Raw genomic sequence first — 72089 nt, 5'->3', positions numbered from 1 at the left:
CCCGGTCGGTGTATAACTGTTTGGACTTGTGTCTAATTAAGTTGGGCCGGACCATATTAGTTTTTGGTTTTGGGCCGGTTTAAAAGGGTTTATGTGGGCTGGTCCTAAAATTTGAATTGGGTTGCATGGGACCTAGTTAGTTTTAAGATTTCTAGTTGGGCCAGATCAGTTATGGGCCGGGTTAAACCGGGTCAGTTTAGCTAGTCGCTTAGGACCAAGGTTTGAACTCTTTTTAAACATGGGTTTGGGTGAGGACCGGGTGGAATGACCACCGGTTAGGACCGTCGACTGTTGGGTTGACTGTTGACCCGTTCACTGTTGACTTTTTCTAAAAATGTTATAGATTGATTTTATGGACCAATCCGATGATAGGATGTGGGTGACTCTTGTATAACTTGTTTGTCAGTATCTAATATAGATTTGACGTCGATCTTGTGTAAATTTTGACACGTGAAGATAGAGAAATTTTAAGATGCATAGATATATACACTTGAATAAATTACGTAACGAAAATCCTAGAACCTAGCTACCACAACTCATATGTTTTGGCCCTTCTAGCGTTTCAGTGAATCTGAATGGCCTTCGGGCGTAAGTAATGTGATTGGCCCTCCTGGCGTTTCAGTAAAGCTGAATGGCCCTTCTGACATAGCCGAATAGTAGCTTGATTATTCCGTTCGCAAAATAGAACGAGACGCGCGATATTTTATGCCGAATAGGGGCATTACTTACATAATGGCTTTCGTGTGAGGGTTACCTGTTGTGCGGCATCCCACTCAGGGTAGTTATGCACGGAGTGGTACATTATGTAAGGGGAGGCATGTGGATGTACATGTTCGGCGTTGGGTAGCGATTGTGGTAGCCAGAAAAACTAGGTAAAACATAGTGACGACGTATTATTAGGGACACTTGATAAATGTTTACCGATATGTTATTTTTTCCGCCCGGTGTGGTTAGCAAGTTAAGTTTCAATTTATGATATGATTATCACAAATTGCTTTGCAGGAGAGTGGGTTAAACTAATTATTCTTGAGAGAGGACCCACTTTGCGATAGAGCATGCATAAAGGTAAGTACTAGGATGCCATAAGTTATTTACTCATAGTTAGAAGCTAAGGTGCCTTTATGAAGGAACTAACTACCTTAAGCTAAAAAGCCTCGGTGGAGGAACTACGCCATATAAAGAATGAAACTTTAAGTATATCTAAATGGTTTTTTCTAAGGCTACTCATACCAACATTATTTATAATGTTGACCCGATTTGCATGTTTGCTAATCGGGTGTGTTCTTATATGAACATAGTCGATCAGCCTGCACAGGGTTAGCTGATATTCGAGAAGGTGGCGTGCTGCTCGTGATCGATGTTAGCTTTTATTTTTAATAAGATGTCGTTTCATTTTTCCTCAGAGATGTAGTGGAATTTGTTGGGGACATACGTTTAATTTATTTTTTCGAATTCTTAAGTAAAGAAGTTTGTAACTTAATTTTTGATCACAAGTTTTCTTAATGATGAGTGGATTGTTTTGGAGTATTTTATTATTTAGTTTTCCGCATGTGTTATTATTCATTATGGTTATGATATAGATTGGGTTGTGAGGTTGTTGTCACATCTCGGATATCGAGGAGTCGGATATAATTATTATTATCTGATTTATCAAAATTCGGGGTGTGACAGTTTGGTATCAGAGTATTTGGTTAGCTTAGATTGGGTATGTCTAAGTGATCCTCGGATATGGATTATGGGTAATAGTGTTGAGTGTTTTGGGGGTTTCTGTGGATATTAATAGGAGTTTTGTTTGAATTGTAGATCATGGTCGGAGACACACGGCAATGGTAATTGAACCTGTAGGGAACGCTCCTATCCAGATGACAGGGGGACATTTAACTCGGCTCTTGCAGGCCGTGCAGAATAATGCAGGGAATCATAATGATCCGTTTGCTAAGCGTAATAAGGACTTTGCCAACCTGGGTGGTAAGAGGTTCACTGGAGCCCTTGGCCCTCTTGTAGCCGAAGCTTGGCTTAAAGCTTGCGAGATGATTTTCAAGCGCATGGATCTGATAGAGGTTCAGAAGCAGGAGTTGGCTGCCCATCAGTTGGACGATACAACATAGTTTTGGTGGATGTCTATTCTTCCACATGTTGATGCTGATACGATATCTTGGACTGAGTTCCAGGAGAAGTTCGAGGCTAGGTTTATTCCCCAGGCGGTAAGGGAACAGAAGGCCGAAGAGTTTCAGCAGCTCAAGCAGACGGGGTCGACAACAGTTGAACAGTATGTTACCCAGTTCAATGAGTTGTCAAGGTTTGCTACTTATCTGGTGGATACTCCTGAGAAGAAGAATAGAAAGTTTATCAAGGGACTGAACCCTTACTTGTCGAGGTCATTACTTCCTTTCGGCAAGGACACTTTTGACAGAGTTTTGGATCTTGCTTTGATGTATGAGGAGTAGAACAAGGAGTTTCGTGAAATCCGGGACAAGGGTAAGGGAGGAGCTAGTGATTCCAGACATTCTGGACCACATCGTGGTCATGGTGGGGACCGGTACAAGCCTGGGCCGTATGGCCAAGGAAACAGGGGACCTCAGCAGATCCAGCCGAGACCCCAGCAGGGAAATGGTTTCCAGAGGCAGGGAAATCAATATCAGAATCGTCCAGGCGGGAATCAATATCAGAATCGACTGGGAAATGGCAATCAGAGACAAGGTTACCAAGGTCAACCACAGCAGAATGGACAGTTTAGGCCCCAGATGGCAGCTCTTCCAGGTCCGAGAATTATCACCCCAATTGCAGGTAACTGCTATAAATGTGGACGATCGGGACACCGGGCTAGTACTTGCCCACATGGATTCAGGGCGAAAGGGGGGACGACAGGGCGAGGCACCACGGCTCGTGCCTTGCAAAATTGCGGAGGAGGGAAATGTAGCAGGTACTTTTGCTACATCTCATAACAATATTAGAGTTCTATTTGACACTGGTGCGTCTCATTCTTTCATTTCTCGTCAGCTCGTTGAAAAAGAAAATGTTAAAACCACCCCACTCCCTAAACCTTTACGTGTTGAAACACCATTAGGAGGTTCAGTGACTTTGTATGATTACTGTAAGGGCTTTGAGATCTCTTTTATGGGTCGTGAGTTCATAGTAGACCTTGTAGTTTTGGGTTTCGAAGGATTCCACTTCATATTAGGGATGGATTGGTTAAGTAAGAACTATGCTACCTTGGATTGTGCTGCGAGGTCCATTTCTTTTAGTAGCCCTGGATTTCCTTTTGCCACTTATGAGTGCGGTACTCGGGGAGATTCGGCGATGACTAGCTTCCTGTATTCGGTGGAAATACCGGAAAAGGACATTAGTGCGGTGGAAGTGGTACGCGATTATACCGACATTTTTCAGGAGATCCCTGGACTGCCGCCTAAGCGAGAGGTAGAGTTCCGGATAGACTTGCTACCGGGGACAGCTCAATTTCCAAGTCAGTCAGACGTCTGGGTGGCCAAAGCAAATTTGGATGAGATGAAAGTTCAACTTGAGGAGTTGTTGCAGAAAGGGTAAGCCTTGTTGTTTGTGTGTTGACTTTTGTTGTGGTGTGCTGTGTGCTTATTATTTATTATTATGTGTTGATATAAGTATAAACCTTTTAAGGTGTGTATGAACTAGGTTTATACGTCCGAGTAATTCGCCGTGGGCTGCACCAGCTATCTTCGTGTCCAAGAAGGATGGTACTTTGAGGATGTGCATTGACTATAGGGAGCTGAACAAGGCGACGATCAAGAACAAGTACCCATTGCCCAGGATAGATGACCTCCTAGATCAACTAAAAGGGGCAGTGATATTCTCGCAGTTTGACTTGAGGACTGGGTACTATCAGATGAGTGTGGAAGAGCAGAGTATTTCTCTCGACTTTTTAAGTACTGCGCTATGGGGTTGTACGAGTTTCCTGTTATGCCATTTGGACTGACTAATGCACCTACATTCTTTATGGACTTGATGAATCGGGTGTTCCATCCGTATTTAGATAGGTTCGTTATTATTTTCATTGATGACATTCTCGTGTACTCCAAGAGTGTTGAGGAGCACAAGGAGCATCTGCGGTTAGTGTTACAGATTCTTAGGGAGCAGCAGTTATATGCAAAGTTCGAGTAAGTGCCATTTTGGGTGGTGAAGTCAGATTTGGGGCATGTGATATCGAGTAAGGGGATAGCGATGGAGACCCAAGAAGGTTGTAGCGGTTAAAGAGTGGAAGCAACCTACTAATGCCATCGAAGTGAGGAGTTTCTTAGGATTGGCGGGTATTATAGGAGGTTCATAGAGAAGTTTTTCTTATTCTTTGCACCGATGACACAGTTGACTCGGAAGAATATTAAGTTCTTGTGGAATGATGATTGTGAACGAGCATTCCAAGAGTTGAAACAAAGATTGACTACAGCGCCAATCTTAGTTATTCCCATTAGAGGCGGGAAGTTGGTGGTTTTTACTGATGCTAGTGGTACGGGTTTGGGATGTGTTTTGATGCAGGACCAGAAGGTGGTTTCTTACGCATCTAGACAATTGAAGCTCCATGAGAGGCGATATCCTACGCATGATTTGGAGCTGGCGGCAGTGGTATTTGCTTTGAAGGTATGGCGACACTACCTATATGGGGAGAGATTTGAGTTGTACACGGATCACAAAAGCTTGAAGTATTTGTACTCACAGAAGGAGCTGAACATGAGACAACAGAGGTGGATGGAGTATATTAGCAGTTATGACTTTGAGATTTTTTACCATCTTGGTAAGGGAAATGTGGTAGTTGATGCTTTGAGTAGGCAACACAGTGTGATGACTTCACTTATGGTGCAAGAGTGGAAGTCACTTGAGATTTTGGCTTCAGTAGATTTGCATGTTGAGTCGGGGACGGCGAGAGCTTTTGTTGGCAGTTTGACAGTCCAGCCTTCCTTGGTGAGTAAGGTGTTGAATCTACAGATGGGTGATCTTTCTTTGGTACAGCGTTTGGGTGACTTAGTGGTGGATCTTCTCGATGATTGCCCTACAGATTGATCAGTAGATTCTGATGGTGCTTTGAGGATCCGGAATAGACTTTGTGTTCGGATAATGTGGAGTTGAAGAGAGAGATATTGGATGAGGCTCATAGGTCTCGGTTCACTATCCATCCCGGGGGTACGAAGATGTATCATGACTTGAAGAGGACTTTCTGGTGGGAAGGTATGAAGAGAGATGTGGGAGAGTATGTGTCTCGTTGTTTCACATGTCAGCAGGTGAAGGCAGAGCATCAAAGGCCTTCAGGTTTGTTGCAACCTTTGGAGATTCCCACGTGGAAATGGGAACAAATCTCAATGGACTTCGTGGATGGATTACCTAAGTCCCGGCTAGGAAATGAGTCTATTTGGGTTATTGTAGATCGATTGACAAAATCTGCTCACTTTATTTCGATTGGGGTACGGCGAAACACTGATAGTTTGGCAGTGAAGTACATTCGAGAGGTTGTGAGACTCCATGGCGTACCTGTTTCCATTGTCTCTGATAGAGATCCACTTTTTGCATCAGAGTTTTGGGAGAGCTTCCAGCGTGCTATGGGCACGAAGCTAAACTTGAGCACAACATATCACCCTCAGACGGACGGACAAACAGAGCGGGTGAATCAGATATTGGAGGACATGTTACGGGCATGTGTCCTTGATTTCGGAGGCAGTTGGGAGGAACATATTCCTTTGGTTGAGTTTGCGTATAATAATAGTTTTCACTCTAGTATTGGCATGGCACCATTCAAGGCCCTTTATGGGAGGCCCTGTAGATCACCGGCGTGTTGGGCCGAGGTGGGTGATGGTGTCTTACTTGGTCCGGACATTGTTAGGGAGACTGCAGAGAATGTTAGGGTGATACGAGAACGGATTAAGACCTTTTCGAGTAAATGACGAAGAGCTACTGCTGATCGAAAGAGGAAGGAGTTGAGTTTGAAGTTGGGGATTTTGCATTTTGAAGGTGTCCCCTATCGTGGTGTGATGAGGTTTGGGAAAAAGGGCAAGTTGAGCCCTAGATTTATTGGACCGTTCGAGATTGTTGCTTCGTGTGGGCAAAGTGTGGCATATCAGCTCGCGTTGCTCGCTACTTTATCCTCGGTGCATGATGTTTTCCATATTTCCATGCTTGAAAGTGTGTGAAAGACCGACCACAGATTGTTGAGCAGGTGAGATCGAGATTAATGACGCGATTTGACGACTTTCGGTGAAACCTATCACCATCGTGGACCGTGACGTGAAACAACTTCGGCGGCGACAAGTGAACTTGGTGAAGGTGCAATGGAGTGAAGGTGAGAAGGATGTTACGTGGGAGTTAGAGGACAAGGTTAGAGTTGCGCATTCAGAGTTATTCGCTTAGTGTCCTCTAGTGTTGAATCTCGGGACGAGATCCCTTTAAGGTGTGTATAGCTGTAAGACCCCTATTTTATATTTACATTATCTGCGTAACAATATTTAATATTTTTGTATTTGACTGTATTTTTCTGGTCAACGTGCTAGCGTGTGAAATACCAAATAGTAATTTCGAATAATGTTAATATAGGAAACTAGTATTTGAATTTTGAATGTGGGTAATTTATCTTTAATTTTTTGGAAAGCTTTAAATAAAAAGGAAACAAGGTATTAACCTAAGTAACATATATATAATCCTTTTAATAGAAATAATATTTCCATAGTTAGGATATAAGAATATTTAGTAATTTGGAAGTTAAGGAGAATATAGGGTGTCTCGGTGTCTCCGAAGAAACTAGTTTTTCTGGAAAAACCACAAACCACACACACAAGCCGAAAACGGAGAAGAACGCGGATTTCGCGAGCTAGGTGGGATTGGTTCTCTCATTTTTCTTCGATATTTTTCTGTTGCCGATAACAGGAGGTGAGTAGTTTATTTTTCTGTTTTCATTATACTGATCCACGATTAAGCTGTACTTCCCAAAACTATGTTCTGTTCATCGTCCATTTTTCTGTTTGTTTTCTCTTCAAAGACTATCATTACTTGTGAATGTTTAAACTTTTTTTTTTTTTGAAATAACTAGGGGTTTTTTGGACTCCCCAATCTTTATATATGGGACTATGAAACTCGCAGATACATTTTCCCTACCTTATCCGCCAAGATCAAATCATTAAGTTTGAGATCCAGCGGTGGTATAAAGTACACACACTCATTACAAAAGTTCCTACTTAGCTTAGATAGATAATCTGCGACTCGGTTACCCTCTCGAAAAACATGCTTAAAAGTGACCATCTCGAACTTCAAAATCTCAGCTTGTATATGAGCAGCTATGTTCCGGCAGTGCCATGGCACCTCTTCCTCTTTCGCCAAAATCCGCATCGCTCTCAGAGAATCCGACGACTTGAATTCTACTAATCCTCATATGTGCCGCACCTTCTAGCCCTTCGAACTCCCAATAACTCTTGGTACAAAACCGACATTCGTTGAGCTGCCATTATACGCCATTAGAGCATCTCCATTCCAATCCCTTACCGCTCCACCATAGCTGGCCCTTTCCTTTTGTACCGATCCATCTGAATTCAGCACTACTAACCCATTAGGTGGTTTACTCCATTTTACCCATACCTCATCTCTTTGCTTTAGAGTAACTCCTATTCAGTTTCGCTAGCAGCACTTTTGTAGCCTTTTCCTCTTTTACCTGCTCGGTGTTTTACCCATATAGATCTTCATGCTGCTCAAGACTTTCTGGCTCACAACATCAGCTGACCGAAATCTGTCTTTCTTCAGCCTCCAGTTTCTCTCATTCCAAATGGTTTGGACTGCAACACAGGTAAAGGCTCTTATCACTTCAGAAGCTAAGGTGTTTGCTCTGCAAAGCCTCATCAAGTAATACCATTCAATATGCGATGCTCGCACCATCTCTGGCAGTCCCATGGCTATCTTGAAATTCTGCCGGACCGACCGAAGCGGACAATCAAAGAAGAGGTGTGCTGAACTTTCTTCGTGACACCCACACAAGCAGCACTTTGATTGCGCTATCACCCTCTTGGCCATCAACCTATTCTGAGTTGGGAGAGTACCCGAAAACAGCTGCCAAGTGGTAAAGGAGTGCTTCGGTACTGAATATTTCCCCCACACAATCTTAAACCATTTTACCTTACTTCTCACTTTTTTCAGTACAGAGTAGGCTGAGGATGTAGAGAAATTTCCTGTACTGCTTGGGGTCCATGTCACCTGATCCTCATCGATGTAGGAGTTTATCTCAGTTCCCAGAATCCACTCCTTTACCTCACCCTCCGGCATATCACTGATACAGCTAGACCATCTCCCCTCTCTTAAAACTGCAGAAACCTTCGCATCCTCTGGGACGATGTTGCCTAACAAGCTTCTAGCTTGGTTATTCAGGTATAGAGGCCCCGAGCACCATGGATCATGCCAGAAACTAGTACCATTGCCATTTGCTATACAATGTTTGACAAACTTCCATCGATTTTCGATGTTTCAAAATCCCTCTCCACACCCAGGAGCAATCCCTCGGCACCTTCATCATCCAAAACTGCTTGTGCTTTATGTGTTGCTGCCATGCCCATCTAACCCACAAACAATCTGATTTCTGCGCAAGTTTAACCACCAAACCACAGTATGCAGCTTGATTCCAAACTTTTGGATCCACAAGACCAAGCCCTCCCTGTTCCTTGTCAAATCTGAGCGTAGCATGGCTAGCATGATGCATTTTGCTCTCCATATTTGGCCCTGCCCATATGAATCTATTGCACAGCTTCCCCACTTTCTCAATCACTGTTCTTGGCAACACAGATGTCTTCGCCCAATAGGTTTGGAACGATGCTAGGACCGACTTCACCAATTGTACTCTTCCAGCTCTGTTTAGGTCCTTATTCTTCCAATTTGAGATACGCTCCGTGATCTTTTCGATAAGAGGCAACCATTCTCTTATACCCAGTCTAGTGGCCGTAAGAGGCAGCCCTAGATAAGTAACAGGGGGGGCTTCAAGAGAAATATCCATAACTGCCGCTAATTCTCGTCCTTCTTCTTCTGACATGCTACCCGTTAGGAGAGTAGTCTTTTCATTGCTAAACTGAAGCCCACAGAGCACGAGAGAAGTCCCCGCAAAATGTCTTTTATAGCCTACATAGATTCCTTATTACCTTTGCAGAATATTAGGACATCATCGGCAAAGCATAGATGTGATGTGTCCAGTTTCCTACATTTGGAGTGCGCACTGATTTTTTTCTGCTTAAGCCCTTTGGAGAGAAGAGCACTCAAGATCTCCATGACCAGTACAAACAAATAAGGGGAGACTGGATCACCTTGTCGGAGCCCTATTTTCCCTTCAAAATACCCTTCCGGAGTCCCATTTACCAGTACTGAGTACGGAGGAGAAGCATAACACATTTGTAGCCATTCAATGTTTAAAACTTAGTGGATTGATAGTATTGTTAACACCATTAGGTGGTGGTGAAGGGAGGCGCGAGCCCCTAACCTCCTCCTCTCAGAAAAAGCGCCATTCTCGCCATTCTTTGTGGAAACCGGGGACTTTGATTTTTGTGTATTTATTTTTGTGTTTGAACTGTTTTGTGGTATTGTGGGTTTGTGGTTTGATGTATGGTGGTAGTGGGGAGTTTGTGGGGGTTTGAAAGCTTCCAAAAATATTAATGGTGGTCGGATCTAACAAATTTTGAAGTGTTCTTCTAACTGAAAATCGGGGGTGCTTGGTGAAGCAAAGTGGTGTGGTTTTTCACCCACCCCATTTTCTCTTAGATCGGTGTCGGTGGTGTGTGAAGGATGTTGGGGTGGCTGGAAGCAAGCGGCTGTTGCTGTGGAAGGGATGACAGTGAGAGCGATCCAGTGCTCCCGGTCGGTGTATAACTGTTTGGACTTGTGTCTAATTAAGTTGGGCCGGACCATATTAGTTTTTGGTTTTGGGCCGGTTTAAAAGGGTTTATGTGGGTTGGTCCTAAAATTTGAATTGGGTTGCATGGGACCTACTTAGTTTTGAGATTTCTAGTTCGGCCAGATCAGTTATGGGCCGGGTTAAACTGGGTCAGTTTAGCTAGTCGCTTAGGACCAAGGTTTGAACTCTTTTTAAACATGGGTTTGGGTGAGGACCGGGTGGAATGACCACCGGTTAGGACCGTCGACTGTTGGGTTGACTGTTGACCCGTTGACTGTTGACTTTTTCTAAAAATGTTATAGATTGATTTTATTGACCAATCCGATGATAGGATGTGGGTGACTCTTGTATAACTTGTTTGTCAGTATCTAATATAGATTTGACGTCGATCTTGTGTAAATTTTGACACGTGAAGATAGAGAAATTTTAAGATGCATAGATATATACACTTGAATAAATTACGTAACGAAAATCCTAGAACCTAGCTACCACAACTCATATGTTTTGGCCCTTCTAGCGTTTCAGTGAATCTGAATGGCCTTCGGGCGTAAGTAATGTGATTGGCCCTCCTGGCGTTTCAGTAAAGCTGAATGGCCCTTCTGGCGTAGCCGAATAGCGGCTTGATTATTCCGTTCGCAAAATAGAACGAGACGCGCGATATTTAATGCCGAATAGGGGCATTACTTACATAATGACTTTCGTGTGAGGGTTACCTGTTCAGGCGCATCATCTGCTTTCGGGGTAGTTACGCACGGAGTGGTACATTATGTAAGGGGAGGCATGTGGATGTACATGTTCGGCGTTGGGTAGCGATTGTGGTAGCCAGGAAAACTAGGTAAAATATAGAGACGACGTATTATTAGGGACACTTGATAAATGTTACTGATATGTTATTTTTCCCTTCGGTGTGGTTAGCAAGTTAAGTTTCAATTTATGATATGATTATCACAAATTGCTTTGCAAGAAAGTGGGTTAAACTAATTATTCTTGCAGAGAGGACCCACTCTGCGATAGAGCATGCATAAAGGTAAGTACTAGGATGCCATAAGTTATTTACTCATAGTTAGAAGCTAAGGTGCCTTTATGAAGGAACTAACTACCTTAAGCTAAGGCGCCTCGGTGGAGGAACTACCTGCCATATAAAGAATGAAACTTTAAGTATATCTAAATGGTTTTTTCTAAGGCTACTCATACCAACATTATTTATAATGTTGACCCGATTTGCATGTTTGCTAATCGGGTGTGTTCTTATATGAACATAGTCGATCAGCCTGGACAGGGTTAGCTGATGTTCGAGAAGGTGGTGTGCTGCTCGTTATCGATGTTAGCTTTTATTTTTAATAAGATGTCGTTTCATTTTTCCTCAGAGATGTAGTGGAATTTGTTGGGGACATACGTTTAATTTATTTTTTCGAATTCTTAAGTAAAGAAGTTTGTAACTTAATTTTTGATCACAAGTTTTCTTAATGATGAGTGGATTGTTTTGGAGTACTTTATTATTTAGTTTTTCGCATGTGTTATTATTCATTAGGGTTATGATATAGATTGGGTTGTGAGGTTGTTGTCACATCTCGGATATCGAGGAGTCGGATATAATTATTATTATCTGATTTATCGAAATTCGGGGTGTGACAACATGTGTCCCACTACAACCATTCTCCCACCATGACTTTGCAACTCTCATAGTCATATGTAAATTGACATGATGACGATGTCTCCCTTGGGGTTGTTAGTTGCCAAGACAATGAATGCACACTTGTCTGCAACATAAAAGAGATGAAAGCAATAAGGCAAACCTGTGTAGAATCACGCTAATTAAAAAGTCATGTCAAACTAAATATTGCATTCATTCTATCATTGCCTAATAATAAGGCTGTGTTTGATAGCTCAATTTGTCATGGCAAATGCAAATAAATGGCACTATTCACTTGTTTGGCACTGTTTAATGTGTTTTTTGAGTCATGGCAAATTTTTTTTGGATTTGCCACAAGTTGTCATTTGCCATGATTTGCAACCAATAAAAAATGAAAAAAAAAACCCCCGATAACATTTCTCTCTCCCCCCCCCCCTTTCTGGTTCGCAGTCTCTCTCTCTCTCCTTCCTCCCTCAATAATCTCTTTTTAATCGATTTGCACGGCTCAGGTATGCTCATCTCTCTCTCCATCTCTCATTCTTTGTTTATTTTTTTTTTTTTTTGTTTTATTCTTTGGATCATTAGTTTAACAATTTAATTGGATCTATAATCTCATCTGTTTGGTTTTCTTTGATAATTTTTCCATATTTGATTATATTGAAACTTTTTTGAGTAATATAGGTGAGCAGAACAATTAAAAGGAGATGAATGCTTTTGGTGATTGATACTGTTGATTTTCCATTGACTCAAAAAGAAATCAATCTCTTGGAGTTTTGAACGAATTGCTGGGGGTATTGGGTTAAAGGAGTTTAGTTGTAGTTCGTTCAACACTCGAATTCGAAGAAGTTTAGCCTACTGGGGGAACAAGTATCTTGCATTTTTTACCAATCATCTAATAGCTTTGGCAATTCGTGGGAACAAATATCTTACTTGTGTTCTGCATATTTTTTCTGGTCTAGTAATGGCAGAATCCAATTTGAATCTCTCTGAGGAAAGGAAGAGAATTCACCCACGTTTTTCTTCGGGATGCAAGGTATTGCTTTGTTTCTTTTACATTTGATATTGAGAATTAGCTTCTGTTGTGAGAAGGGAATTGGTCCTTGGAACTCATCCCAATCATGAATAGGTGATTATAATATATATTAGAAATGTTTTCAGTTGGAAATGACCAAAAACCTCTAATTTTGGGAGAATGGTCCCAACTCCCAAGTCTCCCAACCCCATAGGAAATGCTGCAAAGACAATACATGCTTATTTAGTTATACTTCTTCCAGTCTTTAGTATCTTTTGCAATTGCCTAATGGTTCATTGATTCTAATGCCAGCCTTGTTTTTAAGAAGGATGAACTTGGAAGGGAGATTATAAATATTACATTGCCTACAACACTTGCTTTACTAGCTGACCCAATTGCTTCTCTAATTGATACGACATTCATTGGCCATATAGGTTGGTTATTTTCTTTAGTTTTCTCCAATGAACTATTAGAAACTTTGCATTTTCTGCTCTTACAAGCGTCCGTACCACTCATGCTATATGCGGCTTTAGTGATACAATGTGTTTCTGTTATAACAGGTCTAGTGGAGCTTATTCTTGTTGGAGTTTCCATTGTTCTCTTTAATCAAGCTTAAAAATTACCATATTTCCACTTGTCGGTATCACTACTTCTTTTCGTTCGTGAAGAAGAAAACTATAGTTAGAGTTCTTGATGCATGCGAAAGTGATAATCTCGAGAAAGGACTTTCTAAAGGCGGTGAGAGGCGACAAAAGACTTGATTCTGAAACACGGTATGTTAATATCATATATGCTTCTAGTTCAAGAATTAAGACTAGGGTGCATTTATATAATTTCACTTCCCTAGTTACGCTCATCAACTAATAATTATCGTGGTGCGGTGGCCTCTGTGGTGCTATTGCTGCTTTGGGTGGAGTGTGCTAGGTGCTATTACGGCCTTTGTTGTTGTTGCTTTCGGTGGAGTGTGTCTTTGGGTGGAGCGTGTGCTCGGTGCTCTTCTTTGGGTGGAGCGTGTCTTTGGAGTCTTTCTTCTTTTGGGTGGAGTGTGTGTTGGGTGCTACTTCTTTGGGTGTTGCGATGAGTAGTTGCAACTAGTAGATAAGCAAACTAGTAGATTACCACATAACGGATCTTTAGCTCAAATGGTAGAGCACTTGGGAGATTGCATCTTCATGTATTCCAAGGTGGTGGTGGTTCAAATCCACCAAGATCCTTCATTCATTGGTATTTTATTATGTAACAATGGTGTTAATGGATAAAACTATATGGTTGAATATGTTTTTACTATTTTGCACAATAGTACATAAAAATTATTTAGTATTGTGTATGTTATCGTTGGTAGATTGTTGAGAAGTTCGCCGAGAGTGATCTTGTTTATAATTTTTTTTTTGGTTTTTCTTATATTTCATTGAGTTTGAAAACAAAAAAAAAAATTAAAAGTTGAATACTACTTGCCGTGGGAAAAAACCACACAAATAAAACCATATGAAAATAAAATAAATTTACAAATAAGAGTAGCTATCATTAATAAATCTTAAATATTTTAAAAATACGAAAAAAATGAAATATTTGTCGCGGCAAATTTGGACAATCAAACAGCTGCAAATGGTTGCAAATCAGGGCAAATTATATTTACCACAGTATCATCAAACATTGGTAATTTAAATTTGCCACAAGTTATTTGCAATTGTCACATTACAAATTTACTAGTGGCAAATGGTGACAAAATTTGCCTTTGCCACAGCTCCAATCAAACATAGCCTAAGTATTAAGCTTGCACAAACTAAAGGGTATTGATGTTTATTAACTTTTTAGGGTACACTACTAGCATACATATTTAATATTTAAATGATATTCAAATTACACCAACCTCATTATATTTCAACACCACAGTTCACACAAACACAACTTAAGAAAGTGACACAAAGATATGCATGCTCTAGATAAATGAGAACAACAAGTATCTTGTTGTGATCTTGACCCACACCAATTAAGTTAAAACTTGACCAAGCACAAGAGTTTCCATCTTGTTCTCAACTTTAATATTCTAATCACCCATTTATTTTAAAGTGCACAAGCATAAGGATTATAAAGCATCTCATAGTTCATAGATGCATAAACTGTTAACAAGAATTAAAGTAACTTATACCTGATCAGAAGTAGAGTTTGCAGAGAATCGCATTTGTGACTCTGGAATGACTCCTCACATAGCTAGCAATGCATTAACTTGTGACTGCATTTCCATACACACTCTTCGTTCATTTCATTTTTCAAATACGGCCTCAACTTGGTTTTGAAGTTTTATTCGTGACTTGTGAAAGCATGAAAGGTGGTTCCATGATTCCTGCATTGTTACTTCCAATAGATAAAATTGTTTGTCAAAAACTATTGTAACTAGTAGGCTAAGACTTAAGAGGCCACCAATAAAATTTTCTTACATGAGAGTGTTTATTGGAAGACTAGCATAAGTATACTTCGACGCGAACTTCTTTACTGATGCCATTGAGCTGAGATCTAATTTCATTACATTACTTGAGATTCCACAACATAGCATCCCTTCACCCTCAAGGCTCTCGCATTTCTACCAAATCGAAAGTGCAACATTAGTCTATAAGAAATCAGTCGATATCTAGTCTTGGAATGATCGAATAGATTAAAAATAGTATATTTTTCACATTGATCACTTAAAGATATCAATTAATATAATCGCCATTTACTGTATCAGTAACCATTTTAGGGTTTCCAATGACTGTAACACCCAAAGCATAATTGAATAAGTTTTTGTTGTTAGGAAAATTTCACAAAGTGACAACAATAAATTATTGAAAGGTCAGCCCCTAACAGCAACAAGACTAGGTGTGAAAGATTTCTAATACCTCACTGTGTATGCCAAAGAAAAAAAATTCTATTGTAAGCAAATACTTTGTTCCATGCATGATCTCCAAACGAAGAGAGCTAAGTTCCTTTCACATGCAAGAAGGGCGCTACTTGCAAAAACTCCAGCTTAAGTACGTGTGCAAATCCACATGTTCACCTTTGCATGGAACACTTGAAGAAAAAAGCATTTTGTTTTTGATTCAGAAGCTAGTAGCACCATGCAAGAAAACCAACTCCTAATCTAGGGTACGCCATTGCATGGAACACAATTTTTTCCCTATATCTGACATCTATCTCCAATCATTCCAAGTAATGAGAAAATTCACAAAGTTCCAATAGCATGCAAAACAAGAAATATACCAGCACATACTTGCCATGTCTTGAGCTAGCCTCAGGCCGAACCATAGCTAATATAAGGCTAAGCTTCACAAGACAAACAATGAGATACACATCTGCACGTACATCACATTCACTAGAGTCAGAGTAAGCAAAAGTACAATTCAAATATTACAAACACTCATTAATCGTGAACTATTTAATTTGAACAATAGACCTACCATATGCTAGGATTATAATTTTGAACTTGGTTAAAACTAGAATGCAAATTTTCCTAAATAAATTTTATTGGTGGTGGTCCATGAGTCTTTTTTCTGAAGCATTTCATTGGTTAAGAAAACATGGTAGTTCTGGAGCACATGCCATATGATACCAAAGATCCGCGACATAGAAACAGATATATTACAATATATGAAATTAATTACCAACAACATAAATTTCGAGATCCACATGCATGCACAAAACGAGAGAGAATATAACATCCCATGGTTGTCATATCCACATATGAACATATTGTTGCATTTGAATTGAAGAAACAGATCGAGTTAAAGCAATTCATACTTAATCCGAAGTAGAGTCTTTAAAGCATCACATTTGTGATTCCTAATTGATTCTTCATACGCTATTCTTCGACCTTTCTCTTATATGGAGCTGCAACCACAAGTGTGGTCTTGGAGACACTACTACCAAGCTTCGTATGCAACCCCCTTCCATAAATGCCAAATGAATATTTTTGGAAAACTTCACTTACCAGTACAACAGGGGTCAAGGTCTAAGCCATTATGTTTGCTACTCGGATCATGGATTTGGTATTTAAAAAAATGAATAGAATTAATAAACTTGGCAAAAAAAGAGTGTGAGTTCATTTCAACCAGCAAATACTACATAGACTAGTAGGATGACCTTATTCTCAAACCTATCTATTCATGCCAAATAGTACTGATTCTTCACATTCATGGAAACAACCACTTTAGACACAATAATATGGGAAGAAAAAAAAGGAAAAAGAAAAAAAGTCTTAGCTTAATGACAAGCTATAGAAAAGCTGTGAAAACTACTTAAGAAAAAACTTGAATCTAGATACTAGACACACATACGGAAAGAGCTGTGTGTAGAAAGTTTGTACAACACATAATGCAAAGTGCAATCACAAATAATGCAGCAATTCTAGTATGAATCCGTCTCATGTAGCAGCCTCCAATCCTACTATAGGGGATTTTTTGAGTTCCCACAATCCTCTGCTGATGTCTTCACACCGTGTTCTAGTTCAAAGCGTATCTACCAAAACTAATAGGAGTATTTGATAATATGGACTGAACCACGAAGTGGCTGCCTACGTATCCTCTTTTAGGAATCAAGTCTGCCGTAGTTCTTTATGGGGCTGCATAGCATACTGAGTGGGGAAGAAGAGATGACCAGAAGTCGCCCTCTAGAGAGCCGCCTCTATACTTGGCCAGATCGTCCACCATTCCCATATTGCTTCTTCCTATATATAGTGACTTATGGAAGGCCCTAGAATAAGGTTTCCTTGGCCACTAAGAAACCATCCTCTCGCTAGGGTTTCCTCTTTTCTTGTCAAGATAGGATCAACATCAGAATCCCAGTTATCACATAGAAGGAGACATAGTTAGACTAGGTTTCCATCATAAGCCTTTAGACCTAGAAGTCTGCTCTAAATGGAACACCCATTCTAAACACGTCCAAGAGTCCTTCTAATACTGAAATACAGCTGTACAAGGCCGTCATCCAGTTCTGGACCAATTTCGGAACTGACCTGCCCAGTTCGAACTACTTCGTGGAACTGACTAGTCAAACTAAAGGAACTGTCCTGTACTCGTAGGAATTGACTAGAACTGACCAAATCAGTTCTAGAGCTATTATCTTAGGCTATATTCCCTTTCTAATAATGAGCATTTGGTGTAATCTCACTCTACCACGTGTCTTTAGGACACTGACAGAATATTACCCCTATAGATACCCCCTCTCCTGTCAAGAGTTAGCTGACACCACTGAGGTGTGACTCTTGGTAGGAGATCTCATATGAATTCTATGCTTCACCTTAGAACTTTACTTTGATTGGTTTAGATCCATGTTTAGCATATCTTGATCTCCAACAATAACTAGTCTGAATTCTAAGTGAATAAGTGTTACTAACACCTCTAGTGCTCATATAAGGTGAACTCCAATCCACTAGTGAACTGAGCTCAAACTCTTTGAGCAAGTTGTTGTCTGAAGTTGCCCACAACTTAGTGTCTATGCTTAGACTAAACTGTTAAACAACTTATTCTAGGATGCACTCGTGACTTCACATTTCAACCGGATATACCGAATTGAGTACTTAAGTTCACTTTACCTTGCTATTCAGTTAATGTCTATATATACATAGACTGAAACCAAAAAACTTTACTAACTTTAAACCCTTGAGTCCAAATGCCTCTAATCTATAGCTTATTTTGGAATAACTAGGAGTTAGTGAAGTGTAAAAGAAATAATGTGTTCTACCTTACTCATGTAGAGGCCTCTACCGGATCAGTTCATGAGTCTGGTAGATCATCGAAAGAGACTAACCATAAGCAGAAGTAATCTATTTTAGTAATGTAGGTGCGTCTCATGAACTGATTTGACCACCAATTATACTAACCATAGAGTTGAGTGTCATCACAAAACCAGTGTCTTAAACCAAAGGAATTTGTATGCACAACACTTTTTAGAATATTAGTACATCAAATAAGATAAGAGACTAATAGTCAGTGGTTTTGTAATTTTGAACTTTGTAGCTCACTTAACTTCTGCGCTTATTTATGCGTGCATTCGAACAATTCTGTTGTTATACGACATAACATGGACTAATATGCATATTCTACTTCTGATGTCCCCAAAGTTTATTTAGAACAATATAGGTAACCCTAAAAGGCTGAATTGATAAAATAGAGGCATAACCAGAATCTGATCAGAATATCAAGGGAGCCATCTTGTTTAACCATAATGGTGTTTAATCATAGTGGAGATCACAATCGTAGGAGAGAAACAACATCAGATGGGATCTCTATATGATGGTATCTCGGTGCCTTGAGCACGACACTGTGTTCAATAATGATAGGTCCTATTTATTTAAAAAATATATAGGTTATCACTGATAAACGTAAAATGAATAGTTTACCTACGAAATGAACGATGAATTCACAACGTAAGTAAACTAAACTATCTTTTGTTGCTTGTTTATCAAAATTTTCTACTTCTACTCTCAATCCTATGAGATATAGTGGAGTAGAGTGATTCGTTCCACTCTTAGTCCTTCCGTATGCTTGTTTTCTAGTCTTAATACTCTACTTAAAGTCAATGAGAGCTTTACGAAAAGGGGACTAGACTACGATGCAACTACCCACGAAATGCAACTAGTCGGTTATCAGAATATTAAGGGAATGCTACGTTGATTCGATGTTAAGGAGTTAGAGGGGGATTGATTCCACCTTAACTCAACTTAATCCACTAGCGACGAAGTCGTCGTAAATCCGAATTGAAAACTGCTCATGAGAACAATCGGTTCTTCCTAATCCCTAATTACACATGGCATTTCTACCAATTTATAACTAGCATGTGAACAATTAAACCCATTCTCATGGTGAACTAATTATTTCTGGCGTGGAATAGAAATTACGACGATTTACTCTACGATAAACGGAATCAAGCTTTCATCAAGGCTTCTCAACCCCCCTCTAATGGAGGTTTAGCCTTGAATCATTCCGCAATCATTTCCATTTAGATTAAAACTAAACATAATATAAAGCATTAAAATTTACTTAATTAAACAATAATGAAATCTAAATTAATGACTAAAATGAAATAAGAACAAGAATTGAAATTAGATCTAGAAATGGAAATGACAAAAATCGAAATTGATAAAGAATACTACTTTATTGATCTAATCAAATTGAAGAGCAAGATTCCAAGGTTTAATCTATCTGAGATTTGAAACTAATTAAATAAAACAATTAAATCTAGATCTAGAAGCGATTCTAATGGCTACTTTCTATTCTAAGCTATCTACCTAACCTAACTGCCATTAACAATGAGTTAAGCTTTTGTTCTTATACATTCAGATCCAAAAATCGTGCATGGGCTTGGAGCCATGTTTTGGGCCGAGAATCGGGCCCAAAACCCAATTCTTCGATCAAAAGGCCTCTTCAGCTGCAGTTGGCTTCCACAGACTTTTCATCCACTTCTGCTCCTCTGATTGGGTCAAGGCTTGGACCATTGCAAAGCTCTTTCCGAGCTGGTCGTTTTGACATAAGGTAGGCCTCAATCCGAGGTCTGAGTCCAAAGATATAGCATTCGGAAGTTCTGCTGACTTTTGCTCCTTTATCTCGCTAAAGTGGCACATTTCTGCACATAATGGACTTTGAAGCCTGAAATGCATAAAAACACGTAATCAGTATTAACTCTTACTTATTATTCACATAATGGTCTAACAGTATGATTATTAAGGGGTTAAAACTACAGTTTTGGGCTCTTATCAAACCACCCCAAACAAACATTTTGCTTGTCCTCAAGCAAAGATGAGAAATTAGAATAAGTGACCAAAATGGAGTTCTACCTAATCTCGTTTAGCTGAGTGCGATTGCATTGACCATATGCAACAAGGCCTTAAACCACTAGGAATTCCCTAGTGGGCCGAGTTATAGCCTCGTGAGAGTTTTCCAGGTGAAGGTACTCACAAACTTCATCTATACTACAACGACTAAGAAAATAAAACTATTGTTTCCTTATTCATGCTCCAAATTATCTATATCGTCTCACTAGCTATGAACAAGAATAACCAAGTCAAAAACCTAAGCTAATATATGCATAATAATCTATCATCTACAATAAACATATACACAATGAGTAGTACTATAAAATGTTTAGCGAGGTTTGTTTCGAGAACTTCGAATAAGCGTCCTTAAGTAGGTTCTCACAATAATAGTCAAGAAACAACACTCTGATTTTTCCACTCAAGTTTTTCGCTACTCCGATTAATACATTGGGCACACTTTACCTTACAATCTCAATGACACACAGGAAGCGAGTCGATCAAACACATCCGCCACTTACTATCACACTAACCTATTCCTAATTGAGCTAGAGGTCTTTATTAGGTGTTACGGGGGATTAGGAGATGGTTTAAGAAGGAAGGAAATGGATATTCTAAAGGTCAAGTCTGAGATAATAGAGTCTTCAGATTATGTAACTAGAGAAAACCTTGTTATTTACTTTTGCTTCTACACTTTGTTTCCATCCTTAGCCATTTTTTTTCTTTTTCTTTTCTTTGGCTTTTGACTCCCTTTTATTCTATTTTTGGAGTTTTTATTTTATTTCTATTTTTTTTTTTTCCTTGGATGGAAACTTATTTTCTTTATTTTACTGAAGCACTAACTAATTTTTGTTTACACAGGTTTTTCTCTTCTTCTTTCTTCATTCATTCTATTCTCAGACTTATTCTAAATTGGGTAGGTTGATTTATTATATATATATATATATATATATATTTTATTTTTTTTTTTGTTTTTGTAACAGGGTAAAGGAATTGTGGTTTATGGAAGGGCTAATGAAAGGCGATTAGCTGGGGCTTAACTAGCGGAAAATAATTCATAGGTTTGAATTTCTGGCTATATCGATCCAAAAAGGGCCTAAATTCTCGCTTTAGGATATGGTTTAGTGATCAAGCAAGTGGACGTGTGATTTCTATCCGGATTTTACTTCTCCCTTGTGTCATTTCTCAATTGTTTCACTCATATAAGGCTTTAGGCTATATTCTCACAGGATTTGTAGAATAAGTACTCTAGCCTAGATTTTGAAAACTTATCGCCAAACAATCATAGATACTCATGTAATATATTTATAGATAGATGCAAAGGTTATTACCTACATATTAACCTAAGTTTCTAACAATTATTTGATGCAAAAGCTATGTGAGACTTCTAGATTGTTAAGAGCATAGAGAAAGAAACAATACCAATATTCCTAAGTGTATAGCATAACTTATTTATTTATATTTTTAAATTTTTGAAATTTTAACTAGAAAACAAATGCATATTATACATATTTATATCCTAGCAGATGTCTTAATTACGTGTTTCTATGCCCCCCAAACAAGAAGCATGCTTTGTCCTCAAAGCATTTAAATAAAATGGGTAGGAAAAATACCATTGAAGCCGCGCGTGAAATTCGTGAACATCCGTAAAAAGAAGGTTAGAACGTACTAATATAGGAAATAAAACTGACTCCACTCTATACAAGTTCTACCCATTATGGGGTTAAAAGAATGAAATTGCTTGGGACAGAAGCAGACACTAACAGAAAATAAAACTTACCTCCACTCCCGCTGTTATTCGTCATCTTCGTCATCCTCCACTTCTATAAAGAAGTGAGGCTCCTTCGCGTCCTGCCATGCTATGATAATTTGCCATGCTTCACGCCATTTATCATCTATGGTTGCTAACCTATTAAGTGCCACTTGGTCTGATGGGGTGTAGGGTGCAACCTGGTGAGGTTGTATCCGCCACCCTTGCCAAGTCATTGCACGGAAAGATCGAATAAGACTATTGGTGGGTCGCACCGTGTCTACCCTAATCCAATCCGTGAAACGTGTACAAAAAACAGGAAAGAAACATAGCATAATACGTGAAATTAGAACAGGCATAAGAAGGTACTTATGCCGCATGGGCTCGTGCTAAACTAGACATCAAAGTTAGGGAAGGTCATAGAACCGGCCCCGTGGCTAAAGCAAGGAAAACGCTGCAAGTGGCGTCATTCACAGAAGAAAAATGCCATTCCCCTAAAATGTTTAGCATAATCCAAAACATAACAGTTCCTATGTTCATGGACAGGCTACCAAGGGCAACGTTATAGTCCCCTTGGTCCTCAATACGGAAAATGCCTGCCCCATAAGCCTCGTGCAAAGACTCATAAGTGTAGACATGCATATTATCGACCCAATAGCACCATGGGTCTTGTATCTCAGCGGGCATAGCAAGTCCAAGAACAAATGCTAGCAAGAACCTGGTAATTTCCATTGGTTTTTCGTCAATGTTGATGGAGAACACTTGTTCTCCATCCGGTCTCTCAAAGAAAATGCAGTTATTATAAAAATAAGATGCAAGTCTTTGGAGAATAAAGTTCAGCCGGTCTTACCATAAGAGGTTCCCAGCCAACGTATGTGATCACCTCGCGAAACCAAGCACCGTAAGTAGTGCTTTGGAACAAATCTTCGAAAGACTGTTCCGGTATCAATGTTGGAGATGTGATCTCAAAATTACGCTTTGGAATAGCTGCGAAAGATCCGGATACTACGCGCGAAAAACTGGAAAATTTCTGGTCCACGGAAGTCAGGGCGCGAGCGCGCTCAACTAGGGTGCGAGTCGCGCTCTTTGTATTTTGGAATTCCAGTAACTAGGGCGGGTCGCGCTTGACTTGGGCGCGGGCGCGCTCTTAGTATTTTGGAATTCCAGTGTTTTAGCGCGAAGAAATTCTATGGAAGCGGGCGCTCTCGAGTAAAATTTTTTCGTCGAGGAAGTGTAGAGCGAAGGCTACTGCAGTATGCTGGCGGCTCGAGTTGCAGATTTGCAAAAATGAAGTCGAAACGTGGGAATCGCGGGTGTGAAGGGTGAGTGATGGAGTTTAGGTGTAGTGTGAGTTGTGAGAATAGTTTGTATCAAGTTTATATAGGTTTAAAGTTGCTAAAAAGGATCGGAAAGTTGCCAAAACTAAATTACGGCAGTTTACGAAATCCTAAAATTTCCAAACTCGAAAGCGGAAACAACTCATAACACGGATTCTAATTCAAACCCAAGTATCTTTTAGGTTGATTTTATGATAGAATGTACCTATTTAATCTAGATTTCATCCTACAATGATACTTGATCATATTTCTGCCTAAACAACCATATTTTCACCTTGACTCTGCAATTAATTCTAATATGAGGGTTATACAAAAATCATGCTTGAATTGATAAAACCACCCCAAACAAGTTGGGAAGGTGGGGTCAATATGAAACGACCATGCATAATGAAAATAAGCCCTTATGTTAAAATTTCATTCGAATTACCACTACAAAATTCAAATTTGCGAAATAAAAGTTACATTACAATAAAACAACAAAATAAATAAAACAACAACCACTATCAATCCTCGGACTCTCTAAACACCTCGCCACTGTGGTGGCGGAGGGCACACTCTCTAGTGGTGGCTCCGGGCTCGGAAGGTCAGCCGAGCCGTCGCCGTCGGCGTCACGCTCATGCCTGCTTTGCTCCCATCTGTGTCCTCGGAGCGAAGTTGTGATGAAGTCCGTATGAGGGGAGGAAGCGTGCAAGCATATCCACTCTAAACTAGCGGCATGGGCTTCCATCTCAGCCCTCGCTCGCTCCCATCTCTCATCCTCTCTCCGGGTGCGGATGTCGCCGACTTGTTGGACCACAGCGTGTTGATCCTTGTCCTTCCCTAGGACATTCCACCAATCCACCGGGTTGTAGCCGGTTGGTTGGTCCCGAAAGTGATGCCTGGCGAACACAATGGGAGTTTGTATTGTAGCTCCCATTGATGATGACAAGCGAAATGCGCCATTAATGGCTCTACCGACCCATTCAAACTGGGGCTCCTATAGAGTGGCAACCAGATGGATTCTAGGCGGAATGCCTAGAATCTCAATGGCTCTACCCAACAAATCCGTAGAGTCAACTCCCTCCTCTTCTTCCTTACCATCACATAAAAATCCTTCCCTCCCCCTCCCAACTCCCGGTGTTGTAGAACCGTCGGACCAAGTCTTCGTGGTAGAAGGCTTCGTCGAAAGTACCGAAGACTATTCAGTCTCTACTAGCCATTTCGCCACCGTAAAAACGGGCGAAATGGTCGGCGATGAAAACTTGCTCGGTATAATTCGGCGTTGTTGAGCCATCTAGTGTTTGAATACGGTTTGGGGTTTGTAGAGGGTGTAGGAATAATGAGGAAAGACCTTAGTGATAAAAACGATGGTGGTGGTGATGTGGTGGCGTGGCAGCACACCAATTTTGATTTTTCGGTGGTTTTGTTGGGTTAAATTGGTGGAGGTGGTTTGGTTTTAGTTTTAGAGGAGATTTGAATTGGAAATTTGATGGTTGGCGTGAGTTATTTTGGTTTTCTTTTTAATTTTATTTTTGTTAGGGTTTTGAGCTTTGTTAATAGCGGTGGAAGATGAAAAATGATGAACTGTTGCTAAAGAAGTTAAAAGAGTGGCTGGTGATGGTCGTTGGGTGGGCCCAAGCCCAAAATCGAATTTTTGATTTTTTCGATTTTTTTTTTGCGAACTTCAAATCAAAATTCCCGCCGTTTACGGGTCCGATTTTTTTGCGAATGAGATATGGAAATGATCAGGAGAGAATTTCCTATCCAATGATCCATAAAACACTCTATTCCGACTTCAGATGACATACGAGATAGTGGAAAACGCCTCGAAGCGCGTGCATGACGTAAGTTATCTTAACGAATGAACTCTAAATTAATAGATTATGTCAATCCGAAGTCGTAATACAATAAAACGGCCTAAGCAACTGTAATGGGACATAAACATTTAGTACGGAAACATTTAACACCCCACCCCCAAACAAATTTTTACAACGGCTTAGAAAATTTGTTTTAGTAATGGTCTTTTAAAGTCGATTCGAGACTTCCTAGATTACTATGTTTATTTTTTTTTTTTTTTTTTTTATTTTTATTTTATTTTTTAGAAGGAAAAACGATAAGCAATAAAGATATAATTCACACCATAGAGAAACATGACTCAAAAATCCGAGAAAAACATGCAAGAGTGGAAAACGTGAACTATGTGAACCGTGGACTTAGGATCCGGTACTTACAGCCACACACTCCATAGGAGGGCCCGGTTACCTTAATGGTGCACTCACCAATATATTAAAATGAAAGGAAGTGCACCAAACACAGAAATTGAGTCGTTTATAGTCAGATACTTGAGACTTTATCTAAAACATATGTATGAACATGAAGTTGATCATATATCAACAACCGAAATAGTTGTGGATCATTCCATAAATAAATATCACATAAAACATATCCAAACACAATGAAACACCAATTTTCCCTATGACTCAACCTAGTGAAATGAAAGCGAAGTCGGATTACCCTATTGTGTAACCTATCATGCACCTTATTTTTCATTTTTGAATGAGTGGGTGTTCTAGTAAATAAGTGTGGAAAAGTGAATGGTTGTGGAGAATATGGTAGATATGGATAAGTTCTAGAAAGACAGCTTGTACACAATGAGGATGTGGTTTTAGCACCGAACTCATTCATTGTGTGTGTAGGACTGTCTCAATTCTGAAAATGAAGGTGTCAAATAGTTTGTCCTTCCAAGTATCCGTTTGCTAGGAGGATTTAAAAAATTATGAAGCACTGGGGAGAAACAAAAGGATCGAAAGTGCAAACTCGAGATTCCTTTGAAAAGGGTGGAAGGGGGAATCGAGGTGGATGTTGTGCAAGTTAGTTCTTGATAGGGTGAATTGTCACCTACTCGAAAAAACTCATCGAATTCCTCATCTAGATTGGTCATATCCACATTACTATGGTAGTCCTCTACATCTTTGAGAAAATCCTCTATCCCTTCCTCATCAATAATACGTGTATCGACTAGTGTAGGAATGAAAATGTTGGAGTCTGACTTTCCAAAGGAAAGAATTTTGGGCATATGACTATCGGGGGCGTGTTGTTGAAATAATCTCGAGCAAAGCTCTCGATCATGCTAACCTCTCCATCCATAGAGCTAATCGGGTAAGCGTGTCCTTGTTTTAAAAACATTGACTTCAACAGCAAGATGGCCAAAAGACATGGACATTGAACCATCACGGCAATTAATGAGCGCATTGGCAGTTGCCAGGAAAGGATGCCCTAGAATGATCGGGACAGAGTCGTTAGCGACTTCTGTATCGAGGACTACAAAATCAGCCGGATAGTAGAAATCCTGAACTTTTACCAGCACATTTTCGACTACACCCTTAGGATACTTAATATACCGATCAGCTAATTTGCAGCGTCATTTTAGTGGGTTGCATCTTGTCTAGACCTATTTGTCTATACAAATAAAATGGGAGTAAGTTAACACTAGCCCCCGTGTCTAATAACGGTCGTTGTATAGGAATCTCCTAAGGTGCATTTTACTGAGAGGGATCGACCGGGGTCCTTGTACTTAACAATTCCATTATGTTCAGATAAGGTTGGGAATTGTTCGTTAAAAGGCGTCTTTTGGTATATTTGTCTTCGCCTAGTAGTACACAATTCCTTAAGAAACTTAGCATGATGTGGTAGCTTTTAATAGCTTCGAGGAAGGGAAGGTTTATAGTTAGATTCTTGAAAACGTTCCCTAATCTCCTCGTAATTTGTATCCCTAGTTAACATGGCTAATTTTTGTGGAAACGGTGGTTTCTGTCTATATTTAGCTATGGTATCAGCTGGATGTTTAACCGTGGCTTTCTGTTTCTTAGGTTGTGTTGTAACTGGTACCTCTACAGTGGTAGGCTCTTCAGTTTCTATTTCGGTATCTAGTAAAATAGTAGGTGTAGGGGCTACTGGTGGGGTAACTATAGGCATAGTTACCTTGTTATCAACCACTCTGCCAGAACGGAGAGTGGTGATGGCATTTATCTCCCCTACATTTTCAAATTCATTACTAGTATTATCCGTTACCTCAAAGGCTGTGTTTGTTGTTTTAGGATTAGGTATTGCGTGACCTGGCAACACACCTTTGGTTTGGGCTTTATCTTGAGCCAATTGTTGGGTTAAATTATTAACGGATTGTAGAAGCTGTTGGTTAGATTGAGCCATAGTTTGGAAAAGTTTTTGGCTCACTTGTATGAAAGTGTCAAGGCGATCCGGTTGTGTGGGTGTAGTAGTCACGGGTGGTGTGACTGGAACTATTTCACGTGAATTATTTATAGGTGGATTCTGATAATTATTATTTACCGGAACGATACCTCTATTAGCATTATAATTATTATAATTACCTTGACCTTGTGCTTGACCTTGTCGAGGTTGCACTTGGTTGTTATAATTATTAAAATTACCCTGACCCTGCCCTTGTCGTAGTGGAGTTTGGTTAAAGCCATGCGTTGGCCTAACATATTGATTATTATACCCTTGAGGTGTGACTTGTTGGTTATTTCTCCAACCCGAAGTTGGGATTTTGTCTCCAAGGCGTTAGGTTCACTATTAATGGAAGAAGCCTGTTCATAGGCTATAGGGACGATGGGAGTCGGGATGTTCAGGGACTCAACAGAAACTACATGGGTTTGAATTTACATTCATGAGGGGATAAGCTTTTTGTTGTACAGAAATGGCCTCTACCTTTTAGTGAGTGATTCGATTAGAGTTTTAAGCTCGAATCGTGTTTAATTTCAAACATACCGACGCCTTAAGCGTATTAGTAGAACTAGCGGAGCGGGGATATCATCACTACCCCAATTATTATTTCGCTTTAGTTTGGTCCTCTAAAATTTATAAGCCTCCGAGGCTCCTTTACTTAAGAAACTACCCCATTCATTATGTCAAGGACTTCTTTATGGTGATGTTGAAGTCCTTTGAAAAAGGCACGAACTAACGCGTGTCTTTTGCTAGGTTATGGTGTGGACACTCTATAAGCAGATCGGTGAAACGATTCCAAGCCTCTGAAAATGATTCATGAGGATTTTGTCGAAAGAAATGAATCTTGGAAAGCATCTCATCCGTCTTTAGGGGTGGGTAAAAATGTTCCATAAACAATTTGAACAAGTTTAGCCCACGAGTCCACAGTAATTAATTAGGCCAGGCGTTAACCAAGACGCCTTTATCAGCTAAGGTGAAAGGGAATACCCTTAATTTAATTTGTTCATTACCAACCGTAGGATGGTGGAATGTTGTTAAGACTTGTTCAATCCTACGTAATGTAGCCGATAAGGTTTTTCATGGTCTAAACCATGAAAACGGGTAACAAATTAAAAATATTTGGAGGGATTTCAAAAATCCCACTGGTCTGCTAGAACGATGCAAGATTTGGGGCTATCGCTCAAGGCTTTGTAGAAGTCCGAGAGAGTCTCTCTTTTCTTCCCCATTATATCGGTGGTGTGTGTAAAATAGTAGCTAGAGGTGTAGTGTGTGGTATACTAGATAGATTTGTTTGTTCTTTGTTGTTGTGTATTTACGTTAGGTGTTTTGTTCTACCGGACCTTAATCTCATGCAAGACTAAGTCGAGCTTAACTAAACATGCAACACTCCAAACAATTTATGATATACTAGTATAAAAACCTCTAACAGGAGATCGAGGTTTGGAAGAAAGGAATACTGACAAGGCCCCTTTTGGCTTATGAATAGCGTCTTGTTTACGCTTGTTCGTGTATATAGCGAGGTTAGAACACTGAAAAATATGAAAGATCAAAGTTTGAATCAAAACCGCCGAAATCGAAAAATTTAACACGAGGCGTGCTTTCGCTCAGAGGTATTTTCAAAATTAGTGTTTTTAGTATGGTCGCTCCATATGGGGGCTGGTCGCTCGATTAATCAAGAACATAGGGGAATTGGTCGCTCATGAGGAGAAGCGGAGGAAGCAGGCTTCAATGTAAATTTTGCTCGGAATTTTTCAACTCTAAAATGGACAGCCACAGTATGATTCAAACAAGGGTGGGTGGGTGAAATGGGACTTTAAAAACAGTACTAACACTATGAAAACAATACGAAAGTGAAACTAAGATGGCAGCGGCGCCATTTGATAAGCGTGAAATGAATAGTTTACCTACGAAATGAACGATGAATTCACAACGTAAGTAAACTAAACTATTTTTTGTTGCTTGTTTATCAAAGTTTTCTACTTCTACTCTCAATCCTATGAGATATAGTGGAGTAGAGTGATTCGTTCCACTCTTAGTCCTTCCGTATGCTTGTTTTCTAGTCTCAATACTCTACTTAAAGTCAATGAGAGCTTTACGAAAAGGGGACTAGACTACGATGCAACTACCCACGAAATGCAACTAGTCGGTTATCAGAATATTAAGGGAATGCTACGTTGATTCGATGTTAAGGAGTTAGAGGGGATTGATTCCACCTTAACTCAACTTAATCCACTAGCGACGAAGTCGTCAAATAATCGAATTGAACTGCTCACGAGAACAATCGGTTCTTCCTAATCCCTAATTACACATGGCATTTCTACCAATTTATAACTAGCATGTGAACAATTAAACCCATTCTCATGGTGAACTAATTATTTCTGGCGTGGAATAGAAATTACGACGACTCTACGATAAACGGAATCAAGCTTTCATCAAGGCTTCTCAACCCCCTCTAATGGAGGTTTAGCCTTGAATCATTCATAATCATTTCCATTTAGATTAAAACTAAACATAATATAAAGCATTAAAATTTACTTAATTAAACAATAATGAAATCTAAATTAATGACTAAAATGAAATAAGAACAAGAATTGAAATTAGATCTAGAAATGGAAATGACAAAAATCAAAATTGATAAAGAATACTACTTTATTGATCTAATCAAATTGAAGAGCAAGATTCCAAGGTTTAATCTAATACGAGATTTGAAACTAATTAAATAAAACAATTAAATCTAGATCTAGAAGCGATTCTAATGGCTACTTTCTATTCTAAGCTATCTACCTAACCTAACTGCCATTAACAATGAGTTAAGCTTTTGTTCTTATACATTCAGATCCAAAAATCGTGCATGGGCTTGGAGCCATGTTTTGGGCAGAGAATCGGACCCCAAAACCCAATTCTTTCAAATTCAAAAGGCCTATTCAGCTGCAGTTGGCTTCCACAGACTTTTCATCATCCACTTCTGCTCGTCTGATTGGGTCAAGGCTTGGACCATTGCAAAGCTCTTTCCGAGCCGGTCGTTTTGACATAAGGTAGGCCTCAATCCGAGGTCTGAGTCCAAAGATATGGCATTCGAAGTTCTGGCGACTTTTGCTCCTTTATCTCGCTAAAAGTGGCACATTTTGCACATAATGGACTTTGAAGCCCGAAATGCATAAAAACACGTAATCAGTATTAACTCTTACTTATTATTCACATAATTGGTCTAACAGTATGATTATTAAGGGGTTAAAACTACAGTTTTGGGCTCTTATCAATCACTAGAACAACAGTAAGGGAGTCTTCCTCAACCCAATCATGCTGACAGAAGCCCAAGCCAGTGATAGTGTGCTAGGATTTGGATCCAACCCAAATCTTCCTTTCAACCCCAGTGGTGATGTCATGGGAACGCAAGGAATTGGCATACAACTCAGGTCCCCAGGAACATTATATCTGGTTCTAACTCAAATTGGCATATAATTTACTAAACAGATAGTGTGGTCATTTTTCCTGAAGACTTAACCCATCGAGGATGACAGTGTTGACTAAGTAAAGAGTGGTAGAGTCTTCTTCAGCATAGTTATGCCGACACAGGTCTAGGGCACAACTGCGTGCTAGGTTATGGATCCACCTCAAAACTTCCTAGCAACTCCTTGGGTGATGTGTGGAGTACTAATTGAAGTGTCATTACTTCGTTCGCCCAGAAACACTATCTCTAGTTCCAAGCTGAACTAACATATAATTCATTGAACAAATAATGATGGTTGTTTCCCTAAAGGTTCAACCCATCAAGGATTCTAAGTTCTAGGTCGAATTGGCATACACTTCACTGAACAAATGCTGATGATTGCTAGTGAGCATGTTACATCCAGGTCGAACTAACATGCAGTTCACCGATCAAATGTTAGTGAGCATGTTAGATCCAGGCCGAATTAAAATGTAGTTCACTGATCAAATGCTAGTTAGCTTGTTAGATCAAGGTTGAACTGGTGTACAATTCACCGATCAAATGCTAGTAAGCATGTTAGATCAAGGTCGAACTGACATGTAGTTCACCGATCAAATGCTATTGAGCATGTTAGATCCAGTTCGAACTTGTATGTAGTTCACCGATCAAATGCTAGTGAGTATGTTAGATCCAGGTCAAACTGGCATGCAGTTCACCAATCAAATGCTAGTGAGTATGTTAGATCTAGGTCGAACTTGTATGAAGTTCACCGATCAAATGCTAGTGAGCATGTTAGATCCAGGTCGAACTGGCATGCAGTTCACCGATCGAATGCAAGTGAGCATGTTAGATCCAAGTCGGTGGCATCGAACCGATTAAATGCATGCATGTTAGGTTCACCGATCAAATGCTCACCCGATCAAATGTGAGCATGTTAGATCCAGGTCAAATTGGCATGCTGTTCAATGATCTAATGCTAGTGAGCATGTTAGATCTAGGTCGATTTGGCATGCAGTTCACTGTTCAAATGCTAGTGAGCATGTTAGATCCAAGTCGAACTTGTATGTAGTTCACCGATCAAATACCAGTGAGTATGTTAGATCCAGGTCGAACTGGCATGCAGTTAACTGATCAAATGCTATTGAGCATGTTAGATCCAGGTCAAACTGGCATGCAGTTTACCGATCAAATGCTAGTGAGCATGTTAGATCCAGGTTGAACTTGTATGCAGTTCACCGATCAAATGCTTGTGAGCATGTTAGATCCAGGTCGAACTGGTATGCAGTTCACCAATAAAATGCAAGTGAGCATGTTAGATCCAGATCAAACTGGCATGCAGTTCACCGATCATATGCTAGTGAGCATGTTAGATCCAGGTCAACCTGGCATGCAGTTCACCGATCCAATGCTAGTGAGCATGTTAGATCTAGGTCGAACTGGCATGCAGTTCAATGATCAAATGCTAGTGAGCATGTTAGATCTAGGTTGATTTGGCTTGCAGTTCACCGATCAAATGCTAGTGAGCATGTTAGATCCAGGTCAAACTTGTATGCAGTTCACCGATCAAATGCTTGTGAGAATGTTAGATCCAGGTCGAACTGGCATGCAGTTCACCGATCAAATGCAAGTGAGCATGTTAGATCCAGGTCGAACTGGCATGTAGTTCACCGATCAAATGCTAGTGAGCATGTTAGATCCAGGTCAAACTGGCATGTAGTTCACTGATCAAATGCTAGTGAGCATGTTAGATCCAGGTCAAACTGGCATGCAATTCAATGATAAAATGCTAGTGAGCATGTTAGATCTAGGTCGATTTGGCATGCAGTTCACCGTTCAAATGCTAGTGAGCATATTAGATCCAGGTCAAACCTTTATGCAATTCACCCATCAAATACCAGTGAGCATGTTAGATCCGGGTCGAACTGGCATGTAGTTAACCGATTAAATTCCAGTGAGCATGTTAGATCTAGGTCGAACTGGCATGTAGTTCACCGATCAAATGCTAGTGAGCATGTTAGATCCAGGTTGAACTGGCATGCAGTTCACCAATCAAATGCTAGTGAGCATGTTAGATCCATGTCGAACTGGCATGCAGTTCACCGATCAAATGCTAGTGAGCATGTTAGATCTAGGTCAAACTGGCATGCAGTTCACTAATCAAATGTTAGTGAGCATGTTAGATCCAGGTCGAACTTGCATGCAGTTCACCGATCAAATGCTAGTAAGCATGTTAGATCCATGTCGAACTGGAATGCAGTTCATCGATCAAATGCTATTCAGCTTGTTAGATCCAGGTCGAACTAGCATGCAGTTCACCGATCAAATGCTAGTGAGCATGTTAGATCTAGGTCAAGCTGGCATGCAGTTCACCGATCAAATGTTAGTGATTACCCTTCTTGGAGGCACACTCCATCGAGGATCTGATCCAAAACTTAATATAAACACTAGAGTCAAATTTTTATGTGACCAACCATGTTCAATTAATTCTTGATGTCACGTGTCGCATGCTTTTAGAGTTAGAATCTTCACTAGTCGGTTGAAGGAAAACTTATGCAAAGTTGTAAGCGACGACGTTAAGAATCCTGTCAAAAATAAAGTTGTAAGCAACAATGATAAGATACACACTTACCCCCAGTTTTTTTTAGCCCAAGCATAGGTGAAGTTGTCTATTATGGCTAGGCGGATCGTATAGAAATTGCCCCCATTCCATAAGAAAGTCAAGAAGCCAAGACCAAAAGCCCTATCATAATTCTCTATTCTTAAGGACATAGATTAGAGTTGGTTTGCAGCCTTAGTGCAATAGGTAAGCAATTATTCACCTTTGCGAGCATTATAACCAGCTCCATACTATAAACAAATGGCTTGCAGCTCCAATCTCGGTAGAGAAAGAAGTGCCCATATCCGTGAGATGTGTCAAAACTGGCTAGACTCCTAGTTTTCTTCACACTCATCTAAACATTTGGATTTCTATATCAGCTGCAAAAGAACAAGACATTTTCTCATATACCAATGGAAAGTTTTTTGAGTCTATCTTCTAAAACATTCAACAACTTGCATACTCGACCTGCATGGAAGAAGACATGCCCTTTTTTGTGACACGTGTCCTAACTGTCTGAGTTCCAAGTTCAGTCCACAGTCATAGAAAAGATTCAATACCTGATGTATCACAAGGAGAACTTTTTACAGTGCCATGAACCTTCTAAAAAAGGTAATTGACTCAAGTTTCTATCGCAAGAAACAGCTCACAAAACGGACCTTAAGGGAGGATGTTATACAACATGGGTTAAAACTGTCCATTGTTTCACTATATCCTAAAGACTTAAAAAACTAAAACATATAGAGAAGTGATAGGTGTAGTACCATATATTATCGGAAAAACAATTGAATATAGTTTTTGGCACATGAACGACTTGCACAACCGACCCCAGAGGGAAAGTTTTACTGATTTCGGGATTTCACCACAAAACTACCAATTTATGACTTCTATCCAAAGATATAAGTTACTGAACCAAATACATAAGAACCAAGTGTAGTGCCTCATATTACCGGAAAGACACAGTAATTTAGTTTCCAACGCAAGAAACGGCGTGCAAAACCGATCTCAAAAGAGGAAGTTATGCTCGTTTCTCTGTCTCGCGTCGAAACTTGAAAATGGTGACCACAGAGCGTAGCTTGGTGGTGACAATGTGCACGCCACTGAGATCTTTCCGATTTGGGGTCACACGATTGATTCTGACAACTATTCCATATTGTTATGTAGATTCCAAAAGGTTGGTAATTAGGTTTCTTCCTAGGCAGAACCAGGGACACCACCATATATCATTGGAAAGCTTAACATATCAGCTTAACGTATCTGCTTTCACTAGAAACAAACGATGTGCAAATCCGACTTTGGCAGAAGGAGATATGTCTGTTTTACTGATTTGTGTCAAAACAAGCTAGATTGCTAGTGTCCCACATGTGCACTTAAATATCTGAATTTCTATACCACTTTAATAAAAATGTACAAAACTTTCTCCTATGTACTACTAAAAAGATGATTGAATCTGATTTCTAAAACAATCAACGGCTTGCATACCCGATCTGCGTGGAGAAAGATATGCCCGTTCTTGTGATATGTATCAAACTGGCTATCAAAGTTCCGAGTTCAGCCCACATTCACAAAAAAGATTCAACACCTAAAAGGAGGGCGTCATACTAGTCTGTTACTCCACATGTGTTAAAACTAACCAATGTCTCTGCTTTCAAAAGACTTGTATAACTGAAATAGTTAAAGAAGCAATAGGTGCAATGCCACTAGGAAGACAACTGAATGTAGTTTTTGGGTGCAAGAAATAGTTTGTACAACCGACCCTCGGAGAGAAAGCTATACCTATTTTTTGACTTGCACCACAAAAACTAGTTTTCTGACCTCCTTACAAAGATGTAAGTTACTGAATCAAATATAGGGAAACCAAGTGTGGTGCCTCATGTCTTTAGAAAGCCAACGTAATCTAGTTTCCAGCACAAGAAATGGCGTGCAAAACCGACCTACAAAGAGGAAGATATGCCCGTTTCTCTATCTCATGCCGAAACTGTCAAGATTAAGACTTCAATCTGCAATGCCCAAAAGATTTGAGCTCCTGTGTGTAAACTGGTAGAGAAGTCGACACTGCACCATATACCATGAGGGAGCTAGCAGAATCTTCTTCCAATCCCAAAAAATTGCTTGCAAAATCGAGCTTTGTATAAAAAGATATCGCACTTTTGCTAGTGCTTGTTGAAACTAAGTGCATGAATCAACCATTTCAATCAAGAAATTCCAAAGTTCACCATGAACTCTTAATTGAATAGAGTGGTTGCACCACTCCCTGAGTGATATGATGCTCTTGGTGCCATACTAAAGCATGGCAAAGATGACAAACCTGCATGATCATCTTTAGAAACCCCTTTCTGGCGGTTCCTTACAACGTCTCACTTTCGCTAAGGTGAAACTCAACTACCCCATCACTGAAATCTCGAATTCCATAGGTCGTTCACAAATCACCATACTGAATCAAATACCACGTAGGCATGGCGGGACTGCACCAGTCCCCTGCCAAACACTGAAGTAAAGATGTCTCCAAGATTGGAAGTGGCTGAACGACCATCCCCATTGTAGAAAGACCAGCGAATTAGCTAGAGTCATTGTAGCATACTGCTCCAAGTTATCATCACAATTGAAGCTAATATACATATACTATTAGGGCATGGTTGGACAGTGAGTATCCCTCTCCCCGCCAATTAATGATGTCTAGAAACCAAGTTGTAGCCAATATTGGAAGTGATTGGACTACCATGCCCACTGTGGCAATACCACTAAACCAAATTCGACACAAGAAGTTTTGCTTTGTGTAAACACAGCAACACCATGTGCTGTACAAGTTCAAAGTTCAATTTGTCTTGGATGTCACCATTCCTTTTCCAAATTGAATACTAACTTATTAAGTTGTTATATTAGTCTCCATCATCACATGCGGAACATACATCTATCTGTTCCATGCACTAATTTTCATGGGTCATGACATCCTAGCAGTGAGAAGAACTTATCCCTTTCCAGAATCGGAAGTGGTCGAACAACCACCCCCGGTGTAGCATAGAGCTAGAAAGTCAATATATCTCTGAAACTGGTAGAAACACTTCCCGATCAGAAGAGACGACTTCAACCAATAGCTCAATCTTGTGAAAACTATCATGTTTTGATTTTTCATGTTGCTGAGAGAAAATGAACTAGATAATAACAAGTAATCTACCAAAAATCTAGCATAAATCGGACTCAGACAAAGAAAATTTAAATCAAGCATACAGATTTCTCACTTCTCACATCAAGATCGAATTTAAATCTCATGCTCAGCTATACCAACTAATAACAAGAAGATATGGTTGGACAATCAGTGTCCACCACCAAACTGCCGCCTAAAGAAAGTGAATAAGCTTACCTCCAGTACGTGTTTTCTCTGTCAAGTGCAACACCGACAGGTACAGAGCAAGCAAAAGCCTTAGTGCAAACAAAAAGAGCAACGAACCATGCATGGCGGTCTAAAAACCCATCACCATGCTTAGTGTAAAACCACTATAACAAAAACCTCTTTATCAAGAGTGCTTGCGGGCGTGGCCAAACATCTAGAATGCAAAACCCGAAGTAGAAATAGTGGCTACTTTGATATTGTCCAACAGACCTGATCAAGGTGTGACCTTGGCTGTCTAAAAACCCGCCGTCACATGCGTAGGAAAATCTCTGTAAAAAAATCATGAGTTTTAAGGACAAACTCATCTTCTCAAAAATAGATTCATTGAAAAAATTATCGATTCCACGCTTTAAACTGAAATCCACAAGTATCTTCTCTCACCACAGACGACACCATAAGATGTAGGGGATTTTATGAGTTCCCACAATCCTTTGTTGATGTCTTCACACCATGTTCTAGTTTAAAGTGTATCTACCGAAACCAATAGGAGTATTTGATAATATGGATTGAACCATGAAGTGGCTGCCTACGTATCCTCTTTCAGGAATCAAGTCTGCCATAGTTTTTTATGGGGTTGAATAGCATACTGAGTGGGGAAGAAGAGATAACCAGAAGTCGACCTCCAGATAGCCGTCTCTATATCTTGGCCATTAGGGATCCATCCACCATTCCTATACTGTTGCTTCCTATATATAGTGACTTATGGAAGACCTTCTAATAAGGTCTCCTTGGCCACCAAGAAACCATCCTTTCGCTAGGGTTTCCTCTTTTCTTGTCAGAATAGGATCAATATCAGAATCCAAGTTATCACATAGAAGGAGGCATAGTTGGACTTGGTTTCCATCATATTCCTTTAAACCTAGAAGTCTGCTTTAAATGGAACACCCATTCTAAACACGTCCAAGAGTCCTTCTAATACTGAAATACAGCTGTACAAGGTCATCATCCAGTTCTGGACCAATTCCGGAACTGACTTGCCCAATACCCGAACTACTTCACGGGGAACTGACTAGTCAAACTAAAGGAACTGTCCTGAACTTTGCGGAATTGACCACATAAAGAAATAGCACTACAGAAACTCCAATGCAAAGTACAATACAATCCATGTAATATCTTGTGATTGGTCAAGTCAAATGCATATACAACTGATAAAAGTAAAATAACGAATCAGTGCAATCACTAACAAATAACAATTTCTAAAATTTCAATACTTAGAGCAATCCAAGGAATACATACCAATTTGCAATGACGAGGTCCAAAGTGAGCCAATGTGCATAACATTTATGATTAACAAACAAAAACTCAACAACATACGCATGTATTATTACATGTGATTCAACTCTCGCATATTGCCAAATACTTGGAATCAGGTCCCCCATATTGTAGTATATAATCATGTACACCTAGCCCCCTTTTTATACTTAACATATACTACAATATTAAGAAATTGTAAATAAGAAAATGAGTATCTTTTATGCAAATGAAAACATAGAAATGGAGCATTCACCATTAGCTTTTAATATCAAATCCCTCAAAACAAAAACAATATACTTTTGTACCCTTCTTTTTGTTTTGCAGTTTAATAGAATACAAGTTGAGAACAACCTATAAGATTTATTCAACAATAATAAGCTTTTTCTATAAAAGCACAGAACTTTTAGATAAAGATGTACAAACAAATGACAGTTTCATAGGGAACAACTTACAATAACAAAAATAAATAGAAGAACAAAAATAGGAGTTTCAGTTTCAGTCGCATAGTACCTGTAAGCCAAACAACATTCTTGACATGGGGCAAAGCCCTCCCTTTGAGTGTCCTTCCTACTCCTTTGAGAAAAATGTCAATTATTTTTGAGAAAATAACTTCGGAAAAAATAGCTATCGGTGTAAAATGAAAGTGGAAGAAAGAACTAAGTTCGCAGAAACCCAAATAACATAATAAAATTGACATTTAACAAAAAATTATATATTATATATTAGGTAACACATTATAAATTTACAGTATAGGCGATATTTACCTAATATATAATGTATAATTTATGCTGGCGGTATTGAAATGCGAGTTGTACAAGATGGCCAATATATAAAATTGCTAAGGAGTTGGGGATTTGATGTTAACTTCATGGCTAATTATTTATTTGTATGAAATGGGGTGCAACTATCAATCTAGGTATGAGTTTGATGAAAGCGGAAGACCTAAACTGAGGTTTGTTAAACATCTAGTGTTTGTTTCAACAATTAAGTTCCTTGGACAATTCGGTACTACAAAGAACTTTTCTGTTCGTGATGATCCACCACTACTAGGACCTTAGGCATTTCCACCACCATGCCAAGTATTTGATGATGATGATGAACATAAGGTAATTTTTTATAAAAGTATTTGAGACATAACGTAAATTCATTGTATTCTCTCATTTTGTATGTTATGGTTAAATAAATGTGTTGAAAATATTTGCAGTCATTGAAAAGAAAATACGACCTGATTGTGTTTGATATGATTTCATGGGAGGCTGTAATGCTATCGAAAAGGCCCCTACTAGGAACCAGTAAAGGTGATCCTAACCACCATGTGGCTACGAAGCCTCAGAAGCCATACATAAGTTATAATCTCCCATGTGGAACAAAGGTGACGAACTAGTACAACGAGCTCTTATGGTGATATGGATTAAATCCTTTGTATAAACAATATTTTGGACCTGAGATCGTGTCTTTTGTGTCTCTTTTGATGCGTTGTAATGGAATTACTGAATCTGCAATGTATGGCACAACCTCCCTTTGGCTTTAATCAACTATCCAAGTTTTGTTAAATGTATGGTCATGGGAGTTTTTTCCTCTACAAAAATACACTAGTGTCGAAAATGGTGAAGTAGAGTAAATTGTATCAAAAATGTTTTGAAACTTCCATCTTATCTTATGTGTCCGTTTTGTTGTCGTGAAATGGGGTTCTTTTATAGGAAATGTATGACAGGGCCTGCTTTTTTGTTTTAATTAATGATAAGGTTATGTTAATTATAATTATATGGTAGAACATGGTAGTTTTTATCTGTGCAAATGTATATCGGTAAAAAAGATGTCAATGGTATGGCAGAACATGCTAGTTTTTATGTGTACAAATGTATGCCTGGGTAACAAAAAATATTTCTATGCCAAAAAAAAAAATGGTATAATCTTTCCCAAAAAATATAGAGAAAAATATATCCAGTAGAAAGAGAGAAGTCAAAACATGTAGTGGATGATGATCTTTCCCATATATAAAGTACCAATATACAAACAAATCCACGAAGCACCAATAATTTATACTGGAAGCAATTATGTTGTTTCTGAAATGCTAATATCACCAGAGGCATCAGAGATCAATATATTCCCAAAAAGGCATATAATGTCTCAAAGGTAGTGTATGTTGTCTTAGACTGGATATTATATATATGACGTGGGCACTAAAGATCTATATATTTTCAAAGAAGGCATACGATGTCTCAATTGAGCATTTGTTGTCTTGGACTAGGTGATGTTGGAAGTGTAGGCAAAAGTAATTAATTAAAGTCTAGTAGCAATTAAAAACTAAATCCAATAGCATGTAGTTTAGTTTGTCCATCCCGTGACCCAACCACTATACGTACATTTTTGTGTTTTTTCACGGTTAACCCTGATTCTACCAGCATCGTTCCCTATTCAACCCACAGGCATGCAGGTCAAACCACAGTCTAGAAGGTCTTTGGCACCATTTTTGTGATCATGGCCCTACTTCGGTCGAAATTGACAGGCTCATTTCGCAGTAACTGATCTGCAAAAGTCAGTACGAAGACCCTGCAATTGTACGAATCTATCTGCTTTATACAGTCATTGTATTTGATATTCCACTCTCCCCAAAGCTTCGATTGTGGTACACAACCTTTGTCATGCATTAAGAGGGCGTCTGGAAGCAGTTTACTGAGATTTTCGAGGTGGAGTGTAGCGTTGGCAATAGCCTCCGATAGCGAATCATATATCCAACAAACCCAAGTGGGGAAGTTGAAAACCACCAGTATCTAATGCTGGTTTGTGATATTCAAGGGAATCATCATGCCCTTCGATCTGGTGACGTATGGGATGCAAGTGTTTTCTTGAAGTAGATCTCTGAAGGTCATCATTTGGTCCCATAAAAGGTTGGAAGCAAGGACAAAAATCTTTTGTTATGTAGTCAGGCTTGGATTAATAAAGCTCATTTGAACAGTCCCATACAATGATTCCTACCTTACCTGCATCAGTTGAAACAAAAGTTATTTGCACGGTTTCAGAAAGCCAAGAAAAAGTACGAGAAAAGAAGTGGGTTTCGGTCAAATAATTGGGATCAATGTGTCTAAGATGACAGTGTAGGATTTTGATGGATCATGTTTTCTCAGTACATCATCAAACTTCACAAGTCTGTTATGGGTCCTGTCTAGAAGGGCCATGTAGAGCAAAATGACCTTGGCAAAAAATAAAATAAAATAAATAATGAATTTATCAGTAGGACGAAATAGGTTGGGAATTAAGTTGGCTAACTTTGGAGCAGAAGTTTACAGACCTCATCATTTAGCTATTGATTTGGGATAAGCAAGTGGTAGCTACTCATGTTTATGTCCAAGCCTCGACCAAAAAACTTGAGCTTTTCCATGTTAGGAACACCATTGCGCTTAAGGTCCTGTTCGTGGTACCACCAATACAATTATGCAAGGTATTTTGATTCTGTGCATAACGCGGGCTATAGAGGCATACTTCTCCTAGGAATGATGGTGGAATTCCTCTTTATTAATGGGCTACCCACAATCATGTGTTCCAGTAGCTGGTTATCACATAATTCACCAGCTTTCTCTTCCAGAGCACTGAATTTTTCCACTACCTCAATGATCAACTCCCTAAATGTGCATTTTATTACCCTTACATTACTGTATTATAGCCCTTTTTACGTATAATGAAAAGACAACTTATAGATTTTATTGTCTTTTTTATATTACAGAGCAATTTAGACCACTTATCATAAAAGTTGCATCTTAGCACCAAAAGAAGCCTTATTTATGCTTATTATGAAGACTCGAAGCTGCTATGAAAGTGCAGAAATAGTCAAAGTCAAATGACAAAGGTCAAAGACTCAAAACCAGAGAGCTAAAAGTCAAGTCCTTAACTCAGAAGACCAGAGATAGATGTCCTTGATACAAAAGAAGGCTTTGTCTAAACCTAGCTTGATCAAGAAGAAATGAAAAAACAAAAGCAAAAAGCAAAAAAGGAAAAACATAAAACAACATTGGTGAGGTGTCTTGAACTCTTGATTGTAGAGGGAGAGGGCAAATCAGTCTTTTGTAAAAGTAGGGGTATAAGAAATCAAAAGTAGGATGAGAGAATGCACCTAGACTTATTCTAGTGTCATGTAGGAGTAGTGTAGGATTTATTTTTATTAGTCATTTACATTCAAGTTGTTTACTTTTTGTTCTTCATATCAATCAAGTTATTTCTTTCAAGTTTTTGTTTTCAATAATTCAATCAACAAAGTCTTTTCAAGTTTTCTTCAATTATTAAGTTGTTTCTTTTCAATGCTTATTCAATACAACTAGAGTTAACAAAAACAAGTCCTAAAAGCTAAAGAAATCTACCTTTCCTTCTTCAAAACTCCCATTCATTCAAGCTCTAAACAATTTATGGTGAACCTCACTCAAATCTTTGATCTTACCATTATATTCCAAGCTTCAAATAACTCCGCCGTCATGGATTGAAGGAGCATGAATGCTTGGTTGAGCACTTAAGGAGGGAAGCTTCACTCTACCCCTTTCATTTCTTGCTTTTTTCAATTTTTGTTGATATATTTTGTTATTTTTCAATACTAATTTTTTTTATTTCAAATCTAGGTTTGACATTCAACTGCTGGAGAGGAGCTGAAGCTGCTGCCAAAAGACAAAACAACTTGGCCAGAACAGATCGGGCGACCGCTTGCATGTCTACCCCTACTGGTGGCGCGCTTCTGCCTGGCCACCTCAGCACAGTTGCATCTCATTTTTTCACAATTCGTTCATTTTTTATGCATGGATGTAACTAAGGATTCGGATTTTATAATAGAGTAGTATAAATTAGTGGACTTTGTTGTAATAGATAGAGATAAAAAGAAAAAAAAAAAAAAAAAATGAATTTTTGATTAATTATGTGGATGAATATGAGTTGAGCACTTGGTTGAAGTTGTGAAACTTACCAAGAGTTAGAGTTTTCATTGCCTTGGGAAGTTCAAGTGTGCGAAGCGAGTCGTGAATCATACGCTCACGCACTTTGAATCAACTTGGTAATCAACACTCTAATTAACCTACCAACACAGGATAGGCTTATCAAGAAAAAGGTACTATATTCTTCATGTTGCTGTCTATGCAATAGTTCTCGGGAGAACTCAAAGCATCTCTACTTTTAGTGTCCTTACTCAAAAGAATTATGGGGATGAGTTAAATCTATGCTGGGCTTGGATCAATCTATTCTTAATTCAAACAGTGAATGACATAGGATTATGAGGACTTATAATAGCCCGAACACATCCCTAGTCGAGATCTATAAAGTATTTGTTTGTGCAACAGTGAGCTTCCTGTGGATGGAAAGAAATCAAAGGAGATTCGAACACAAGTCTCAACCTTGTGAAGTTGTGTGTTCTACTTTGATGAGCACTATGAAGGTATACTTACAGGGTTTGCTTGCCAATGTAAAAGTGAACCAAGATACGCAGGTGCTCCTTAAGAGTTTAGGTATTGTTACTACCTTTAGAAACAGGCCCCTGCAAGAGTGTATGTGGACTAAACTATTAGGTGATGTTGTGAAGCTCAACATTGATGGCGCGCTATCAGATTTGAGAACTAGAAGTGGAGGGACAATTTGTGATTACTTTGGTAAGGTTCTTCCAGCTTTCACTGGCTCAGGTGGTATGAGGTTAGTAATTTTTCAAGAGATGAAGGCTATCTATGAAGGTCTAAGAGGTTGTGAGATGCTACAAAAGAGTAAAATTATAGTTGCCTTTGACTCTATAAGGGCTATTCATATTTTACTAAGAAAAGAACCTGAACCTTGGTACTGTGGCAACTTGAAAGCAGCTATTTTGGATATAGCATCTAGGATGAACCTTGTTGAGTTTGTTCATGTTTTTAGAGAATGTAATAGAGCTATTGATTATTTAGCATCTCAAGAGGTATTACAGGGTTGTAACTACTTTGTACCTCTCTAGAAGCTCAACTTCTAACCATTGTGGGTGAGGACAAAGCAGGTCATGTTTATATAAGAAGAAATCAATAAAACAGGGGGGTCTGTAACCCCAAACCTTATTAAAAAAAACACTCTAATTAAGATTAACTCTAGTTAATCTAGATAATCTAGTTAATCTATTAGTATTAGTAGTAGTGTTAGTTTACTTTATGTTTTGGGCCCTTGAAGGCAAAGTTGTTTAATTATTAAAAACCCAGATTGTGGGCTTTTTAAGTAGACCTTTTTTGTAACCTAAAACATAGAACACTTGAACGGTTGGGCCTAATTCTCAGATCATACGCCAACCAACGTCGCCTTCTCCTCAAGCAGCGTGTAAGCACACCTTGAGAGGTAAATTCTAAACCTCCTCAAAGCCCATGTAAGAGGATACCTTATGTGTTCAAGCATGCTTACGTGATTGTTTGAATTTTAATTTTTACACTGTAATTTAAATTCACGCAAAAGGCTGAACCCGAGCCACATAACAACTGTAGGGGATTTTTCGAGGTTTCCCTGATCTTCCTCTGTGCCTTGTGATCTTGGAACCTTTAAATGAATGGAGAAGGGATGAGATGATTGTGAGTTCAGGGTTGAACCATCTGACGGCTGCCTACGTATCTCCTTGTTTTTTATGGAGAATCAAACCCTATCTTGCATAGTTCTTAAGAGCGAAATCCCTATGGTTTATATAGGAAGAGCTTTGAGAGTCCTAGGGTTAGGGCTGTCTTCACCGCTTGTGAGTTCCTTTCCATCTTTGGACTCTATCTTCCTATTAGGAATTCCCTCTTTATAGAAGTCTGAATCTAGACCATATCTTTTGAGAGGTAAGTTTCCTTATTGAACATAATGTCCTATTATTTATGGGAAGATTATATCTAGAAGGTAACTATCCAAGATATGCCATTGTGATTCCTTCCTTATCATCAAAGATTGCCCTCATCAGTTTCCCTCTGTTCAGGAACTGTCCATGTTAGTTCCTAACGACTTGGAGAACTGTTGCGCTTGGAGGCGGTTCGTCATGTGGCTGGCACATGTCCACTAAACACTCATGCTGCGCATGAGATTACTTATTTATAGAACTGATCCGATGGTCCTCGCCTCATTCTGGACATCTATAGTCTTAGGTTATTCCCTATACATGTGTCATCTGTTCAGTGATGGGAAATCCCCCTTACAGATGCCCCCTCTCGTGCCATCCAGCACATGGGCGCTTGAAGCGATACTGCTTTTGGAGCGAGAATCATTTTCCTAAACAATTACGGAAACTGCTTACATAATCAACTAATTAAGGCTCTAAAAAGATGGCTCGAACAGACACGCTGTTTCCCAAAAAAGGTAATGATGGCAGTTCCATCCGAAAAGACGCACCGCTTGAGCTCATCCTAACCATCCAGCTTATCTGTATATAAAGGATCTAGTGAGAGAATTCTCATTATCTCTTCCGCTACCTTTTTCATATTGAACCTTTTGATCTCCCGCTAGGGTCTAACCAAAACTTGAAACTTTTCCTCTTTTCCGATCATGAATCCCAACTTGTCACTTGTAAACTTCGGAGATCTTTCTCTTTGGAATAGATCTGCGAGAAGTTCCACATCCTTGAAGATATCAGTCTGGAGTGGGGGAGGTTATCTGATGAGTTAGCCTACAAGGAGGTGGCGCTCATCACCATTGGTCAACTTAGGGCCGGACTCACTCTTCCTTTCCACCCATTGCTGAGAGAGTGTCTGATCCATTTCAATCTTGCTCTTGGACAGGTAGTGCCCCTGTTCTACAGAACTATCATGTATTCTGCCCTTCTTGCCAAGAGATACAGATTCTCTCTAAACCGTTGGGTGTTTGGTTATTTTTATGAGGTCCGGCATATTCGAGACTAGTCCTTCTACTACCTCATGACAAGAGACAAGAACTCTCTGATCGTCTTTTTTGAGGGAAAGCAGAGTGATGAAGGCTGGGCTGACCACCATCTCCTTGTGCTGGGTGATGCGTAGGACGTTCGTCTTTCTGATAATGATGGTGAGATTGTGGGAATTCCTGTTCCCATAAAACACACCCATGCTCCAACCAGTAAGTTTTCTTACTCATGTACTTTATAACTTGATATAAGAGTCTTTTGCCTAAACTTCTTTGCTATTATCCCTTAGATGACTTTTCTACCTGGAACCAATTAACTGCAACTGACGTTGCTACGGTGGAGTTTATCAAGAAGATCCCTAAGGAACAAAGGATGCCTTGGGTGATAGTTCCTGATCCCACCCGTCTTTTTGAATACTTGAACATGTCTACTGAAGAATTGCTACAACTTGTCCTTGGCTTTTCCCCTTTTGGGATAAATACTGTGAATTCTGGGCGCACAATACTTCCCCCTCCTGTGGATCAGGATGTTGGACTTCTTCTTTCTCTAGTTCAGGATGATTCCTTCTTAGTTACTAAAAGAGGAGGAAACCGCAAGGAGAAGAGTTCTGTGGCCGCCTCTGGTGATACTGCGGCATTGGGCCCAGTTCAGGAGCCTGCTGTCAGTGATGATTGTGTGATCACTGGTGGGAGAGGCCCCGAATTGCCTCATTAACTACTGGCTGCTAATAATTTTAAAAGGGAAGTGCGTGTGTCAAATCGTCATAAGCAGAAGAGAGCTGATTCTACTTTTGATGTTGCTCCATCTAGTAAGAAAATGAGATTTCGTCCTTTTGTTATGAATGAAGAAACACCTTTTAAGGTTCCCACTACTATTCCCCCACCTGTTAAGTCTTGTAAGAACATAGCTGTACCCCACTAGGAGCGGGTGGTAGGGGTCCTACAATGTCAATTCCCCACTGTGTGAATGGCTATGGGCTGTCCAATGGGTGCAGTTCTGTTGTTGGAGCATGGATAAGTGGAGCGAATCGTTGACACTTTTCGCACTTACGGGCAAAAACTTGTGTATCCTTTTTCATATAAGGCCAAAAGTATCCTTGCCTTAGGATCTTGAGAGCTAGAGTTCTGCCCCAAGCATGGTTGCCACAAAACCCTTCATGAACTTCTCGCATAACTTGTTCATCGAGATCTGGGGAGAGACATCTGAGATGAGGTCCTAGAAATGACTTCTTGTACAGATCGTCTCCTACGAGGGTGAATCTTTGTATCTTTGCAAGAAGGTGCCTTGCTATATTCTTATCTTTAGGGAGTCTCCCTTCTTTGAGGTAGGACTTATATGGATCCATCCAAGTTGGAGCAATGGATGGAACAACACAAACTATTATAACTGGGACCTGAATGCTAGATTTCTCCTGGAACTTGATACTGATTGAACGAGACTCGCTGTTGCCCAATATTGAGGCAACATATGCTAAAGCATCTGTGTGTTTATTGGCTGACCGAGGCAACTGATAGAACTGAATGTTCTCAAACTTGCTCTGAAGGCCCTTTATCAGTTCCAGGTATTTTTCCATTCGTTCATCCCTGGCCTCGTATCCACCATCAACTTGAAAAACAACCAGCTGTGAGTCACTAAAAACTGTTAGGTGTGTCAGGCCCAGATCGAGAGCCATTGTGAGGCCAACAAGAGTAGCTTCATATTTTGCCTCGTTGTTGGAAGCATTCTAACCTGACTGGATGGATTTCTCCAATCGCTTATTGTCAGGAGTGACTAACATAGCTCCAATTCCTGCGCCTTTGTCATTTGAAGATCCATCCATAAACAACTGCCACCCAGAGCTTAGCTCCCAAGGATCTAGATGGTTTTCTAGAGATTCAGGCTGGATTCGATCATATGAACTAGGGGTAGTTGACTCGTACCCTGTGTAGGTCATTGGAAAATCTCCCAAGAATTCTGCTAGTGCCTGACCCTTATTTGAGATTTTGGGGACGTAAATAATATCATATTCTGACAGTTGCACAAACCATTTTGCTAGCCTCCCTAACTTGTTCAATTTGTCTAGAACTGACTGCAATTGGTACTCTGTGATTACTCTGATAGTGAAGGACTGGAAGTATGGTCGCAACTTCTCTACTGCAAAAACAAGTGCTAGAGCGACTCTTTCGAGTTTTGGGTACCTTGTTTATACTGGAAGAAGCGTGTGGCTCAAGAAATAGACAGGTTTTTCAACCATCTTTTTATCCACGCGTATTAGTATAGAACTGATATCGTAGTCAGACGAACAGAGATAAAGACCCAAGACTTCTCCCTCAACTGGCTTGGAAAGGATTGGTGGTGCCCCCAGGTATGTTTTGAGTTGATTAAATGCTTTCTGGCATTCTTCCATCCATGCAAATGAGGTATTCTTTTGCAGTAACTAAAAAAGAGGTTTGCACTTATCTTAACTCTTGGAGATGAACCTGTTTAGAGCTGCTAACCTGCCCGTAATGTTTTGAACCTCTTTCATATTTTTAGGTGAGGGCATATCTAGGAGTGCCTGGATTTGATCTGGGTTTTCCTCAATTCCTCTTTTAGTAACTAGATACCCCAAAAACTTCCCTGATAAGATAGCGAAAGCACACTTTGTAGGGTTGAGCTTCATGCGGTACTCCCTGAGAATGTCGAATGCACACTTCAGGTGGAAGAGATGATCTCCTCGTCTTAGGCTTTTGATCAATAGATCGTTTACATACACGTCCACAATGTCACCTATCAATCCTTTGAACATCTTGTTTACCAATCGTTGGTATGTAGCCTTTGCATTTTTCAGTCCGAACAACATGACCTGATAGCAGTACAGGCCATCCTCGGTTATGAAACTGGCATGCTTATGGTCCTCTTCATGCAAGGGGATATGGTTGTAACCAGACAACCCATTTGTGAAAGGCAACAGTTCATGTCCAGCCATTGCATCCACTAATTTATCAATTTGTGGCAGAGGGTAGTTGTCCTTTGGACATGCACGGTTCAGATCCCTGAAGTCGATACAGATTCTCCATGACCCATTATTCTTTCTTAATGGGACAATATTAGAAATCCAAGTGGGAAAATTGATTTCTCTGACAAATTTAGTTGCCTTCAGCTTTTCAACTTCAGCTTTTATAGCCTTGGATCTGTCAGCACCTATTTTCCTTGGTTTCTGCTTGACTACTATTGCATCACTGTGGACATTGAGTTAGTGGCATGCTACATGGGGATCAATTCCAGGCATTTCTTCAAATGACCAAGCAAACACGTCCTTGTGCTCTCGGAGGAACTGTATCAGAGCCATGCGCTCTTCAGAACTCAACATGGTGCCGATGAAAGTGGTTTTTGGCGAGTTGCCTCTCCCAATATCCACTTCCTCCAACGGCTCCAGTGAGGGGGGATCCTGCCTTTCTCTTGGGACCAGGTCTGGGAGAGGGGGATCCAACTGTAATTGCTATTTGGCGTGTTGCCCCACCTCTATTGGTTCAAAAGGGAGTGGGGATTGCTTTGTTGCCAAAGCATAGCACGTATTAGCAGCCACCTGATCTCCTCTGATTGTCTCAATTTTCCCATGATGTGGGAATTTTAGACATTGGTGATAGGTGTTGGGAACGGCTTGGAGTCTGTGTAGCCAGGTCCTCCCTAAAATCATGTGATATGGTGTGTTAGCTTTTACCATAACAAAATTTATGATAAGAGTTACCGAACCAGTGTCTACAGGTAATTGGATCTCCCCAACTGTGAGAGCTTTGTCCCCACTGAATCCATACAGGTTTGAGCTGGTGGTAACCATTTCTGGATCTGGGATCTACAACTTTTTCAATGTATCATAGTAAAGTACATATGCTGAACTGCCTAGGTCCACCAATATGCGATGCAAATTATAATCTCTAAAAGGGAGTATGAGAACTAGCGCATCCTCATGTAGACTTTGGATGTTAAGGCAGTCAGCTTCAGTGAAAAGAATGAGCGGATATTTCTGGGGTACTACGTTGACCTGAGCTCCGGTAGTCAGCTCACTGTTCATGATCCTCATCTGCTTGGCGATGCACATTTGATATCGTACACTCTTGTCAATGACCTGTCCACTTCGTTTACTTGCTTTACCAGAAATCATATTTATTTGGAGTCGACCGTTGAGCGGTCCAGTACCTAGGGGGTCCTGAACTGACGTGCTGATCTCCTCAGGCTGTATTGCATTTGCCTGTTCATGTGCCACAAATTGTTTCAAATACCCCCTTTCAATCAGATCTTATAGTTCATTTTTTAGGGTCCTACAGGCTCTGGTGCTGTGACCTTCACTCTTATGGAACTTGTAGTAGGTTCTTTGGTCTTTGGTACCCAGGGAACTTGGCTTAAGCGGAGCTAGCCATTTGAGGTAACTCTGATTTTTGATCGAGTCTAGAACCTCATTTGACATTTTGTTCAGAGGGGCAAAGTTTCTGTCCATTGAGGGAACAGCTTCTTCTGCTCCTTCCACACATGGCTTCTTCTGTTGCTTTCCATCTGCACTACTGGCTACATTTTGGTATTTCCCTCTGGGCATTCGTCCCTTTGATGGGGATTCAGCCCTTTGGCGACCACGATTACGGTCTCTCTTTTTATTTTTGAGGGGAAGAATTTCCATTCCCTTCTTGAGGAACTCTAGGAACTGTCTGACTAGTTTTCTTCGCTTCTTGATGTCTGTTCCAGACATCTTCTTCCCACCCCACATGAGTTTCAACCCTGTCAAGGAGTTCTTTTAAATCACAGGGTGGTTTCCTGGAGAGAGATCCGAATAAGGCGTTGTTTTCATCCAACCCTTGTTTAAAAGCTATTATAGCAGTCTGTTCATCACAAGACTCTATTTAGATTGAAATTTCCATGAACTATTGCATGTAGGATCTTAAGGCCTCTCTATCCTTTTTCTTGATGTTGAATAGTGCATCGATCTGTTTAGGTTGATGCTTGTTGCATGAGTACCTGTCTATGAAGGTCCTAAATTGTTCTTCGAGGACTGATCGGATTCCGGGTAACTGTGGTACCACTGGAGCGTAGATCCAGACAAGGAGGCTTTGAATTCCTGACACATGACATGGTCATATCTCTCATATTGTCACATAGTGGCACGATACCTGAATACGTGATCCACCGGGTCTGACTTGCCACTAAAGACACTGAACATCGGTTGTCTGTAACCATGGGGATATGGTTTCCTCATCACCCATGATGTGGAAGGAGATCTGCTTGCCCCTATTATGGTGGATTGAACAAGGGAGTCTTGCATTTTTCTCCCCTTGCCTGTCATCCGATGCATCTGACGGATCAGGTCATTCTTCTCAGTTTCCCATGCAGCCTCTTTGGTAGAATGCTTCTTTGTCTGAGCTCTTTTTCTGTGTCGAGGGTCGACATCACGATCCTGGTCGGTTGACTCTAGTACGGATGCTGTATCCGAGTCCTCATCTGAGTTGCTATATTCCGACTCAGATGTCTCGCATTGAGCTGGACCCCCATGCCTTGGGTTCTTTGCATGACCACATTCTGGAAGGTCGTCATCATCCAGATCAATGAGTGGCTCCTTTCCTATGTCAGATTGATACAAATGCCTCAGCAGCTGTACTTCTCGTTCAAGATTGCTCCTTTGCTGTTCTAGAGCCTGTAATGCCTAGCTTGCCTGAACAGACTTTGGGTTGTTGAGGACATCATTCTCACCATCTTGACGCTCTTATTGAGCGTTATTCCTGGGGCCTACACCGAGAATTGCTGGTGCATCGGTGCTGGTCATGGGTCTTTAGAGGGGGTTGTTCACATCGTGGTGACCAGTGTTGTCACCCCCTTCAGGTGTCTCATGCTCTTCTTCTCTCGCTGGATGTGGTAACACCACCCTTTATTTTCACCACAATCACAATAGAGAGTTTTTGTAAATCAGGGGATTTTTGAGTTTAGGGATTTTTTGAGTTTTCTTTGATCTTCCTCTATGCCTTGTGATCTTGGAACCTTTAAATGAATGGAGAAGGGATGAGATGATTGTGAGTTCAGGGTTGAACCGTCTAACGGCTGCCTAGGTATCTCCTTGTTTTTTTTATGGAGAATCAAACCCTATCTTGCGTAGTTCTTAAGAGCGAAATCCCTATGGTTTATATAGGAAGAGCTTTGAGAGTCCTAGGGTTAGGGCTGTCTTCACTGCTCTTGAGTTCCCTTCCATCTTTGAACTCTATCTTCCTATTAGGAATTCCCTCTTTATGGAAGTCTGAATCTAGACTATATCTTTTGAGAGGTAAGTTTCCTTGTTGAACATAATGTCCTATTATTTATGGGAAGATTATATCTAGAAGGTAACTATCCAAGATATGCCATTGTGATTCCTTCCTTATCATCAAATATCGCCGTCATCAGTTTCCCTCTATTCAGGAACTGTCCATGTTAGTTCCTAACGACTTGGAGAACTGTTGTGCTTGGAGGCGGTCCGTCATGTGGCTGGCACATGTCCAATAAATACTGGTGCTGCGCACGAGATTACTTATTCACAGAATTGATCTGATGGTCCTTGTCACATTCTGGACATCTATAGTCTTAGGTTATTCCCCATACATGTGTCATCTGTTCAGTGACGGGAAATCCCCCTTACAACAACCATTAGGAAGTCATTTCCCAATATAGATAAATCGGACGTTGCTTGATTCTTGAAGCACTAGACCAAACAAACAAATTAAAATAAATCAACTAGAGGCTAAAATAGTCATGCTCCTCCAGAAAAGGACAAAAATATAGCCATGAGGATTTAGAGTAATCAGTTACCAGATTCCGGTGGACCAACTACCTTCCTCACTCCCCTCCCCCAGATTCATCGTGAGTGAGATTCTTGGTTGCACATTACTTGGTGAATTGATTGTTTACTCTTCTGAGCCGTGCAATAGATCCATCCTAGTCTCGCGCCAAATTGTTCCTTTGAACTGGGCACAGTAATTTATAGACCAACAAAGATTTTCAAAACTCCAAACTTGCAAAAAATCGAATTTCGATTGCTTGAGCATGCACTGCATAGTTTGCGCATGTTAGGATAGTTTTGCTATCTTGCTAAAAGTGCATGATACTGCATTTAGGCACTATAAGTATTAGCGAGAATAAAACTTTCTCATCCTCCACCTACTAAGATGGCCAACGAAGTAGTGCAAGCTGAAAGGCCTCTCTCTAACTTCTACACACTGTTGCAAGAGGGACCTCCATCTTGTATATGACTCACACCGCTCACGAGCGATTTTTGCATTCCAATAAACGTGTTCAATCTTCTACCTATATTCCATGGGTTTAAACACGAGTTACCGTATGAACATCTACGCCGGATATATGAAGTATGCAATAATTTTCACCATCCGGGCGTCACCGACGATCAAGTGAAGCTACGAGTGTTTCCTTTGACACTAGCTGGTAAGAGCTAGTCATGCATGGTTTCTTTCTCAAAAGCCCGATTCCTTCGATACATGGGAAAATGTTATGTTCTCCTTCATAAAGAAGTACTTTCCACCGAAGAAAATAGAAGAGATAAGAAGTAAGATAGAGTTCTTCAGACAGAGTTAGAGTGAGACATTTTCTGAAGCATGGGATAGATTCTCTGACCTACTCCATTCATGTACTCACTATAAACTTGAAAAATCCACTCTTGTGCAATGTTTCTTCAAAGGTCTTCTCCATGAACACAAAGTAACCCTCGACATTATGAGTAATGGTAATTTTTTGGATAGAGGTGCAACCAAAGCTTTAACCTGTCTTGAAAACCAAGATGAAAAGAGTACCCATTGGGGTGATATAAATAATTCCAGAACAGCCCAACCCAGTACATCTAAGGCTAGTGGTATTTTTGTGGTGAAGTCCGATCCAGAAATCAAAACTATAATCGAAACCCTTACAAGAAAGATAGATGCCCTCACCACCAAACAAAAAGACCAAACCCCTAATCCTATCATGAACATAAATACCTCACCATGCAATTTCTGTTTAAACTTAAATCAAATAGATGCCTCCTGTTCTTTGATCACAAACCTATCATCATTTCAACCAGAAGAAGTATGTGATTTCAATGTACCAAATGCACCATGGAGACAACATCCAAACTTCGCATGGACTAATAATCCATAAACCCAACCACCTCCAGATTTCAATAAACCACCAAATACATTCAGACAAAGACAAGGTACCTATAACAATCAAAACAAAGCATTGGTTCCATCTCATTTTAACCAGAACTACCAAAACCCACCTATCAACAACCAAAGAGACCTAGTTCTAGTTGCACCATCAACTAGTGTCCAAACAGGTAAACCTACCGAAATAATCCTATCTATCATACAACAACAATCCCAAATTCTACTATCCATGCAATAATCTTGAATCTTGTTAACCTAAGACAAAACCCAAAAAGGTGTGTTCCCAGGACAAGCTATATTCCAAACCCTAAACCAACTAACACAACCTTTGAAGCAACAAGTGATGTGAACAAAGCTAGAGCGCTAAAAATTCTTTCATGATCATCCTATCTACGAGGATTAAATCATCTTTTCCTCGATATATTCCTTCCCCATTCCATTCCACCTTTTGCCTTAAAATACATCAGTAAGGTAACCGGACCCTCCATTTGGAGTGTGTGGTTGTAAGTACCAGAGCCTTAGTCCATGTATATCTCGCATATTCTTTGTAAAACACTGTTTACTTGTCGTTTAAGTAAGTGTGAACCTGTGGAGCAAGTATACAATTTTTCTTTTCTTTATTTTACATTTCTTTTTCAAAATAGTTTTTTATTTTTCTGTTCCATTAATGCTAGATTCTCGATACATCAATAGTTATGTGATTTTCCAAAAACAAAATGGAGAAATGGATTCTACACATACCAACACCTAGAACAACTCAATCTAGGGGCAGTTTGAGATCAGTTTTGCTTATTAAGGGTTGCCTATATCACCGCGCTATTCGCACGGGTCAAGATATTCCATGTCTTGTGCAATAAATCCCCCAACTCGCGTAGCTGAAGCTCTGTATGTCTAGATTGGGTTCGCCCCAGAACCGACACAAAAGTTGCCTGAGATTACCTATTATGGTTTGTTTTAAAAAATTAGCATTTAGAATCACAACTTTTGAGTACGAGTATCTTAAAATATCTCTCCATATTTTTCAAAAACTAGAGGATATAAAAATAAAAATTATACTCTCCGGAGTAACCAAAATGATACCGGATTCTCAAAGAATTTTATCTTCTTACCAAAACCTCTATATGGTTAGAGATAACATTTTCTTGAGAAAACCAACTAAAAAAAAAAAAAGAGACGAGTTGTCTCCAAACAAGAATTAAACAAATAGAGTAACCTAAAGTGATGCTATTCTCTGCTTAATTCTATATTTTGCCTCTACCTCTCTATTTGTCTCGTGAATTTGACGTTAAAAGACTCAAAGTTGTACAAATTTTCAAAGAAATCTTTCCCTTTTTCAATCTCTTTCTTTCTAAAATTTTTCAAAAATGTCTTCTATTATGAACAAAAACTCTCCACCTAGCAAGACTAGATGGATCAATTTCAATGATTGTGTGCAAGTACTTCCTAAAGAACTGCAACTGAAGATATGGACACATATGCCAAAAACCACTCCTGGTTTGGGTAAGAGTTCATACACACGTAAAAGACGAGTTATGAGAGAAGGCTGGTGCTCGAACTGTCAAATGTCAATTTGTCCCCCAGTCTTTAACCTCATAGTAAAAATTCAGTTTTCAAAGTTTTCATGTGCCAGCAGCCTGCGCACTGAGCACAGCTGAAGAAAGTAATCCAACCATCTTGTTGGGATTGAATCAAGTTTTCAAAAACATCTAAGTCTTGAGAATCTGACTTAAAATGACCCACCATTTAAATTTTCAGTTCAAACATATTCAAAACCCAAAAAAATTAATTAAATTTTTTCCTTCTTTTGTTTGTACATATTTCCCTTAAGTTCTTTTCCGTTCTTTCCTTTGTTTGTTTTCATCTACCGTTGGATGTGAGTGTACCCTATACCATTGAGCAGAATTTTCAATACTGATCGTTTTGGTACCTCACGGGTCAGGATCGGACCAGTAACAAAGCGCGGATCGGCTTTTGAAGTTGGCAAGGCACTAAGGACATGATCGAAATTACTTGATTTCATTTGGGCTTGGGCCAAAATTTTGCATAACTTAAAAAGGCATGTGCCTCGCACGTGCCATCAAACTTATTTATAACTTGCGACCGCCTAACCGACATCATCGTCCCCAAACTTCACAAACCCTAGCCACCCCAACCTAGCTCGCACCTGCCCTTTATAAGCCTGCAACCGCCCACCCACCTATACACACCACCACTCCAAATTTTTATAGCAAGCTCTATTTTTAACCCCCATTCCAACTAAAAATCACAATCTCATCAATTCCTACTCCAAATGGCTTGAGTTCCGGAGCAAAATTTTCAAAACCTCTTCAATTCTGATATGTTTGAAGTGCACTTCAAGGCTGAGATTAGAAGAAGAGGATGGGAACCTTTGGTGTTGTTGGAAAGTGCAAGTTGTTCTTCCTCTCTCACTCTTTTATTTTATAACCGCATGCAACGAGGGGAGCATGACCGCATCATGGCTGTTAGGGATGACCAAACATTTGAGCACACTAAAGATGTGGTGAGTTATGCTCTAGGGATTCCTTTAAAGGTCTATACTCAGACAGAACAATCCCTAGACAACAAGACCATCAATGTGATGATGGTAGAAATACTTATCGAGGCTAGGAAAAATTCCACATCACACTGCGCATTTTGGAATTCGCTATGAATGAATCAATTGGCAGTATCTCAGTGGAAATCCTTCAACTTGATAGGCTCAGCCAAGCCTTCTGATATCGGAAAGGCGATACTCCACATCCTATGGATTCTTTAGGAGTATAAGAACATTGCCACATTCGTTTGGGAGCAACTCTGCAAACCCAGAAGGTCCACCGCCCCTCTACTAGTGCTGGTCACTAGGATCATGCAACACTGGGGGTTCGATACTACAGACGCTTTAGTAAAGGTAAAAGACACTACTTGAGGTCCTATCTATGCCTAATGCATCCAGAAACTCTGGCATCCACCTGCCGCCAGAGCCGCCGAGCAAGCTGAAGAAGATGTATTGGTAGTGGTGGAAAGGGTTTTGCTATTCATCTTAGATTCTTTGTTTAGAGGAGGATTTTTGATGGATGAAACACTAAACTTTGTAACTCTTCTCTCCTAGTGTCTTCTGGCTATTTGGAATTACTCTCAATCTTAAACTTGTATTGAAATGAAAAAGAAACTTGTATTGAAATGATTAAGAAAACTTGTATTGAATTGATTAAGAACTTGGTTTACACTAAAGCTTGAAGAACATGAAAATGGAAAATAAGTAAATAACAATTTAATTTAAAAACATTTAATCTACTCCTAATGACCAAATATTTTGATCTAGGGTTCTTCTCCTAACAAACCAATTGGTTTGGACCCTAAAACTTGGTTAAGAAATTATCTACATCTCTTTGGATTATATAGGACACCATTTACAATTATACCCTTCCTTTTAGAAACAAACTCATGGGCTTTCGACCTAAGCCCACACACTAGAAGCCTTGAAATTGGCTTTAAGTCCCTGGGTTAGTAGCTTTCACCCTATGCCATCAATTCTAGAGAATAGGGTTTTGAGATAAAAATAAAATAAAAAAATGGAGGCGGAGATAAAAGCTCGTTGGCTAGAGCGTTGGAGCGCGACAATTCAGACTAGAATGGATTCGTAGAGCTGTTAATTAAAGTGAGTAGATTAGTTTTCTATTTCACGTCTAACTTTACTGTTAAAGGTTTCTGCTCATGTTTTCGATTAATTATTCTGTTATTATTATTCATCCTATCGTGGTTAAAATTGGTTAAACTGTCTTTTGTAAACTCTGTTGAATTGTTAAACTATGTTGAAAAACTCTGAAATCGAAATTTAAGGGCTCGTTAACTGCGTCCCGAGCCTAAGATAAAGAAAACGTAATGTGTGTTATTTGATCTCTTCTTTTGTTGTGGTTTTGAATGGGTTTGATGTCGGGGGTTATATGTTTGATGTTGGTTATTGATGATTGGGGATGATTTGGTGCTGGAGAATGGGTGCTGTCGAAGCTTCGACAGGCGTTAATGGCGGTCGGATCCAAGGTTGATACTGCGATACTGTGGTGGTGTTGATTTTGTAGTTTGAATTGTTATTTTGTATTATGGGTTGGTTGATTGATGAATGGGGGTAGTGAGGAGGTTTGAGTGTTGATTGAAAGCTTCAAGGATGCGACAATGGCGGTCGGATCTTGGTTGGGGAGTGATTTTCGAAGTTTATAGGTTAGAGTTTTGTGTGTATTAAAGTGGCAGGGGTTTTCGCAGAGAGGCCAACCGCTGGGTTGAAATGGGATGAAGAGGAGAGATGGTGGTGGCCGGCGCGCGAGAAGGTGTGGTGGTGGAGCTGCAGCAAATGAAGAAGACGACCTGATGGTTTCTCTTGGGCCTGGGGCTTGGGCCTTAGATGGTTGCTGGGCCGAAATCTAATTTTGGTTGTTGGGCCAGAATTATTTCTATTTGTTTTGTTTTGGGACAGTTTCTTTTGTTTAGTTTGGGCCCGATTTAGGTTAAGTTGTTTGGGCAAAAAACTAATTAGTTTTCTTGGGCTGGTTTCTAAGTTTTGTTGTGGGCTTAAGTAATTTTTGTGGACCTGTGGGCCAGAACTAAGTTGTGTTTCTTTGGGCCAATTTCATTAGTTGTTTGGGCCAGTTCTATTGTTATATTGGGCCAGTGCATATAAATTAAAATAGATCCAATGGGGTCTTTAAATATTTAGACTTTTGGGTTTTGGTTTCGAGCTTTGATTGTGGACTTTTGACTGTATAATTGTGCTACGTTTTATGTTGTAAATTGTATGGACAAATCAAATGTTAAAATAGTGCGGAAGCCTACATAATTGGTTAGTCATTATATAAGAAAGATTTGACGTTGAGGTTGTGTATTTTTGACACGTGACGAGAGTGAAATCTTAGGAGACATAATATTCCTAAAACGTTATAAAAATGTTAGGCGGTACGTTTGGAGAAATTATGACATTAAGTGGTGTGTGGAAATTGTTGTTATGTTAAATGATATCATATGTTAGGATATCTATTAAATGCAATATCTTTGAGAAATGGATATAAACGCTCCATTATTATATATGTGAGATGCTACTATGAGGTATTATAGTATGTGTGGATATTTTCCCACGGGATTGTGGCTTAGTATAATAATATATTGGCACGTGAAAGAATGAAAGTTGTTATGAGATGTATTAAGATAATTCTAAATATATTTGGTTTAGTGCAATAATGTATTTGACATGCACGGGATATTGAAATGATTATTCTGATATATAAATGTATGACACTTGAATAAATTATGTAACGAAAATCCTAGAACTTAGCTACCACAACTCATGTGATTTGGCCCTTATGATGGGCGTATGTGGTATGATTGGCCCTTCGGGCGTTTCATTGAATCTGAATGGCCCTTCTGGCGTAAGTAATGTGATTGGCCCTTCTGGCATTTCAGTGAAGCTGAATGGCCCTTCTGGCGTAGGCGTCTTGTGGCTTGATTATTCCGTTCGCAAAATTAGAACGAGACGCGCGATATTTTATGCCGAATAGTGGCAGTACTTATAGAATGACTTTCGTGTGAGGGTTACCTGGTGTGCGGCATCCCGCTCAGGGTAGTTACGCACAGAGTGGTTCATTATGTGAGGGGAGGCATGTGGATGTACATGTTCGGCGTTGGGAAGCGATTGTGGTAGCCAGGGAAACTAGGTAAGACATAGATACGACATGGTTTTAGGGACACGCAAAGAAAGCCTTAAATAATATAATTATGGTAATATGTTGGTTAATGATATATATTTAAATATATGATTGTATATGGTTTTGCAGAAGGGTGGGTCAAACTAATGACTTGTGCAGAGACGACCCACTTTGTAATTGAGCATGAAATGCGATAAGTATAGAATATGTTTGGGCTGGTTATTAGTTTTGTTAGAACCTAAGGCGCCTCAGTGGAGGAACTAACTGTCTTACATGTGGTATGTACATATCGATATGATTGTTTTTATTATTGGAAGATAAGGCGCCTCAGTGGAGGAACTACTTGCCTTAATTATGGTACTTAAGGATGTTGTATTAGTCATTGGAAGTTAAGGCGCCTCGGTGGAGGAACTAACTGCCTTATTTATTAGGTATATATATGTATAAGTATATATTGTATTTTAGGGCTACTCACACCAGCATTTTTATAATGCTGACCCGATTTGCATGTTTGCTTATCGGGTGTGTTCATTAAATGAACATAGTTGATAAGTCTTGACAGGTTTTATGTTGAAGAAGGTTGGTTGCTGCTTGTGGTTTGCATTAGCGTCACATTCAGGATATGTTTTGTTTTCCCTTAAGGTGTAATAGATTTTAGTTGATACAAATGTTGTTTTGTATTTTCAATTGTAATTATAATTAAAGAGGGTGGAAAGGAGATTTGTAATTTAATCATATTTGCGAGTTTTTGGTAATGAAGATGACTTTTGTTTATCTTAAATTTTTATTGGTTTTAAATTATCTGCATATTTAAATTGTTTATGGGATTTTGGAAGTTGAGAGTGCATCACACCTAAAAAATCGAAGAGTCGGGAACAAATATTGTTTTTCTGAATTCTGTCGAAATTCGGGGTGTGACACCATCACCCTCTGATTTGTTTCACATCTCTTCTTTATAGAGGAAAGACTACTCAGCATCAAAGGTGAGATTGAATGAAAGAACTTAGGTAAGATAGAAAATATGAAAACTGAAAACAGGTAAACGAAAATAAAGATAGGAATAGAAAGCTATTCTAAAAATAAGTGTAAAATAAAGAAAAAGAAAATTGTATATTTGCTCCACAAAGGTACACTACTCCAACTACAAGTAAAAGTGCTAACAAGGAATATGCAAGTATATGTGGACTCAAGGTTCCGACACTTACAACCACACACTCCAAGTGGAATGGTTCGGTTACCTTAATGATGCACTCCCATGGAATGCATCGAGAAAACGTAACATGAATCTTTTATAGTCAGATATTCGAGACTATATGTGGGGCCGTTTTAAGTTAGATTCCCCAAGACTATGCATATGAGATGGATGATATACTGTTAACTATATACTAATAGTCTAAATAGTTAGGGATCTTTATATAAAAACATAGTAGAGTATTTATCCCCAAACAGAATAAAATGATGCATTTGGAGTGTAAGATGCAGAATGATAAAAGAAAGCTTATGTAACGCATCATAGACCTTATGCCATAACCCATTATTGAATTGTCCAAGAGAGTGTGATTGTGGTAGTAGTTGTTCTTCATGAGGCTTAGATGATGCGACATATGGGAAACTGGGTTTTTCAACCACTTGAATAAAGGGATCATCATATGCTCTCAAGAACTCATATTCCACCTTAGATTATGTTTCCTCTTTTTCTGGCACTTCAATCAATACTGGGCTCTTCTCAAGAGGAATGATAGTCTCGGGAGTCTGTATGTTAGGCAAAGTCTCTTTACTTGGAAGGTTTAGAAAATTATTAAGGATTTCGAAGGCAATTGGCAAGTGCGAGCTTGAGGTTTCTTTGAAATGGTTTAGTTGTGCAGTCCTCAGAATTTGGTGGATTTTTGATGAATGGAGGTTGGCTTTCGAAAGGTGTTAACTCGGGGGAATGATGGTCTGGTGGTGGTTCTTCATATGATCTCGAGGACTTAGAGAATTCTTCATCTAGTTTTGGCGTTTCCACAAATTTGTGATTCATATCGGCAATATTAAGGATGTCACAAATTTGTTCTATCGATAAGTCTTTAACGGCCAAATTAAAATTAGATCCACTTTCCACTATAGAATTTATATCATATTCTCCAGGCACTTCATTTTCTTTGACCTCTTTGTCTAGAACTTCATAAATTTTCTCAATGTCATCGTCCAAGTTTGCCAAGATACTCTCCAACACAGGTTCTAGAGTTTCTTTTGTTGAAGTGTTCTCATGCATATAGTTATAATCATAGAATCTGGAATTCACACTACACAATAGTTAAGTGGATGGTGATGTGGTTTTAATTGGTCATAAATATCAGGATGGGCTTTAGCAATTGGTTTTGTTATAGCAACACCTTGTTCCTCTTTTTGGTTGGGTTCTGGATTGGTAGGAAGAATATTAGTCTTAGATGCGATATCGAATGAAATGGATTGAAGAGAAAAGAAGGTCTTCGCTATTTGTTGTATTTGAATTGTTTGCTCGACCATTGCTTGGTAAAGTTGGCCTATGATAGATGGTGGAGTGGGATATGAATTAGAAATGGATAGTGATATGAATGGTAATGGAGTGTTAATGAACCCATATTTTAACCCCTTAACCATCATACTTTTAGACCAATTATGTGAGTAATAATTAAGAGTTAATACTGATTACGTGTTTTTATGCATTTCAGGCGTCAAAGTCCATTATGTGCAGAAATGTGCCACTTTAGCGAGATAAAGGAGCAAAAGTCGGTTGCTAAGGAGTTCTGTGATTAAAGGCCAAGATTCAAGAAGACAAAACATTTCTAAGCCCGGTCAAAAGCTGAAAAGTCGACGCGGGCAGAAACAACACTCAAAGTCAGCAGAACTTCTGAAGGCCGTATCGTTGGACTCAGATCTCGGAATTGGGCCTACCTTATGTCAAAATGACCGGCTCGGAAATTTCTTTCCAATGGTCTAAGCCTTGACCCAATCAGAGGAGCAGAGGTGGACGAAAAGTCTATTGAAGCCAACTGCAGCTGAAGAGGCCTTTTTGGACTGAAAGAATTGGGTTTTGGGCCTGATTCTCTGGCCCAAAATATGGCTCCAAGCCCATGCACGATTTTTGGATCTGGACATATAAAAACAAAAACTTAGCTCTTTGTTAATGGTAGCTAGTTAGACCTAAAAATAGAGATTAATTCTAGATCTAGTTTTCAGTAGATTAATTAAGTTTAGTTCCATTTTCAATTCTTGTTTTAGATTAAGTCTTTGAATCATTGTTCTTGATTGATTAGATAAATAAAATAGTTATTTTGTCAATTTCGATTTTTGTCATTTCAATTTATAGATCTAGTTTTAATTCTTGTTGATTATCATTTCGTAGTTTAAATAGATTGAAACATTGTTAGTTAATTTAGTTAAGTTAGAATTTTAATATGATGTGTAGTTATAATTCAATGGGAAATGATGGGTTGATGACTCAAGGCTAAAACCTCCATTAGAGGGGTTGATGAAGCTTTGATGAAAACTTAGTTGTATAGTGTAGAGTCGTTGTAGAATCTATTCCACTCTAGAAGGTCGTGATTCGCCATGAGAATGGGTGGACGACCTCACATGCTAGTTAGTATTTGGTAGAAATGCCATGAACACTAGGGATTAGAACTCGAATTTCTTGCCGTAAGAACATAAGAATCGAGATACAAGAATCTATGCTAGGTTATTAAGTTGGATTCGAGGTGGAATCAATTCCCCTATAATTCTTTATCTAGATTAAAAAATAATCATATTTCCATAGCATTCGTAGTTTAAATTCAACATAATCAATTTCATATTGTATCGTAGTATAACACCCTTCGTAAAGCTCTCATTAAACTTAAGACCGATTAATTAGACATAGAAAATATTCCATGCTAGAGAACTAGGAGTGGAACGAATTTGTTACTCCACTCTATTTCGATAGAATTGAGAGTAGAAAACTTTGATAAGCAATCTAGCATCGTAAATAGTTTTAGTTTACTTACGTTTTGAGTTTTATCATTCATTTCGTAAGTAAATTAGCTTTTTATCGATTATCAAATGGCGCCGCTGCCGTCTTAGTTTCACTTTAGCATTGTTTTCATGGTATAATTAGTCATTTTTAAGTCCCATTAAACCCACCCACCCTTGTTTGATTCATACTGTGGTTGTCCGTTTCAGCGTTGAAAAGTTCCGCGACAAAATTACACGGAGCGCGATCGCGCCCAGACGGAGCGCACCTGCGCCCATAAGCCTGGAACCTTGAGTGCGACCCGCCCCCATGTTGAGCGCGACCCGCCTTTAAACACTGTAACTTCAAGTTACACGAGCGATCAGGGCTTTGCTGAAGCATTTTAAGCTAAATTTTTTCGTATTTCTGAGGTTTGTTTGAACTTGAATTTTAAGTTTTTAGTGTTCTAACTTGTTATTTACATCAACACGCCGTAAACAAGACGCTTATTCATATACTGAAGCAAGGACGCTTATCGTATTCCTTTCTTCCATACCTTGCATCTCAAGTTAGAGGTTTATACTAAAATATCAAGATTGTTTGGAGTGTTGTCGGTTTAGATTTAGACTTGCATGAGATTAAGGTCCGGTCGGAGAAAAACTTTCAACGCCAACATACAAATCTATCGAAAGTATACCAATCACTACACCTCTAGCTACTATCCTACCAACCACACTTGACATAATGGCTGAAGAAAGAGAGACTCCTCTCTCCGACTTCTACAAAGCCTTGAGCGATAGCCCTAAATCTTGCATCGTTCTAGCGGACCCAGTGGGGGATTTTCGAATTCCCCCAAACATATTTAATTTGTTACCCGTTTTCCATGGTTTAGACCATGAAAAACCTTACCAACACATGCGTATGATTGAACAAGGCCTTACAACATTCCATCATCCTACGGTTGGTGTGGAACAAATTAAACTGAGGGTATTTCCCTTCACCTTAGCCGATAAGGCAGCGTCTTTGGTTAACTGCCCAAGCTTCTAACTCTGGACTCGTGGGCTAAACTTGTTCACCTGTTTATGGAACATTTTTACCCACCCCTAAAGATGGATGAGATGCTTTCCAAGATTCATTTTTTTTCCATTTAATCCTCATGAATCATTTTCTCGAGGCTTGGAATCGTTTCACCGACCGCTTATAGAGTATCCACACCATAACCCAGCAAAAGACACGTTAGTTCGGCCTTTTCAAAGGACTTCAACATCACCATAAAGAAGTCCTTGACATAATGAATGGGGGTAGTTTCCTAAGTAAAGGAGCCTCAAGGCTTACAAATTTTAGAAGAGCAAACTAAACGTAATAACAATTGGGGGGTAGTGATGATATCCCCGCCTCGCTAGTTCTTCTTCAACAGATTAAGGTCACGGTATGTTTGAGATGAAACCGATCTAGAACTTAAAAATTTAATCTAATCTCTAACTAAAAAGGTTGTGGCTATTTCTGTTCAACAAAAGCCTATCCCCGTCATGAATGTAAACTCCAACCCATGTAATTTCTGTTTAAGTCTTGAGCACCCTGACTCCTATTGTCCTCTCGCCTATGAACAACAACAATTAGAGCAATATAATGTTTTCTCTATTAATAGCTATCCTATTCCTAATGCCCCATGGAGACAACATCCCAACTTTAGTTGGCGAAACAATCAATAAGTTTCACCTCCAGGGTTTAATAACCAAAATGTTAGGCAAGCAAACAACTATAATCAAGCTCCACCTAAGCAAGGACAGGGACAAGGTCGTGGAAATTATAATAATTATAACAACCAAGCTTAAACTACGACAAAGGTGTAACACAAGGTCAGAGTAATTATAATAGTTATAATACCAATAGAGGTATCGTTCGGTTAACAATAGTAACTATCACAACCCACCCATAAATAATCAACGAGATAGTTCGGTCGCACCACCGTGGTCTACTACACCTACACAACCGGATCGTGATCGATGCCTTTATACAGGTTACCCAACAACTTTTCCAATCAATGACTCAATCAAACCAACAGATCTTACAATCCATAAATCAGGGCATACAACAGTTAGCCCAAGAGAAAGCCCAACCAAAAGGCGTGTTTCCGGACAAGCGATACCAAACCCTAAAACGGCAAATACAGCCTTTGAGGTAAACGGTAATACTAGTAACGAAAACTACAATCGTAGGGTGACCTAAATGCCATCACCACTCTCCGCCGGAAGAGTGGTTGATAACAAAGTAACTATGCCTATAGTTACCCCATATTCTACACCGGATATTGAACTAGATACGAAATAGAAACTCAAGAGCCTACCATCGTAGAGGTACCAGCTTTAAACCACAACCTAGGAAATCGAAAAGCCAAGGTTACACATCAAGTGACGAGCCATATGAAATATTTTTAAACCACCGTTCCTCAAAAATTAGCCATGCTAACTGGGGATACAAACTTTGAGGAGATTAGGAACGTTTTTCAAGAATCTAACGATAAACCTTCCTTTTCTCGAAGCTATTAAAAAGCTACCTAACCACGCTTAAGTTTCTTAAAGAGTTGTGCACTACTAGGCGAAGACCAACATACCTAAAGACGCCTTTCTAACCGAATAGGTTCCCAACTTTATCCGAAAAATAATGGAATTGTTAAGTACAAGGACCCCGGTCGCCCCATGTAAAATGCACCTTAGGAGATTCCCACACTATTTTAATCGCGGTTATTAGACCGGGGCAGTGTTAATTTACTCCCATATTATTTGTATAAACAAATAGGTCTACAGAAATGCAACCTACAAAAATAACGTTGCAATTAGCGGACAGGTCAATTAAGTATCCTAAGGGTGTAGTGGAAAACGTGCTTGTTAAGGTTCGTGGATTTCTACTATCCCGCTGATTTTGACTCGATACGAAGTCGCTAACGACTCTGTGACCGATCATCTAAGGCTCTTCTTGGCCACCGCCAACGCTTTTTATAAATTCTTTGCGATGGTAAGATGTCCTTATCTTTTGGCCAACTTCATGTTGAGGTAAATGTTTTTAAAATGATGAAACAGTTACCAAATTCGCCTATAGATGGGGAGGTTAGCATGATCGAGAGCTTAGCTCAAGATTATTTTAACAACACGTTTCCGAAAACAATATGTACAAATTCCTTTCTTTTGAAACTTCAGATTTTGTAAATGACTCCTACTTAGAGAAAGTCAACACCATCCTTGAGTTAAATTGTAGACCCTTCGGTTGCTCCATATACTGAGTATGAAGACTTGCTACCTAAGCAAGTATTCATTATGCAAAATGAGGACCCAGACAAAACATCTATTGATTTTCCTTCCACCCCAGTGCTTAAACCTCTTCCCCCGGACCTAAAATATATTCAACTTGATCCGGATGGTAGTCATCCGGTAATTATATCTTCTCTGTTATCTAAGGATGAAGAGACACATTTAATCTGGGTGATTAGGGAACATCGGTCTGCGATTGGTTGGTCCCTAGCTGACATTAAGGGAATTGACCCTAATGTTTGCATTCATCGTATCCATTTGGAGGATAACGCGAAGACTTCAGCGTCGCTTGAACCCTACCATGAAAGAGGTGGTTAGGGAAGAAGTCTTATGATTACTCGATGCGGGTATCATATACCAAATCTCTGATAGCGAATGGGTAAGCCCCATTCATGTAGTTCCTAAAAAATCGGGAGTTACCATGGTACGTAACGGAAAGGGTGACTATGTTGTCACACAAGGTCCTATGAAATGGAGGATATGTATTAATTACAAACGTTTAAATGCTATGACACGAAAGGATCACTTTCCTTTACCTTTTATAGATCAAATGCTCGAACGCCTAGCTGGTCATGCTTTTTATTGTTTTCGGGATGGCTACTCAGGCTATTTTCAGATTATTATTGATATTGATGACCAAGAAAAGACTACCTTCACATGTCCCTTTGGAACGTATGCCTATAAACGAATGCCTTTTGGCCTTTGTAATGCTCCTGGTACCTTCCAACGGTGTATGCTTCATATATTTAGTGACATGATAGAGCGCTTTATGGAAGTTTTCATGGATGATTTTTCTATCTATGGGGATTCCTTCACAGACTGTTTGTCTAACCTGTCTAAGGTTTTGACACGGTGTGAAGTAAAAAGAGCCCTCGTTTTAAATTGGGAAAAGTGTCATTTCATGGTGAAAAAGGGCATAGTACTAGGTCACATTGTATCTAGTGATGACATCAAGCAGATAAGGCCAAATTAGATAAGATAGCGACTCTACCTAAACCACGGACTGTCCGTGATATTAGAGCCTTTCTAGGCCATGCAGGTTTTATAGGCGGTTTATTAAAGACTTTCAAAAATAGCTAGGCCTTTAACAAATCTGCTTTTGAAAGATGCAATCTTTGATTTTAATTTTAACTTCAGATTTGGCTTTTGAAACTTTAAAAGTCGCTTCTAACCTCTCGCACCAATTATACAGACCTCGATTGGTCTAAACCTTCGAACTCATGTGTGATGCTAGTGACTATTTGGGACAAAAACTAGATAATAAGTCCATCGTTATTTATTATGCTAGTAAAACCTTAAACGATGCTCAACGGAATTATTCAACTACCGAAAAAAAGAATTCTTAGTCGTCATTTATGCTTTAGATAAGTTTTGTCCTTATTTGGTTGGTTCTAAAACTTTAGTTTACACGGACCATGCAGCCTCTTTAAGTACCTTCTTGCAAAGAAGGATGCTAAGTAGATTAATTCGATGGATCCTTCTCCTGCAAGAGCTCACATTAGAAATAAAGGACAAAAAGTGGGGTCGAAAAACGTAGTTGCCGACCACTTATCTAGACTTACAAACGACGATAATAGTGATTCCGAGTCCATAACCGACTCTTTTTCCGATGAGCATCAGTATGCTATTTTTTCAAAGACCATGGTATCGACATTGTAAATTATTTAGCAGCCTGATGTTATTCCTTATAATTGGTCAAGAAATGAACGTGAAGAAGTTCTTGGCCGAGTTAAGTTATACTACTTGGGATGAGCCCTACCTTTTTAAGTATTGTGCGGATCGATTATTCGGTCGATGTATTCCCGATTGGGAATATAATGAAGTTCTATCGCTCGCCATGACAAAAGTGTGGTGGCCATTTTAGTGGGATGAAAACAGCCGCTAAAGTTCTTCAATGTGGATTTTATTGGCCTACCCTTTTTAAGGATGCCCAAGTGCATTGCAAGACGGTATTCGTTGCCAACAACTTGGGCTTAATCTGGCGTAATATGATGCCATTAAATCCAATCTTGATAGTAGAAATTTTTGACGTTGGGGGTATTGATTTCATGGGTCCCTTCCCCGTTTCCCACGCTTTCATTTATATTCTAGTTGCCGTGGACTACGGTCTAAATGGATAGAGGCCCTAGCTTGCCGTAGCAATGACCATAAGACCGTTGTATTTTTATTAAAGAATATATTTTCTGTCGGGTTTGGCATTCCTAAAGCCATCATTAGTGATGGTGGAACACATTTTGCAACAGAGTTGTTGCATCCCTAGTGAAAAGTATGGAGTTACACACAAAGTAGCAACTCCTTATCATCCACAAACTAGCGGACAAGTAGAAGTTTCTAATAGGGAAATCAAAAAGATTTTAGAAACAACTCAGAAACCCCGATAGGAAAGATCGGTCAAGCGCCTATCGGATGCCTTATAGGCGATAGAACTGCTTTCAAAACTCTTATAGGTATGTCTCCCCTTTAGACTTGTATTTGGGAAACCATGTCATTTGCTTTCGTTGAATTAGAGCACCGTGCTCGTGGGCTATAAAAAGCCTTAACTTCAATATTGATGAGGCAGGTGTCAAACGCAAGTTGTAATTGAATGAGCTTGAAGAAACCGAAAGCGATTCTTATGATCTCACGAAGGATTATAAAGCTAACATGAAACGTGTTCATGATAAGCAAATCTTTGCTAAAAGAGTTTGTGGCGGTCAAAAGGTCTTGCTTTTTACAACTTCGTCTACATATTTTCCAAGGGAAACTAAAACCCGTTGGTCCGGTCCTTTTCTCGTTATCAAGTCACCCCTTACGGGCAATCACCTTGGTAAATCCCAATGACAACAGTACCTTTCAAGGTAATGGTCAACGGTTAAAACATTTTCACGAACTTCGTCCCCCGATGTAGAGGAAGTCCTTTTCGGGACCGCCTATGAGGATTGACCTTTGTCATTTGGTGTACTTCCTTCCACTTCCATATAGTGGTAAGTGCACCATCCAGTAACCGGCCCTCCCTATGGAGTGTGGGTGTAAGTACCGGATCCTAAGTCCACGTTTCACATAATTCACGTTTTCCACTTTTGCATGTTTTCTCGGTTTTGAGTCATGTTCCTCTATGGGGTGAATTATGTATTTATTGTTTTTCGTTTTTCTTATAATAAACTAATAAAAAAATAAAAAATTCTAAATTGTAGAAATAGCAATCTAACAAGTCTTGGGAATCTGACTTTAAACGACCCACGTTAAAACAAATTTTCTGTTTAAAAATTTGTTTGGGGGTGGGCAGTCGATCTTTCCATCTGGATTGCTCGAACTTTCCATTTGTGTTGCTTAGGCCCAGTAGTGTAGTTCAATTGGGTTGACGTTATCTAAAACTTAGATTTCCTTCATTCGCATAACTTACGTCACACACGCACTTCGAGGTGTTTTTCTACCTTCTTATACATCACCCATGGTTGGAATTGAGTGTTTTATAGATCATTGAATTGGAAATTCTCTACTGATCATTTCCATAACTCATTTGCCAAAATCGGACCAGTAACGAAGCGGCAAATTGAATTTGAAATTGCGCGAAAAATCGGAAAACTCGGAATTCAAATTGGGCTTGGGCCCAAACCGCACGCATGTCTGTGCATCTCCTTCCTTCCCAAAAATGCACAGTTATTTCCTTTTCCAATCCCGCTGGTTACCAAAGTTTAAAACAAACCTTGAACACCAAAAAAAAAAAAAAAAGAAAAGGAAACCAAACTACACCCACGCCAAGCAATTCAATCCAACTGAAATCTTCTCCAAACCATTACCACCACAACCCCAACTCCGAAAATAGCCACCAATTCAAGTACCCACCACCGCCACCACCGTATCTGTGGTTGTTTTACATCAAACTCGCCTCCCCCACCGTCTAAAACCATTAGTTGTCTCAGAAACTTCAATGGCGCTACGACGAAGAATTTTGCCGGAGCACGCGTTTGCTGCCGACAGCTTCGCACCATTTTATGGCGCGGAGATGATGAGGAGGGATTGGAACGGACTGTGGTACTCGACTAAGGAATTCTATCACTATGATTTGGTATAACAGTTTTATAAGAAGCGAGAATTTGAGGGGAATAGGATTTTCATTAAGGTAGCAGGAACGAGGAGGGAAGTAACGCGACAGTTGTTGGCTGAGCTGTTAGGAATTATGCTTGAAAGCAACCTAGAAACGACCATTCAGGAATCCCAGTATACTGGAGTTCCTTCTTTGATGAAAGATACTGTCGTGGAGGGTGAGTATAATCCGACATCTCATTCATCAAGGCCCGCCAAATGACCTCGAGAACCAATCAACCGGGTCAGAACTTCGGTGGATTGGTAGGAACGATCCCCGGGAAAGACAAAGTCGATGATATCGACCGCAATGTGCGCGACGCTCTGGATTTTGCAAACAAATAAGTATAATTTCTGCATCCTCGATTTAATGTTTAATGTGATTAGAGGAGTGGGAAAGAGCTTGGCGCCTCTTCCCGTATTGATCACTAAGATCATGCTCTCCTTTAGAGCTGTCGCAAAATCTGCTCCTATTAAGATCAAATTGCATTCTAATGCAAGTATCTATACGGATTGCATCTAAGAGACTTGGCCGTTGTCTGAAGGAAAGGTGGTAGAGTCGGAGGATGAAAGGGAGGATATGACATGTCTGGATGACGATGCATTAGATAGTTGTAGTTCTAATTTAGAACGCATGCAAGTGTTGCAAACTGCCTTGCGTTGCGTTTATCGTATTTGTGAAAATATTCGAGATAGACAGATTGCAGTTCGAAATAAGCAAACGAACCTTCAGACGAGACTTGAAATGCTCGAAAGGGGTCAGGACGATATCTTGTCTAACTTGGAGACTATCCACCATCATCACCAAGCCCAGTATGTAGTACTCAAGACTGAGATGGAAG

The 72089-nt window shown here is 39.6% G+C and overlaps 1 protein-coding gene across 1 annotated transcript; it reads right to left on the bottom strand.

The window, feature by feature from the left end:
* Positions 1-47073: 47073 nt before the first annotated feature.
* LOC147497155 (uncharacterized) lies at positions 47074-47775 on the bottom strand. Its single transcript, XM_086562783.1, has one exon. It carries the CDS (start codon positions 47773-47775, stop codon positions 47074-47076), a length of 702 nt encoding a protein of 233 aa, XP_086418909.1.
* Positions 47776-72089: the final 24314 nt, after the last annotated feature.

The sequence above is a fragment of the Coptis chinensis genome, chromosome 5, assembly GCF_015680905.1.
Source record: "Coptis chinensis isolate HL-2020 chromosome 5, ASM1568090v1, whole genome shotgun sequence".
Taxonomy (NCBI): Eukaryota; Viridiplantae; Streptophyta; class Magnoliopsida; order Ranunculales; family Ranunculaceae; genus Coptis; species Coptis chinensis.
Note: the sequence above shows the minus strand (reverse complement) of the source record. Positions and strands in the feature narration are given on the sequence as shown.

Coding starts and splice junctions, on each gene's coding strand:
- LOC147497155 (XM_086562783.1), bottom strand. CDS start 47,775: ATGGCTCTCGATCTGGGCCTGACACACCTAACAGTTTTTAGTGACTCA.